Raw genomic sequence first — 71,714 nt, forward strand, 5'->3', positions numbered from 1 at the left:
GCCCCCATCCCCCATTGTTTCCAATGGGAGCTAACAGAAGATGGGGGCTACACCTTTGAGGGTCCATAACTTTGGACCCCCTGAACCAAACTTCACCAATCCTGGGTGGTATCATTAGGAGAGTCTCTGAAAGTTTAGCGCTGCTAGCTTAACAATTGAGCCCCTGACAGCAGGCACCCCCCAAATTTCCCCAGATTCTTCATTTAAATCCACCCCCTTTTGGCATGGATTTAAAGGGAGAATCTGAGGTCCCCAGTTTAAACATTGAAAGTGACGCTGTTTCAGGGTGGGGGGGAATCCACCCCAAAACAGCATCACTTTCAATGTTGTTTTAACTGGGGATCCCAGATTCTCCCTTTAAGGTAGATTTAAAAGGAGAATATGGGCTCTCTAGTTTAAACACCGTTGAAAGTGATGCTGTTTGGGGTGGATTCCAGCATCACAGCGGCCACCCATGGGGGGGCCCCTGCAAAACTCAGATTTTGCACCGGGCTCTGTTTCCCCTAGCTATGCCTCTGCCCACCCCGAACCGCGCTAAAAACCTATACCTACGTCCCTGGCCAGGCACCACAAGCAATTTTTCATTTGCTGATCGAAACTTCCTTCAGGGAACATAATGGGAGAGGCGGTCCCATAACTTTCCAGAAGTTAGGGTTAGAAGTCTGGGTTTTAAAATCAGGTTGCTATGCTCCAGGTAGTCGGTGGATATCTGCCAGCAGAGGTAAAGCTAACAGGGGATAGGGGTGCGCGCGTTGTACTGCGCACACTCCCCATGGCGCCTCCTCCCGCCCCCCGCCCCCCACTTACCTTAGTGAAACAGTGCAGGCTGGAGAAGCAGGCTGTTCCCTTCAGGCTGAAAGCGGCTTGTTGGGAACTACACTTCCCAGGAGGCCTTGCGAGCCCCAGAGTCTCCTGGGAAGTGTAGTTCCCACCAAGCTGTTTTCAGCCTGGAGGGAACAGGCCATTTTTCCAGGCTGAACTACCGTGTTTCCCCGAATATAAGACAGTGTCTTATATTAATTTTTGCTCCCAAAGATGTGCTATGTCTTATTTTCAGGGGATGTCTTATTTTTCCTGTGTTCTGTTCGTCGGGCATGCTTCCAAACAAAAACTTTGCTATGTCTTACTTTCGGGGGATGCCTTATATTTCGCACTTCAGCAAAACCTCTACCATGTCTTATTTTTCGGGGATGTCTTATATTAGGGGAAACAGGGTAAGGTAAAGTAAGGGGCGGGAGTGGGAGCAGGGGAACAGGGGGCCGTGGATCGGTGGGCGGAAAATACAGAGTGCGCATTCATTGGGCGCACTCTGGCCCAGCTATGCCTTCGTCTGCCAGTACTGCAACTGGTCTCCAGGTTCTTCTGGAGAACCTGGCCACTTTGGAAGGTAGACTGTATGGCAGTATACTTCACTGAAGTCTCTCTTCAAATTCCCCAGATAAGATTCCACAGCTCAAGTGGCAGAGCGGGGAATCAAACCCGGTTCCTCCAGATTAGAATGCACCTGCTCTTAGCCACTATGCCACTGCTGTTCCTGGAATCCATGCCCTACAAGGAGGAGAGACTTAGGGATCTGGGGATGTTTAGTTCGGTGAAGAGAAGGTTAAGAGGCGACATGATAACCATATTTAGACATTTGAAGGTATGCCATGTCAAAGAGGGAGCAAGCTTGTTTTCGGCTGCCTCAGAGACTAGGGCTAGGAGTAGAGGTGAAGGAAAAGAGATTCTACTTGAACATCAGGAAACATTTCCTGACAGTAAGGGCTGTTGGACAGTGGCATTCACTGCCTGGGAGTGTGGCGGAGTCTCCTTCTTTGGAGGTTTTTAAAGAGAGGCTGGATGGCCATCTGTCAGGAGTGCTTTGATTTCCTGCATTGCGTTCCTGCATTGCAGGGGGTTGGACTTGATGGCCACTCTGGCCTCTTCCAACTCTATGATTCTATTATTCAAATGGAATTGCCAGCGCTGGGTTGGGAAATACCTGGTCCAGCAATCCAATAGCAGCCAAATGCCTTTGAGAAGCCCCGCCTCCCAATCCTGTAGTTTCTCTCCAGCAACTGATTTTTTGGGGTAGACGGCTCCTGCAGAAGGAGGTTCCATATAGTAATCATGACGCATATCCATCAACAGGCCTGTCATCCTCCCAATGTTGTCCTCCGAACTTTGACAGACAGTAGATGCAAACACATCTTGTTGCAGGGAGTTCCGTAAGTGAATTGCACCGCTGTGTGCCGAAAACACCCTTGTTTGGTCCTCAAATCACTGCCAATCGAAACTAGATGCAAACGCATCTTGTTGCAGGGAGTTCTGTAAGTTCATCACACTGTCGTACGTAGAAACCACCCTCCCTTGGTTTTCAAATTGCTGCCACTCAACACTAGATGCAAAAGCATCATGTTTCAGGGAGTTCCATAAGTTAATCGCACCGCTGTATGCATAAACTACCCTTCTTTGGTACTCAAATTACTGCCAGTCAACACTAGGTGCAAATGCATCATGTTGCAGGAAGTTCTGTAATTTAATCGCACTGTTGTGTGCCGAAACCACCCTTGTTTGGTCCTCAAATTACTGCCAATCAAAATTTATAGCCTTCCAAAGCCCATAAGTCTACCATTATGAGCCAGGGGAAAAATGCCTTTCTATTTTTTTCCTTCCCACGTCATTCATGATATTGTAAATTTCTACCCGGTTCACACCCTTTTTGTCTTTCCCCCCCATAAGCCAGATCTTTTTCTATCATGCTCAGACTTCTTCACAAAGCGCACAAATAATTTATGGAACTCTCTGCCACAAGATGTGGTGGCAACCCAGCTCATAATTCAGCAAAATATCTTTCTATTATTTCTTTAAATATGTAACTCCCCCATCCCCCCCACGCACACTTTTCTTACAACATTGGGCCTCAGTAGCTTATGTACACAATGCCCATGGACAGACACACGTATTACAATTTAACTGAGATACATAGGATCAGCACTTAAAACGTGTCTGCAGAAAAGAATGGGATCTAAAGTCATCTTTGGCTGGTGCTGATTCCAGCATAGGAATTCACCCCAGGTTGAAACAAGAAGAAGAAGAAGAAGAAGAAGAGTAGTTGTAGTAGTAGTAGTAGTTTGGATTGCCCCCCTTTCTCTCCTGCAGGAGACTCAAAGGGGCTGACAATCTCCTTGCCCTTCCCCCCTCACAACAAACACCCTGTGAGGTGGGTGGGGCTGAGAGAGCTCAGAAGAACTGTGACTAGCCCAAGGTCACCCAGCTGGCGTGTGTGGGAGTGCACAGGCTAATCTGAATTCCCCAGATAAGCCTCCCCAACTCAAGCGGCAGAGCTGGGAATCAAACCCGGTTCCTCCAGATTAGAATGCACCTGCTCTTTACCACTATGCCACTGCTGCTCCCTGAGAACCACAGGCTTGTTCATGGCAAGTGTGTTTGGAAAAGCCAGAGCTTAAATTACTTGCAAAAGGAAAAGAGCCGATCTTCACCCCATCATAGTTGCTCAGCAGGCTCAAATATGCCCAGTTCCCTCCTCTTTAAAAAGAGATCAGGAAAGAAAAAAACCATGGAGAAACTCTTCCATAGCTGTCATAGCCAGATGGAACTTCCATGTTCAGGGGCAGTATACCTGGTTACCAAATGATGGGGTGCAGGTATTCGAGCAGGGCAAATGACCCTGCTCGTGGTCTTCCCAGAAACATCTGACCGGATATTTTAGAATGCTGGACTGGGTGGATCCTTGGTCTAATCGGGGAGAGGTCTCCGTATGTTCTGACCAATGGCCGAACCTCCATGTTCTAGGCAGTATACCTGTCTACACGTTGCACGTTCCCTTCCTGCTCTGCTTGTCTGAGAACAGCAAGCTAAAATGAAGGGCTTTTGGTCTAAAACGAACGAGGCTATTCTTACAGACCCTCAGCCGATGACAGAGTTCAACCACATTCGTTTACATTTTTAATATCAACCCACATAGAACCTTTCCCCTGATGGAGCTTGGATTTATACCCTGGTTTTCTCTCCTGTAAGGAGTCTCAACGCTGCTTACAAACCCCTTTCCCTTCTTCTCCCCACAACAACCTTGTGAGGCTGAGAGAGTTCAGAGAGAACTGGGACTGGCCCATGATCACTCAGAAGGCTTCATGTGGAGGAGCAGGGAAACAAACCTAGTCCTCCAGATTAGAATCCGCCGCTCTTAAACACAACCCCACTGTGTTGCCAAAGGGACTAGAAGCCTTCCAAAGCCCATTTTCTCTGGGGAAAGGGTTTTCTCTGTCACTTGGGGATAAGTTATAATCCCAGAAGATCTCCAGGTATACCGTGGAGGCTGGCAACCATAGAGCAGTGGAGGACAATGACAGCAGCAGCAGCAATTGGTGCCAGATCTGGCCACGTGAACACTATCCCTGTCCACTTTCACACCCTCCACTGCAGCAGGTGGGGGGTGTCTTTATGAGCCCCCGTACAGAAGCAGCCCCGTAGGTGGAAAGATCGGATCCATATTTTTTAACGTACTTAAAGAAACACAGAGAGCCTCAATATTGCTTAGGTGAACCGCTTAGTGTGGAAGTCAGCGGAGGATCTGTTCGAACTCGAATTGGACAGATTGGATTTCCTCCTCCTCCTCCTCCTCCTCCTCCTCCTCCTCCTCCACCACCACCACCTTCGATGTTTAGCCCTTGTCGCATTCCAAGTCCCCGAACAAGAGTTTCCCTCCCCGTTTCGTTCCTCAACCTTCTGCTTTTACACTTATTTATTTTGCAATAACCTGTTCTGACCCTTTTTAAGAAAACAAGAGACAAGAAGATAAAAGCTATACCGGGACACGCACGCCCAGTTTCCTGACAGTTGGTTAGCGACCGTTTCAAACATCCCCTAAAATATTCTGCAATTTACAAAGGATAGATCAGTGATGGCGAACCTTTTCGAGACCAAGCGCCCAAACTGTAACCCAAAACCCACTTATTTATTGCAAAGTGCCAACATGGCAATTTAACCTGAGGTTTTAGTTTAGAAAAAACAGTTGACTCATAGGCGTGCGTTACTCGGGATTAAGCTTGGTGGTAGTCGGTGGCTTTGCTTTGAAGCAACCGTGCAACTCTTCCAACGGGTGAATCACGACCCTAGGAGGGTTTACTCAGGAGCAAGACCCATTGCCAGCAACCGAGCTTACTCCCAAGTAAAGGATCGCGCTTTAGTTTTTTTGCATGAAAATCAGCAGGGTTTAACCGCTTAACAGGATTACCTACGCTGCTTCCCCAATACTAGGTCTTTGGTTTAATGCTAATAATCGAGCCCAGCGGCCCAGGCCAGCCTAGATGTGTGTGTGGGGGGAGGCACTCTACGCATGCCCACAGAGAGGGCTCTGAGTGCCACCTCTGGCACCCGTGCCATAGGTTCACCACCACTGGCATAGATAGATAGATAGATAGATAGATAGATAGATAGATAGATAGATAGATAGATAGATAGATAGATAGATAGATAGATAGATAGATAGATAGATAGATAGATAGATAATCAGCTGTCTGCCTTCTCTCACACAAAGGGGAAGGACTTTTCTAATGGCATCTGCTACCTGTCTGACTGTCTTTTGAAAATAAATTCAATCCCAGTCAAATAAAAGGAACATTCTTTTCAATGATGAAACGGGCAAACAAAACATTATTCAGAGATCCAGGAAGAACCTTCAAATGTTTTGGGCTGGGCATTTGTTTTTTTAACCCAAAATGTAGCTATGGGAGTGACTTTGCATTTTTTTCTGCAAGTAGAGGAAGGGCATGCTTGGCTATTTCCTCCTCCCCCCCTCCCCCTCTTTCTCCTTGCAGGTTGAAAAGCATCCCATGGGGAGGGTGATTTTGGCAAAATAACTTGGCGGAAAGGAATCGAAACACCCCTTTCTGTTTCAGATCTATTTACGTCCCTTCTGCAGATGCATTCCTGTTTCAAAACCATCAAGGAACTCCTGACATTCTTCTAGTATGGCCTCATCAGGCATAATCTGAAGAAGAAGAGTTTAGTTTGGATTTATGCCCCACTTTTGTCCACTGTAAGTAGTCTCAAAGTGGCTTACAAACTTCTTCCCTTTTCCTTCCCACAAGAGGCACCTTGGGAGGCAGGTGGGGCTGAGAGAGTTCGGAGAGAACTGTGACTGGTCCAAGGTCACCCAGCAGGCCTCATGTGGAGGAGCGGGGTATCAAACCCCGTTCTCCAGCTTAGAGCCTGCTACACTTAACCACTACCTCATTCTGTCACCAAAATGTAGAAGCCGTCTACTTTTTAGAAGTCTACTACTTTTTAAATACAAAAATTGAGATTTGCAGGAAGCCGAATGGTGCAGCAGTGGCGTAGGAGGTTAAGAGCTCGTGTATCTAATCTGGTGGAACCGGGTTTGATTCCCAGCTCTGCCGCCTGAGCTGTGGAGGCTTATCTGGGGAATTCAGATTAGCCTGTACATTCCTACACAGGCCAGCTGGGTGACCTTGGGCTAGTCACAGCTTCTCGGAGCTCTCTCAGCCCCACCTACCTCACAGGGTGTTTGTTGTGACAGGGGAAGGGCAAGGAGATTGTCAGCCCCTTTGAGTCTCCTGCAGGAGAGAAAGGGGGGATATAAATCCAAACTCCTCCTCCTCCTTCTTCATATGGTGTCTCAAATCTACACACTGTCTACACACTACACACTTCCTCAGTTGGTGTTAACAGGACAGGCCTGGTGAGCTAAGCTGTTCTTCCACAGATGCGTAAGACAAGGATTTGTTGTCCCTCAGTGTAAACAGCACACCTAAGGTATCCTCTCCAAGCAAGTTTTGCCATGCCACGTACTACATGGAGGAAGTTGGAAACTTCATATGGGCACCCGGAAACAAGGAAACCAAATTCATTTCTTGGAGTAGCCTCACCAGATCAGGCCAAAGGGTCTGGTGTCATAGTTCGCCTCCCCTTCATTTTATCCTCAGAGCAACCCTGCAAAGTAGGCTGGGCTGAGGGAGTGTGACAGGCAGTGACATTCCACGGCAGAATGTGGATTTGAGTCCGGGTCTTCCAGCCCCCTTCCGCACATGCAGAACAATGCACTTTCAATCCACTTTCACAAGTGTTTGAAAGTGGATTTTGCTCTTCCGCACAGTAAAATTCAGTTTTGAAGCGCATTGAAAGTGGATTGAAAGTGCATTATTCTGCATGTGTGGAAGGGGCGCCAGATCCTAGTGGTGGCGAACCTTTGGCACTCCAGATGTCATGGACTACAATTCCCATCAGCCCCATCCAGCATGGCCAGGGGCTGATGGGAATTGCTCAGTCCACTGTTATCTGGAGTGCCAAAGGTTCGCCACCACTAGGATCTGGCGCCCCTTCCACACATGCAGAATAATGCACTTTCAATCCACTTTCAATGCACTTTGCAGCTGGTTTTTGCTGTGTGAAATAGCAAAATCCACTTTCAAACAATTGTGAAAGTGGATTGAAACTGCATTGTTCTGCATGTGCGGAAGGGGGCTGGAAGACCCGGACTCAAATCCACATTCTGCCGTGGAATGTCACTGCCTATCCACTCACCCTTCAGCCCGCAGCCTACTTTTGCAGGAGATTGCTCTGGAGGATAAAATCGAAGGGAGAAGCTGCCGAACTATGACACCAGACCCTTTGGCCTGATCTGGTGAGGCTACTCCAAGAAATGAATTTGGTTTCCTTGTTTCCGGGTGCCCATATGAAGTTTCCAACTTCCTCCATGTAGTACGTGGCATGGCAAAACTTGCTTGGAGAGGATACCTTAGGTGTGCTGTTTAAACTGAGGGACAACAAATCCTTGTCTTACGCATCTGGCCATGCTGGATGGCCCTGGCCATGCTGGATGGGGCTGATGGGAATTGTAGTCCATAACATCTGGAGTGCCAAAGGTTCGCCACCACGGTCTGGCTGTTGAAATGAAACAGCGGCTGGCCAACTGTTGTCTTCCAGTCCCAAATCAGTGACGACTCCAAAACCTGGGAAAGTTCACAAACATCCCAAGACAAAGTCATCTATCCCCCCTTCTTAGCCTCCCATTAGGACTTTCAAGCCCAAATTCTCAGAAACTAGAAATTTCCTTTCTGTAACGACAGCTGGTTTTCCATACCCTATCTCTCTGTAGTGCATTTTATCCAGCCTACCTCTACAATCTTTGGAACTAAAAATATAGTTTAAAAAAAAAACCTAGTTGGCTGTCTATATTATTTTATTGAGTTTAATAAATTGAAAGAACAAATTACTCGTTAATTAGAAATCGGTACAGCTACAAATCATGCAATAAAAATTAAAATAGCTCCATTGGTTGGGAGTGCCATATTGTTCATCCTAACTATACATAGAACTTCTCTTTCCGAGTTTTAAATATAGACTGAAGAAGAAGAGGAGTTTGGATTTATATCCCCCCTTTCTCTCCTAATCAAAGGGGCTGACAATCTCCTTGCCCTTCCCCCCTCACAACAAACACCCTGCGAGGTAGGTGGGGCTGAGAGAGCTCCGAGAAGCTGTGACTAGCCCAAGGTCACCCAGCTGGCATGCGTGGGAGTGTACAGGCTAATCTGAATTCCCCAGATAAGCCTCCACAGCTCAGGTGGCAGAGCTGGGAATCAAACCCAGTTCCTCCAGATTAGATACACGAGCTCTTAACCTCCTACGCCACTGAAACAAAACATAAAGAGAACGACTAGTACAGTAAATGCATTTTGGGTGGTTAATACCACCTAATTGTTAATAACGTTTAAACAAATAGATATTTCACTCTATCAAACTATGTTCTAATTCAAACACCCACCCCCTTTTCTAGCGATTTCCAGGTTTATTTATTTATTTATTTATTATTTATTTATTGTTTCGTCTTATATACCGCCCGATCCCCGAAGGGTTCCTTCTTTCTTCTCTGTAACTCTCTGTCTGCAATGATAACAATAATACATCTAAATCCATAAACATATTTTCTTTCCCGACCATTCATTCATAAGAGGGGTTTCCTTAGATTTCTGTCTATATTCTTTTTCGGCCTTGTACATTTTTTCTCTCCTGGGATTACGACAGATCTCCAGAGGTTACATCTAGCATCTTTTGTGAGACTGAAATGGCCATTTTAGCCTCTCCCCAATTCTGAGCAGATACCTGTTTGACACCTTGCGTTTGACATCTCTGTGGCACCCTAAATCGAAAGCAAAGCCCCTGGCATGGGAAAAAAGGCCAAGAAAAGGGTATGCCACTCCCCGGCAAACATCCCCTTCAGGGTGTATGTTTCCTGATGTGTCGCTCCTGGCTAGCCCTGCGGGGTGTGGCCTCCCTCCCGCCCTTACCTGTAACTCAGGTGCGTCTGTTAAAAAGCAGACCTCCCAGGGATCGCTGCCAGTCCTCGATCCCTGGAGCCGTGCCTGTCCCCGGAAAGTTTACAAAACCGTCACACAGAGTATCAGCGACCTGCCGACCATAAATCCTTGACATGGGGCAGAAGATCCTACGAAAAGTGTGGGTCCTTCTGGCATTGATCCAAGGTGAGCGCTGAGGGAAGCAGGGGGGGGAGGGGGCTTCTTGGAGCTGAGGGGAGGGGGAGATCAGCTGTATTGAAATGGGGGGGGGCAATATGGGGAGGGGGTGGATCCAGGTGCGGATGTTTCTTGTTTGAGGGAGGCAAAGGGGAGCCGCAGGTGAGTCCCGCACACAGCTGTGCCAAAGGAGAGATTTCAGCAAAGGAGGGATTTCTGCAGTGGAAGCTGCAGCTGTCCAAATCCCCCCCCCCTTCTTCAGAACTTCTCTGTTCACCTGTTTTTCAGATGGGGAGGGTCTGTCTCCAAACATGGGGTGGGGGGGGGGGCTCCAGCCCTTTACCTTTGCTGGGCTTCTCATGAACCAGTTCGCTGTGTGTTCCCTGTTAAGAGCGCATTTTGCAAGTTTGGGTTTTGAAAAAAGGACAGGGATCAATTTCTGTTGCGTGTGGTTGCTCTACCTGTGTTTTTTGCTTGGGGGGGGGGAGGTCAGTCCTCTGCCCCCCACCTGTCTTGGAGTTCACTGCCTGGCTAAGTTTCATTCACAGTGACTCTGCCCGCTTGGCACGCTCAGGTTCGGTTTCTCGGTATCTCCCTTTCATCTGGATTCCAGAGACTAGGGCAGAGCGATAACAAATAAACCAGAGAGGAAAGCAATTCCATACCAGGTGTTAGATGTTTCTCCGGTGGGGGGGGGGGGTGGCTGGGAAAGCTAGACCCCCATCCCCCTTTCTGCCCCCCCCCCGTTATGAGGCAACAGGGCTGTTTTGTTTGCCCCTTCTTTTAAGACTTTCGGGGGCTCAGCCAAGTGGAAGCTTCGTCATCTGCTTTTAATAGATGCATATTGAATTTGAACAGATGGGAGATAGAATCATAGAGTTGGGAGGGGCCCCAAAGGTCATCAAGTCCGACCCCCTGCCATGCAGGAACACACAATCAAAGATGTTTATAGTTGCTGTGTATATCATATAAATATTATGTGGGAAACCACTCTGAGCCTGAGGCAGGAGGGGTGGTATCGAAATCCAATTTTTTTTTAAAAAATAGACAACCCTCTACGTAATCCGGAGCAATTTCTGCCCTGATGATTAATCCAATATGCCACTAATTGAGTGGTTTCGGCGACACTCCCTCCTTTAGCGATAAGAGGGGCACCACCCAAGGCTACGCAAGACGTCTTTGCCCTAGGGAGTCACGGCTGTGCCGAGGGGCTGGAGAGGAAACAGTACAAGGCCTTTGTTTTTGGCTCTTATCAAAGTCTAAGAAATTTATTAAAGTAGGAAATTGAATTATATAGATTGTTTTCTAAGCTATTGGCACCTAATTGTCATGAGATAAGAGAATTACTTTTTATATGTAATCTAAAGGCATTTATCTGTATGTATGTTTTTACTTATAAAATTCATTTTTTTTAAAAAAAGTCTATCAACAGCTTTCAGCTGTGCTGACTAAATGAAGCCTCCAATTGCAGAGGCAGTTTACCTTTGAATGCCAATCGTTTGGTAGGGCTGCTGCTACCACATGCTGGCAGCAGCCCTACCAAAGATTGGCATTCAAAGGTAAACTGCCTCTGAAATTGGAGGCTTCATTTAGAGGTGTTTGGCTAAAGACAGGATGCAGGAATAGACAGTTCAACCTAGACGCGCCCAGCCTCTCTTATGCTTTTAGGACAAGCGGGAAATGTTCCCTGGGTATGTCTGCACCCAATTTGTCTCTCTCCAACTTTTCTCTGCGCGCCAGCTGTGGTCTTCTGAAACGTGCCCGGCGTCTGTTAAAGTCCGTTCCTTCTCTGTAGTGGTTCCCACTTTGTGGAGTAAGCTCTTTGAGAAAGAATGGGGTGCACTAACTTAAGCTCTGTTAAGGGGTTATGGGGTTGCCGATTCAGAAAATGCCGAACTTGACTCTGCTGCCGTGTCACACGCGCACCGAACAAAACAGAAACAATTCTTTACGTATTCATCTGTTTTAAACAACACGGTCCTATCATGCGCGATGCTATGTATTATATAAGCATCAAATAATTTTAAAAATGAAATGCAAGAAAAAGTCATTTGTTGTCGGGGGTTGGTAAATGCTGGTGTGCCCCCCAAACATCATGGCATGCGAGTCATAATTTTTCCATCACCGCTCTATGGCAGCTGTGCCACCTGGAATCTATGGAATCTATACTATACCCCCAGAATCTTGTTGATCCCTAATGAGAGCAGGGAGCGATATATCAAAAAGTAAACAACTTTTTAAAAAGACTCTCTGGGAGCTGTGTTTGGGCTCCTCTGGACAACCACTAAGTAGGGATGCCAACTTTGGGTTCAGAAAAATCTGGAGATTTGAGGGCAAAGTCTGGGAGAGCGGGGTTTTGTGAGGGGAAGGCGCTGGCAAGTGTGTAACGCCATACAGTCCTCCTTCCAAATCAATCAATAATAAATAAGTGATGTTTGTAGTGTAGGCTCTGACCTGGATAGCCCCATCTCACCAGATTTCAGAAGCTAAACGGGGTTAGTCCTGGTTAGAATTTGGATGGGAGGCCTCCGAGGAATATCAGGGTCACGACACGGAGACAGGTGACGGCTACCCACCTCTGATTCCCTTGTATGGAAAACCCCTCGGGGTCCCCATAAGTCAGCTGTGAATTGATGCCCCCCCCACTGAAAAAACGTAGTGTGAAGATCAGGTGTCATTCCAGGAAATCTCTGTCTCCTGTCTGGAGGCTGGCTAACCCTAATCCTAAAAGGGACCCAGTAGCAAGACTGGGAGAAGGACATGCTCTGACTGGTTGTGGTATTTAGATGTTGTTTAGATGTTTAGATATTTGTTTAGATGTTTAGATATCTGAAGGGATGTCACATGGGTGAGGGAGCAAGCTTGTTTTCTGCTGCTCTAGAGAGTCATGTGTTCAAGGTGAAGGAAAAGAGATTCCACCTAAACATCAGGAAGAACTTCCTGACAGTAAGGGTTGTTCGACAGTGGAATCCGTTCCCTCAGAGTGTGGTGGAGTCTTTGGAAGTTTTTCAACAGAGGCTGGATGGCCATGGGTCAGGAGTGTTTTGGTTGTGTGTTCCTGCGTTGCAGGGGGTTGGACTTGATGGCCCTTGGGGTCTCTTCCAACTCTATGATTCTGTGATTCTAAGGAACTCCCGCCCGTTTGAATCTCCCATGGCTGTGGGCAAATGCTTCCCAGATGGCACCTAGCGCATGCATCCGACAAAGGGTTTTTACAAAATTGCTACAGGGCGGCGCCCCCTGCAGGCCACTGTTCGGGCGCCATCTTGCGCTTCCTTTTGAGGGAGATCTGCTTGGATCTTCCCAGGATCGTAATGGCAAAAGGAGACCCAGGCTTCTTGAAGCAAGGGCTAGAGTCACCAGATCTAGGTTGGGAATTTCTTGGGAGATTTGGGGAGGGAGCCTGAAAGGAGACCTCAGTGGGATATTATGTTACAGAGTCCACCGTCCAAAGCAGCCATTTTCTGCAGGTGATCCGATTTCTGTAGTCTGGGGAGGAGCCACAATTCCAGAGGAAATCCAGGTCCCACCTGGAGGTTGGCATCCCTACTTTCAAAGCAAAAACCAAGGTGGGCAGGGAGGTTTGTGGAGACCTCTTGGATCAGGAGATCTTGAACCCGTGTGGTATACTGGGTAAGAGCGGTGGACTTTAACCTGGAGAACCGGGTTTGAGTCCCCACTCTTCCACACGAGCAGCGGACTCTTTTCTGGTGAAGAGGATTTGTTTCCCCACTCCTCCACATGAAGCCTGCTAGGTGTCCTTGGGCCAGTCCCAGTTCTCTCAGGGCCTGTAAGACGGAGCTATTCTGCCAGGTTTTTCCTGGAGGCCGGACAGGCTAATACTTACTTTATTGGCCTCCCAGGGACTCGTTTTACGAGAACTTTATCTGGGGGTTGTCAGTCGCCATCTTGGTTGTTTTTAAACTGTATTATATTGTATTGTTGTTTTATAATGTTTTAGGACATTTATTGTTGTTTTTATCAAATGTTATTTTGTGCTGTTGTACTGCCACCCTGAGCCCCTTCTGGGGATGGGCGGGGTAAAAATCTAATAAACAAACAAACAAACAAAACTCTGTCAGCTAACAAATCAATCAATCAATCAATCAATCAATCAATCAATCAATCAATCAATCAATCTCTCTTTCTCACAATACTATCTTTCTCTCAATACTAGAATCAGGGGACATTCATTGAAAATGCTGGGGGGAAGAATTAGGACTAATAAAAGGAAACACTTCTTCAAGCAATGGGTGATGGGTGTTTGGAATATGCTGCCACAGGAGGTGGTGATGGCCACTCACCTGGATAGCTTTAAAAGGGGCTTGGACAGATTGATGGAGGAGAAGTCGATCTATGGCTACCAATCTTGATCCTCCTTGATCTGAGATGGCAAATGCCTTAGCAGACCAGGTGCTCGGGAGCAGCAGCAGCAGCAGAAGGCCGTTGCTTTCACCTCCTGCAGGTGAGCTCCCAAAGGCACCTGGTGGGCCACTGCGAGTAGCAGAGTGCTGGACTAGATGGACTCTGGTCTGATCCAGCTGGCTTGTTCTTATGTTCTTATGTTCTTAATCAATCAATCAACCAATCAACCAATCAATCAATCTCTCACAAGGTGCTGGTTGCAGGGAGAGGAAGGGAAGGAGTTTGTAAACTGCTTTGAAACTCCTTACGGTTGAGAAAAGCAGGGCATAAATCCAATTTTTTCTTCCACGCTGCACAGCCGTGCCCTTGAAGTAACTGTTTCTGCAATAGAGAGTTGGCTTTGCCTCCGGGCACGAAGTCATCTGTTAGCCTTTGACATTTTCCCTTGGTCACTGTGCCCCAGTCTCGTTGAGAAAGGAACAGCTGCGGACCTCTCAGGGCAGCGCCGAAAGCCGGCTGAGAACCAGCATTTCGTCCATCATGTTTCAAATCAGGGGAAATGGTGACCTGACCGATTGAGACTCCCCAAGAGAGCTGGGAAGAAGAAGGCTCGGGTTTATCAGCACACTTACCCCAAGGTTTATCCTGTCTGCTAGAGGCAAAGACTCTCTTTTGCTAGGCAAGAGACGGAACCCGCCTTGTCAGTGGGCACAGAAGGAGAGTAAAGGGCCCAGCCGTGCTTGGGATTCAAAGTGACAGCGCTAGGTTTTTTGAAATTGTGCCCTTTTGTTTTGCACTCCAAGAAGCTTTCCCTCAAGCAAAATCGTTTCAAATTGTTTTCTGCGAAACAATGGGAAAGGATTGTCCCAATTGCTGATCACACCTTCCGATCGAAGGAACCTCGACCCTGTTTTTAAAAAGGGAAAGTCTTCCGTCTTCTAAGGAAACGGACAAGCAGTGGTGCTTTTCATCCCTCTTCCAGAAGACAGTTCTCAAGAAAGGGCCAAGATCTTGCTATACAGACCGACTCTCTGCTTCTCAACCCCAGGCTGGAAAACCTATGGGTAGAGTCAGCAATTCTGCGTTGATTACAACCAGAGGTGTAGCACCCAGGGGGCTGGGTGGGGCGCGATGCCCCGGGCGGAGCAGTGGCAGAGGCATGGCCTGGCCATGGAGGGGGCATGGTGGGGTGTTCCGGGGGCGTTCCGGGGGTGTGGGCAGGCGGTGCCGCGGCACGGGCGTAGTTTTTCCTCGCTCCACCCCTGATTATAACTGATTTTGGGAACATATTGTCGAAGGCTTTCACGGCCGGATTCAACTGGTTGTGGTGGGTTTTCTGGGCTGTGTGGCCGTGGTCTGGTGGATCTTGTTCCTAACATTTCACCTGCATCTGTGGTTGGCATCTTCAGAGGTGTATCACAGAGGGAACCACCAGACCACAGCCACGCAGCCCGGAAAACCCACCACAACCAGTTGAAACCAGAACCCGATTTTGAGAACAGCTATCAGTTTCCCATGGGGAAATGGGATTTCCGGAAAATAGTCCCCATGGCATCAGATCTCCGCTGAATTTCCTCTCTTTCCCAGGCTGCGCCCTCAAAACACAAGGAATTTTCCGAACCCAGAGTTGGCAAGCACATTTTGCCCTTCTGTTTTCTTGATCCAGAACAGCTAGTGTGAGATGTGGACTGTTCCCTGCAATACTGCAGGATAATTTTCAGTCAAGTTGACATATTGGTGTTCTAAGAACAGTCCAGCAAATAGGACTTTTCCCCAATGCTCTTTTAAATCAGGGGCTAGAGAAAGCCGGCGAGGTTGTCAGACAAAGTGTTTATGACATAGGTCGATTCCGCACTCGCGTTATCGACCTAAGTTCGAGCTGCGTACGACCTAAGTGCTCCGCACAACCACTGGGAACGACGTGGTTTTGTACCAGCTTCGCCCCGTGTAATGGTCAAATTTCCGACTCCAGTTGGGAAATACTACTTTTCCAGGGAACCACGTTCAAACTCAGCTCGATTCCAGTAAAGTGCGGAATCTCTGGTGCCAGGAGTCCCCCGTTCAGCCAATCACAGCTGAGTGTTTCGGGCATGCGTACAGCTGGCCAATCAAAAAACGCCCCCTTCGTCCCTCCATTCCTGGGGCAGTTTTTTTTAATAACGTGTGTGGGGATAGACGGAATATGGCCGTAGAACAGTAGCCAATCGGAACGGAGCGGCGAAGAGGCACAGGATGATTCCGCCCTCCGAGCTGGGATCAAGCTGGTTGCAGTGGGGAACAACAATGGCTTCGACCTAGGTCAGTACCCTTCTCAGGGAACTGATCAAACCTATTTTACTCATGTGCGGAATCGCCCATTGAGAGACAATCTGATTTAAGGCTCACTCCAGAATATCTGGTTCCTGAAACCAGCCCCTTATCTACTTTTTCTAGAGAATAAAAATCAGAGGATGTTTTAATCGGCTTGAAGTAACACCCTGCCATCTGCTGTCTTAGAGGGTAGATTTAAGAAAATCCCCTATGAACAGAGGCTCTGTGGTTGCTCCTTGGAAGAAGTGGATTCTCTCGAACACAAGTTCAAGCCTAGAGAAGAAATCTGGGGGCCCAGTTTTACTGAATGGGCTGGAAAATATAATAAATAGAAACTGAACTATTTGCTGTTGGGGAAGGACCAACGAATTTCCACTGGCGTAGCCCGGTTTTGTGTTTTACTAAGTAAATACAGGAGAGCAGGTGGATAAGAGATCATTAGTTCTTCTGGCCTCGCCTACCTCACGGGGCTGTTGTGAGGATGAAATGGGGAAAGGAACTGCGCCCTGAGCTCTTTAGAGCATGAGTGGGACAAAAATGTAGCGGTCACACAGAAAGCATTTGAGAACAACAGGAAACTACGTACCTGTTTGGGGGAAAAAATCCCCTGCAATTCTCAGCTTAAAAGCCTTTTCCAAAACTTTAAAACAATTTGATAACTGGAGGGGTGGGGGAGTAAGACGTCAGAAAGCGGGCCCCGCTTTGAAAACAAGTCTAAAATGAAACCAGTCCAGGAAACCTAATAAAACAAACCCAGGATTTGTTTCAAGAAAAACCAGCATATAGAAACAAAGCTAGAGACTCAAAAGTAGTACTAAAAATATTTTTAATTTTTTCTCAAGAAATGTTTTCATTAAAAAAAAAGAGCTATGGATTACTCTTAGTTTTACCGAAAGCCTGGTTTTTGCTCATATGAATCTGCCTTTTTCCCTTATGTTTTTATGTTGGAACTCCAGCCTAGAATTTCAAATGTTTTTTGGGAGTGGAGGAGGTTTAAAACAAAAATAAAGCAAAGCATTTGTTTTTAAAAGTAAAAGCTTTTCAAGGCAGGTTCACTAAGGAGCGAGAAGACCCTTCCTGCTAGGTGGTGACTGCAGTTCTAGCAAATGGTCAATAGGGGGAGGTGTGCGCACTGCTGAAGAAGAAGAAGAAGAAGAAGAAGAAGAAGAAGAAGAAGAAGAAGAATGGGTTTTTATATCTCGCTTTTCTCTACCTTAATGAGTAGAAAAGCAACTTACAATCGCCACCCCCACCGCCCCCAATGGGCAACTTGTGAGGCAGCTAGGGCTGAGAGAGTTCTGCAAGAACTGTGACTGGCCCCAAGGTCACCCAGCAGGCTTCATGTGGAGGAGCAGAGAGTCAAACCCAATTCTCCCGATGAGAGTCCACTGCTAACATGGAGAAGCGAGAATCAAACTCGGTTCTCCAGAACAGAGTTTGCTGCTTACATGGAGGAGCGGGGAATCAAACTCGGTTCTCCAGGTTAGAGTCAGTCACTCTTAACCACTACATCACTGCTGGATGTGCCCCTAGAAGTTTGCCCCAGCTTGGGCAGAGCTCAGAGATAAGCTGCTGTCTCTTTCCGTCAATCAAAAAGGAGAAGTTGCCGGCATTCTCGAACATGATACATATTTGACTTTCACCGCAGTCAAATAATAGGTGGTCAGTTGACTGAACAACTGATGGGTGTGCCAGATAAGGCTTCCAACTTTCAGTTGCGTCCTTGGAATTCTCCCATTGGTACTACTGATCTTACAGAGATCATTCCCTTGGAAGAGGAAGAAGAGGAGAGTTTGGATTTATATCCCCCCTTTCTCTTCCGTAAGAAGACTCAAAGGGGCTTACAAACTCCTCCCCCCCACACACACACAACAAACACCCTGTCAGGTGGGTAGGGCTGAGAGAGCTCCGAAAAGCTGTGACTAGGACAAGGTCACCCAGCTGGCATGTGTTGGAATGCACAAGCTAATCTGGTCCATCAGATAAGCCTCCACAGAGCGGGGAATCAAACCCGGTTCTCCAGATTAGAGGGCACCTGCTCTTAACCACTACATCACGCTGGCTCACACTGGCTTGGAGAAAATGGCTGACTGGGAGGGTGGACTCTAGGGCATTGTAGCCTGATGAAGTTCTTCCTTGTTCTCCCCAAATCTGGACCCCCAAAGCCCCAGGAATTTCTCAACCTCTTAGGAGGAGCCCTTCGGGGCTTAGACCTGGGGTGTTACAACACGCAGTGGAAATCAGGTGACACCTTTAGCACTAACCGAGTTTATTCCAGCATAGGCTGGAATTCAGTTTGCCAGAATTCAGTTTGCCAGAGAAAGAAAAATTCTTATTACAGTGGAACCTCGGTTTTCGTTGACTTTGGTTTTCGCCAGTTTCGGTTTTCGTCGATTTTTTCCGTGAAAAATTTGTCTCGGTTTTCGTCGGATTGCCTCGGATTTCATCGGCATGCTCTCGGCGGCCATGTGACCTTGTGTGCTCTCGGCGGCCGTGTGACCTCGTAATTTCCTGCTCAGTGGCTCAGTGTCTCGTTGTGTGAGCATCTGGAGCCTGCTTGTGTACAGTTGCAAGGTTGTTTTGCAGATTTTAAAGGCAAGTGATATATTTTGTGCAATGCAGGCTTTGTGGCAAAAGACCAAGAAGGGAAGAAACCTGAGGTCCTTATGGAGAGGGATTCCCCTTCCAAACAATAATTATGTTCATGTTAAATGCTCAAATGTTAATTTATTAGTCACTGACATTCATTTTATATTAGTTTGATATTGTTTTCAGTATTAAACATCATGTTTATTCACTATAAATGTGTTGTTGGTATTTATTTTGGAGTGTCTAGAACGAACTAATTGGATTTACATTGATTGCTATGGAAATGTTTGCCTCGGTTTTCGTCGGTTTCGGTTTTCGTCGATTCTTTTCGGACGGATTACCAACAAAAACCGAGGTTCCACTGTATTATTATCATTTTGTTTGATTTCATAACTGCCAGCTCTTTAGCTGGTGGCTGGCCTTTCATTACAACTCACAACTCACCCAGAGGCCTAGGAAGTTGTAATGTAGTGGCCAGTGGTGGCATTCAAATAATTTAACAACCGGTTCCGGTGTTGGGATTCAAATAATTCAACAACTGGTTGTTTACAAGCACAGTTTTAACAACCGGTTCTGCCGAAGTGGTGCGAACCTGCTGAATCACACCACTGGTATCGGCGTACTATTCATGCGGATCCCAGCAGGGCTGCCTCCTGAATTTGACAGATGTTAATTTTGTCAATTTGAAGATGTTTCAAGTGCTACCCTAGTGTTTTCAGGATGGTGCCCAGAGTGCCGAAAGACCACTGGGACGACCTCAGCTGGTTTGTGCCATAGACACTGAAGCTCGATTTTCAAATTGTGGTATCTGAGTAACCTTCTCATGATGTCACCAGGTACTGCTATGTTGATGGGGGTCACTCTCTTGTCCTCGATTACTGTGATGTCCATGTGCCAACACTTTGTCTGTTTGAATTCGAAAGTCCCACAGGATCTTGACCTTTTCATTTTCCATTACTTTCTCTGGACAATGTTCCCACCAGTTTTTAGCTGACCTGATGTTGTAATTCTTGCATAAATTCCAGTGGATCATCTGGGCCACTGAGTTGTGCCTCTGTTCGTACTCAATCTGGGCGATCTTTTTGCAGCAGCTGAGGACATGATCCACAGTTTCGTCAGCTTCCTTGCACAATCTCCTCTTTGCATCAGCTGAGGATTTTTCGATTCTGGCCTTGATCGTATTTGTTCTAATGGCCTGCTCTTGAGCAACTAAAATCAGAGTTCCATTGATTAACCACAGCCAGGTCTTTTCATTGTCCACCTTGTCCTTGATTTCCAAAAACTGTCTGGGCAATGCTTTGTTGTGCCAGCTTTCAGTTCTCATTTTAATCAATTTTTTTCTGTATTCCTGTTTGGTTCTCTGGGCTTTCAGTAAATGTTTGTTCTTCACTTCAATCAATGTTCTTGACTTTCATTCACATAATCGGTCAGCAGATGTTTCTCTTCTTCCTCTGTTTGTTTTACTTGCAACAAGCCTCTGCCACCAGATCTCCAGGGAAGGTATAATCTATCAGTATCGCTACGTGGGTGTAAGACATAATGCATTGCCATAAGCTTCTGAGTTTTTCTACCCAATGCATCCAAATCAACTTGTGTCCAATTTATGATTCTGGCAGTGTACCTGGGGACGAGTAATGCCCAGGTGTTCATGGCCTTGATGGTATTCCCACCATTTAATTTGGATTTCAAATTTTTCCTGGTCTTCTGGGTGTATTCTCGGCTGACCACAGTCTTCACTTGCCCGTGCTTGATGTTATCCAGCTGTAAAATGCCCAGGTATTTATAAGCTGCCTCTTGGTTGCACTTGATGAGTTGGCCATCAGGCATTTCTATGCAGTTACTCTCAGTGATCTTGCCCCTCTTTGTCGCCACAGTGGTGCACTTTTCCAGGCCAAATTCCATCAAAATGTCTGAATATTGGGACTGTGTTCACTTGTGACTGGATTTCTGTGGCTGATTTCCTGTAGAGCTTCAAATTATCCATGTACAACAAATGTGAGATTTTTTCTGAGTCTTTGGCCATTCGATATCCCAACTTCGTTTTTCTTAAAATCACTGTTAGTGCGATCATGGCGATGATAAACAATAAGGGCAATAGTGAATCACCTTGGAAAATTCCTCGCTTGATGTCGACTATTCCATAAGAACATAAGAACATAAGAACTAGCCTGCTGGATCAGACCAGAGTCCATCTAGTCCAGCACTCTGCTACTCGCAGTGGCCCACCAGCTGCCTTTGGGAGCTCATGTGCAGGATGTGAAAGCAATGGCCTTCTGCTGCTGCTGCTCCCGAGCACCTGGTCTGTCAAGGCATTTGCAATCTGAGATCAAGGAGGATCAAGATTGGTAGCCATAGATCGACTTCTCCATAGTTTTCATATCCAACTGTCAGTTCAGTTTTCCACTGTCTCATCACTTTTTCAGTGAATACTTGAATGCTTTTGCTGACACCAATTGTAGCCAAGCATTTCATGATCCAACTAGGGCACAGTGAGTCAAATGCCTTCTTGTAATCTTGTAAGTGCAAATTTGCTTTTCGATTTTTGCAGTTCTCCATTATCGCTTTGTCTATCAGGATTTGACCTTTTGTACCCCTGCTCCTCCTTTTGTTCCCTTTTTGTTGCACTGGCAGGCTGTTATTTGCTTCCGAGTAGTCCATGATATTATCCACTGTTATGCTGGTGAGCAATTTGTGCATCATGGGCAAGCATGCTATTGGTCCGTAGTTTTCAAGTGTTGTCCCTTTGGCCGGATCTTTCTGAATCAAGTACGTCTTCCCAGTTGTTCACTATTCATCGATTTCATCATTTTGGATGGTTTCATGGAGCTACTTTGCCTTTGTCGGGTGTAAACTGGTTTGATATTTGAGCCAGAAGCCATGCGGTGACGTCCAGTTTTCCATTTTCTTGACTCCATTTTTTATCATATCAGTTGTTATTTCCAGTTCTTGCCTTTGTTTTTTTGCCCACACCTTTCTCAAAATCTTTTATCCCCTGTGTCTTCTTGTTGTAATCCTTCTCATTTTCCCACAGATCTTTCTGAAACTGAAGTGTTGCAATTTTCCTGGGTTTTTTACTTTCGACATTGATCTTTGTGTTGAGGCTTTGGTAGACTTATTATTATTGTTGTTGTTTATTATCAAAGCTGCCAGTTTAGTGTTATTGTTATTAGTTTGACATTACCCTGCTCTCCCCCACAACAGCTGTGTTCTGTCTATTCAGTTGGCTGTTGTGTTCCAATACACACAGTTCTTAGGTAGTTTTCCCTGGAGGTCTCGCATCAAAAGGTTTACCAGGGTCAAGGCTGAGAGTGTGTGAATGGCCCAAAGTCACCCAGCAATTTTCCATGGCAGAGCGGGGATTTGAACCTGGGACTTCCAGATCCTAGTTTGATGCCTTAATCATTATAGGTGTTATTTCACCCTATCCAATGGCGTATCTGCAATGGGGACGGGGGGGTCAACAGTCCCTGGGCCCAATGGTGGGGGGTGCAAAATCACCCACACACCCTTCATCCCCCACACCAACCCAGCTCAGAAGAGGCGTGGGGCAGCCAGCCTGCTGCCACAGCACCCGTTCAAGGGCCTGTGGAGGGCAGGGAGGCTGGGGGGCTCGGGGCAGCTCCAATGGGTGCCATGGCAGCAGGCCAGCCCAGGAGCTGACCTCAGATGCTGTGGTGTCCAAGTTGCCCTCGCCCCTGAGCCCCATACACAATTGTGCGGGGGGGGGGCGGCGGCACCTGAGGCAGGTGTTGTCCCCAGGTGCCATTTCCCTCAATATGCCTCTGACCCTATCCCAGAGGTGGACCACTTTTTCAGCAACGGCATTCCAAAAGGGAATGTGGTAAAAGAGTTCAAAATCTGCGCTCCTTGCTAAGGGGTCTTTCCCGCCAAAAACTGATGTGGCCGATAAACGATTTTCCCGAGATGGTGAGATTTTGCAGCCAGGAACTCTAGTGCAGAGAGAAATTAGTGTGGGTTTTAGCAGCTGTCAATTCCCCCAGTTGACAATTTGGCAGGGCGCTGTTGCCAGTGGCCAGGGGTGACATCTGTATGCTGACCTCTCCTCACCCAAATCAGGGATGATTATGTTGCTTGCTTGCCTCTGTATTATTCAGTTTCCCCAAAACTTAAGGCATCAAAAGTTGTCATGCCCTCAGAGACACCCTCACTATTTTCCTTATTTAAGCCTCAGTTACTCCGTTAGTTAGAATGGGTTTAGTTGCCTTTTGTATAGTTTTCTATGGCAGGGAACCTTACTTAGACCCTGTCCCTTTAAGAAGCCCTCTATAGGCAAAGCACTATAGCATAGTTAGTAGTGCCTGCTTTACAGTCAGTCAGTTTAGTTCAGGTGTCTGGGTAAAGCTGGAGACAGCAACATCCAAGACGAACAAGGTGTTAGAGATCCACAGAACTCAGAGTAACCCAGTTCCAGCAGTCTCACAACTAACAAATGAACCTCAGCAAGTATCCTTTCAGCATTCTTGGACTATGTTCCTAATTAGATTATTTGTCATCTTTCCAGGCACCCAGATAATCATTTCCACCGGCCAGATACCCCAAATTCAGTAGCGCTAAATAACCGAGCTACTCCACCAGTAGCGCTTGGGCCAACCGGTTACCCAGCACTCAGTAGCTGGCCAACCGAGCTACCCACCAGTAGCGCTTGGGCCAACCGGTTACCTTACCAGTAACGCTTGGGCCAACCGGAAAGCACTCCACCAGTAGCTTGGCCAACCGACACTCACCAGTAGCGCTAACAATCGAGTTACCCACCAGTAGCGCTTGGCCAACCGAGCACCACCAGTAAGCCTTTAAGGCCAGCTGAAGCTTCACCCACCAGTAGCCGCTAATAACCGGTTACCCACCAGTAGCTTAACCAGGGCCAACGAATTACACCACCAGTGGCAGCTGGGTAGCAGGAAAGCCACCCACCAGTAAGCAGCTGGGCCAGCGGTTCCCACCAGTAGCGCTGGGCCAACCGAGCCACCCACCAGTAGCGCTGGGCCAACCGAGCCACCCACCAGTAGCGCTGGGCCAACCGAGCCACCCACCAGTAGCGCTGGGCCAACCGAGCCACCCACCAGTAGCGCTGGGCCAACCGAGCCACCCACCAGTAGCGCTGGGACAACCGAGCCACCCACCAGTAGCGCTGGGACAACCGAGCCACCCACCAGTAGCGCTGGGACAACCGAGCCACCCACCAGTAGCGTTGGGACAACCGAGCCACCCACCAGTAGCGCTGGGACAACCGAGCCACCCACCAGTAGCGCTGGGACAACCGAGCCACCCACCAGTAGCGCTGGGACAACCGAACCACCCACCAGTAGCGCTGGGACAACTGAGACACCCAACAACAGCGCTGGGCCAATCATCACTGGCTCTGAGACAACAACCAAGAAAGGTCCCATCAGCAGCACCAATCAAACTGCCCAGACAACGGCAACGCCCAAGACTCCCAGGACGACTGCACCGCCGACATCCCATGTGACTTCCCAGGTGACCTCCGGCACCACACAGAAAGCTCCGCAGGATGTCTATCTCACATATCACATCGGAAACCGTGAATATGACAGCACCTTGTTGGATCAAGACTCTACATATTTCAAGCAGATAAACAGTTCTATTGAGCAGATGGTAAGTGCTGCCTGTGAGAAACGACTGAGGTGGGTGAATGGGTCCTTTATGAGTGAGGTGGAAGAAGGGATACTTCCCTTCCAAAAATCTGCATAGGGTGGGATTGGTTGGCTACTATTAAAGCACTGCTCAATCAACTTTTACCCAAGGCCTCATCCCCAGGACTTATTTTCTAGGCCTGGACACATCCCAGAACCATTTAAAATAACGTCTCTGAGTGTGTGAAGAGTGCAGCATCTGTTGCTCAAGCTCTTCAGGGCAGAATTGGGGCACAATGACATCTACCAAGTGTCAGGGATGGAGCAGTGACATATCTGCTGAAGGAACACGGGGGGGGGGTCAGTGGATCCCGGGCACCCCCCATTGGATCATGCGGGGGGCTCTCGATGGGCCTGCAGCAGGCTCCTGGCCTGGCTGCTCTTTCAGGACTGCCATCAATGGCTAAGGCAGACCTGGGCATTATACGGCCCGAGGGCCACATCCGGCCCGCCGGATGACCCTTGATCGCCTGCCGTGCAGAAGAGCGAGGCTTGAAGTTCCGCTGCAGCTCGCTGCCTTGGCTGCCGGCTTCGCGGGTTAAAAGCTTCCCGCCTTTGGCGCCCCACAATATTTCTGTTTCTATGCGGCCCCATGGAGGGCCAATTGCCCACCCCTGGGCTAAGGTAAGCAGGGCATGGGGGGCACGAGGGTGGAGGTGGGTGTTGGGCAGCTGGGGCAGGTGTTGCCCCGGTCGTCATTTCCCCCAGTACAGCTCTGGGATGGAGCAAGGGCTTCCTGTCACAGACTCATGCCATTGACATTTGCCAGCCCCCCCCCCCGGCCCCCCGTCATCCAGGGCCATAGGACACTAAGGAATTTGGTGGAATATGGATCAGCCCAGCCCTGCGTGCGAGTGCAGTAAAGAGGAGCTCTTCCAAACAAATATATGCAAAAAGGAAAACTTACATTAATTTCAAGTAACTTGGGATCACAGGCATTGTTTCAGGTGAAAAGTAGGTAGATAGAAACCTTATACGAAAGAGATAACTTTCCGCACCACAAGTGGGCATTCTAACACGCCATCACGTATGTGCGAGCGTGACATGTTTCTGCGGGGAAGCCCCGGCAGGAGCAGGTTGCTATTACATGTGCTCGGTACAAAGGAGAAGAAGAAAGAAAATGGCTGCAGGGTGAGGAAGGAAGTTAGTGGGCGGAGCCCAGACATGGAGAGCAAAAAATAGAACAGCTTAAAGATACATAGTGCCAGCGGCGGAGCAAGGGGCAAGTGTGCCCGGTGCGCGCGCGCATTGCGCGCCCCTCCAAGCCCCCCAAATGCTCCGCCCTGCCCCACCCCACCCCGGAACACCCTGCCACGCCCCCGGAACACCCTGTCCTGGAATGCCCTGCCACACCCCCGGAACGGCATGTCCCACCCCCGGAAAGTCCTTGGAACGCCTCTGCGGGGGTGCCTGCCCGGTGCGTCGGCCCTCTGTCCCCTTGGCGCTACGCCTCTGAATAGTGCCCCCCATTGTCCAGGCATGCAGAAGTCACTTATTCCAACATGGGGAGGGATCACCAGATGAAAAAAAAAAAGCCTTCAAGGATCTTTAATTGTTATACAAAATCAGGAGATTTCTGGGAGAGGGGGGGAACCTGGCCTGACATCAAAACCCCTCCTTTCGTAGTTATTAAAAGTATAAGACCGCCCCCCCCCCGCCACCACATACACACATACACAGAAGCACAACTTTGCACACGGCCTCTCAGAACGAGTATATGCTATAAACTTAATCACTGTTACGACTTTCTATGTCCACTCGGGGCTTTATGTGGGGCATCACTCTGCCAAAGCAAAGAAGAAGCACACAATGTGTGGTTGGTTAAGAACCCTAGCTTCTGGAAGACATTTGCTTTTGTTTTAAATGAAGAGCAAGTTTTCTAGTCCACATGGTTACGAAAATGTGTTTGAAGGCATGTGGACAACGCCTACTGAAAACCGAGACGCATGGGGCAAGCAAAGATTGAAGGTGAGGAGGGGAAGAGTGGTTTTGAGTATAACCCGTGGTATCAGACTTTGGCACTCCAGATGTTATGGACTACAATTCCCATCAGCCCCTGCAAGCATAGCCAATTGGCCATGCCAGCAGGGGCTGATGGGAATTGTAGTCCATAACATCTGGAGTGCCAAAGGTTCGCCACCACTGGACTATAGCCTGATCAGATCAGATTTCAGAAGCTAAGAAGGGTTCATGCTTGGATGGGAGACCATCAAGGGAGACCCTGCAGAGGAAGGCAGTGGCAAACCACCTCCACTTCTCACCTTGAAAATACCTCACTGGGGTTGCCATAAGTACTTGGAAGGGAGACCACCAAGGCAGGAAGGAGCTCCTGCCAGAAGGAAGGCCATTAGCGCAATAGCTTGACCTCTGTTTATTCCACTTGCCCTTGAAAACCCCTTTGGCCGTGGGTCGCATGCGTAAGAAGTCACCAGCGGTTATAGCACTTTTAAAAGTGTTTAGCGCTTAGTTTTAGCACTTTGTAAAAGTGTGCAAAAGCTTACCAGGTGTCCTGACAAAATTTCCAGGGGTCAGAGTGAGCGGAAAGTTCAAAGCCCTGCCTAGCCGCCTCCCTCTGACCTGTGGAAGTGGAATCCTGCACACCAAGTCAGAATAAATTATGCAAAATAAAGTGGTGCCCCAAATTGCCCTCAATTTGCATGCTGCATTTACAGGTTGCAGGATACAGCATTTCTTCTTGCACAACTTTTGATTTATTGGGGTACAGAATATGGGTTTTGCTTCCATTGTTGTGGGGACGGGGGGGGGGCAGGAGGTCCCCTAATAATAGCTGGGGGTAAGGAGGCGGTCTCAAAGCAGGGCTTCATTCCCACCGTATGTTTTGAGTTCCAGTTTATTACAATCTAATTCACAACACTCTCCCTTTCTCTTTGCAGTATTCGAGCATCTATAACTGTTCCACGTGTGCGCTCAGAAACCAATACCGAGGATACAACATAATTGGATTCAGGTACAGTGTGTGGCCTGTCAATAAACACATCTGATGGCTCTAGCTCTGGGTTAGGAAATTTCTGGAGAGTTGGGGGGGGGGTGGACCCTGGGGAGGGCAGGAGGGGTGTCTTATGTCATAGAGTCCATGTTCCAAATCACCCATCTCTCACAGGAAAATGGTCTCTGTAACCTGCAACAGGGGCGTACCACCCAGGGGGACATATAGGACAAATGTCCCCGGGCTGCAGCCATTTAGTCACCCCCCCCCCCCCCCCCCCCCGGGTCCATACACTGATTTCAAAACCTGGTGCAAAAAAAAGTTTGGTCGTGGTAGGGGAGAGCGGTTGCCCATGAGGGTGGGGGGCAGAAATCTCAGATTTTACACCAGGCTACATTTTCCCCAGATGCGTCTCTACCTGCAGACCAGTTGTCGTTTCAAAAGTTTTTCAGCCACTACCCACAGACTGGCAGTTACAGATGTCTGGGGAATGGGTGACTGAGCTGCAATGAATAAAAGGTCAGGTGGGCAAGGGGAAGTCAGAGGTTCACATACTCTGGTCTTTTCCATTTTGCCCGTCTTGCAACTGCAACCAGTTTTATAAGAAGGATCCCAACCGAGAGTCTCCCTTAGCACTTTGGCCGTAGCAATAAGCAACCTCTCAAAGTGCGCTCCCTTGCTGTAATAGCATGCACTTTAAGAGAAACCCAGCAAGAACAAATGCACTTGAATTCTCTTTAGTGTTGCACAGTTCATTCTAAGGCACTTTCAACAAACACACGCACGCACAGGCACATACACACAGAACCCAGGGAAACCAACAAGCCACATTAATGACTACACTGTTGGAGTAAAGGGATGGTAAAAGGTGTGTTGCACACGCAGTGTGATTTACAAAAGAGCACGGATCCCACCCAAGCCTGCTTAAACTGGTTAGGAGCATTTGACTGGAGCTCCAGAGTGCAAAAAGAACATGCCCAGAGGGCATTGGAATAAACACCAAAATCTGAGTCACAGAGTATGGAAACACTACCACATATTACTGATAAAAACTCTGTGAAAAAGGCTACAGATTGTGTTGCGTACTCATTAACAAAAGTGCTTTTCTGTGCCTCATAAACCCTGTGTCACTTTATAAACAATTTTTAAACAAACCTAAGGTGACCAGATGGTCACCTTTGTAAACCGGGACGGGGATAGGCGGCCGTGCGCACGCGCACGCGCATGCGTACACGGCCGCAGGAGCATGGTCTTCTGGGGCTTGCCGTTTCCTGCTTTGTGACAGGCGGGAAATGGCAAGCCCCAGAAGGCTGTGCTCCTGTGGCTGAGCGTGCGGGAGGCTGCCGCACTGCCTTGCGCCCCAGAAGGCAGTGTGGCAGCCTCCCCAAAATCGGGACAATTTAAATAACCCACGGGACACGGGACAAATTGTTTGAAGGCGGGACTGTCCCGCCAAAAGTGGGACATCTGGTCAGCCTGAACAAACCCCTACATTCATGCATGTAAAGGTGTTCGTGTAACATAACCACATACAAGCAGCAGCGTTTATGAACAGTATTCATAACATGGAAAGCAAGTCCATAATAAGCAAGTTCATAATAACTATATTAACAATGTCATTATTATTATTATTGTTAATATAGTTATTATTATTATTATTAATGATGATGATGATGATTACATTATATGTGTGGATTTTTTAAATTAGTGGTATGCAGAGGGCATCGCATGTAGCTCTGTCTCAGAAAAAGATGTTAGTACGGTCAGTTGAGGTACAGCCGTGGAGATGGAGTCTGGGGAGGGAAGAGTTTGGGGAGGGGCCGGAGTTCAATGGGGTATAATGCATAGAGTCTGCCCTCCAGAGCAGCCTTTTTCTCTTGGGGAACAGACCTCTGTGGTCTGGTATACAGTTCTAATTCTGGGAGGTCTCCCAGATCCAACAGGGTGCTGGCAATGCCCTAATTCTTTCCTTCTCTCCCTCATTTGCAGGCCGGGCTCTATTAAAGTATGGTCAGTCTTGTTTTTCCAGACACAAAAATCCCCCGATGAGCTGAAAGATCAAGTACAGCAGAATTTGGAAAAAGCCACTCCAGAGCAAAAGCAGGATTTGGCAATAAATGATGTCCAAGGTGAGGGGCGGGGCAGTTGTCTCAGGACTGAGCTTGAGGACCTAAGCTATGCTAGATCAGTCCAAGGGCTATCAAGTCCAGCAGTCTGTTCACTCGGTGGCCAAATAGGGACGTCTAGGAAGCCCACAAGCTAGACAACTGCAGCAGCATTTATCCTGCCTGTATTGTGCAGCACCTGAGCCAGCGGGGGTGTAGTGGTTAAGAACAGGTGCACTCTGATCTGGAGAACCAGGTTTGATTCCCTGCTCTGCCACTTGAGCTGTGGAGGCTTACCTGGGGAACCAGATTAGTCTGTGCACTCCAACACTTGCCAGCTGGGTGACCTTGGGCTAGTCACAGTTCTTTGGAGTTCTCTCAGCCCCACCCGCCACACAGGGTGCTTGTTGTGAGGGGGAAAGGGAAAGGAGTTTGTAAACCCCTTTGAGTCTCCTTACAGGAGAGAAAGGAGGGATATAAACCCAACTCTTCTTCTACCTAATATAATATGTGGGCTCCTCTGATACTGAAGAGCACAGGCATGCATCTTGACTGATAATGGTCATGGATAGCCCTGATCTGTGAATATATCCATCCCCCTCTTAAAGCTGCAGAACAGCCCAGGAGGTGGCATTAGGCATCACATCCACTTTTGGGGAACAGCTAGATTCCACTCCAGTAGCACCTTAGAGACCAACAAGATTTTTGGGGTACCACCATTTGAGAGTCAACACTCTTTTTATTAAATACCAATGAGAGGAAGAGGAGGAGTTTGGATTTATATCCCACTTTTCTCAACCTTCAGGAGTCTCCACGTGGCTTACAAACTCTTTCCCTTCCTCTTCCCACAACAGATACCTCGTGAAGTGGGTGGGGGCTGAAAGAGTTCTGAGAGAACTGTGACTGGCAGGCTTCATGTGTAGGAGCAGGGAAACCCATCCAGTTCACCAAATGAGAGTCTGCCACTCAGGTGGAGGAGTACAGAATCAAACCTGGTTCTCCAGACTGGAGTCCGCTGCTGAATAAATTATGCAAATCAGCAAACACAGCGGAACACATTATGCAAAATAAATCCTATCAACTGTGCACCTAAGTGATTTCTATTGGTCGCGGATTTCATCGTTCTTATCTCAGAATTCTGACTGTTTGAATGCAGAATGTCCAACAGTGCAATTCTAAAGTTATTCCAGTAAATCCATTAATTTCAATGGGTTTAGACTGGAGTAACTCTGTGTAGGATTGTGTTGTAAGTATGACGTTCATACAGCCTACACAAGGTAGCTGCAGACTCCTGTCACTGAAACAATAGTCTGTATCCATGATGTTGATAGACAGAGGGAATATACTTAAGATTACTAGCTCCATGTTTGGAAAAAAATAGTCGGAGATTTGGGGGGCGGAGCCTGAGGAGGGTGAGGTTGAGGGAAGGGAGGGGCTTCAGTGGGGGCCATAGACTCCACCTTCCAAGGCAGCCATTTCCTCCAGGTGATCTGGTCTCTGTCACTTGGAGATCAGTTGTAATCTCAGGAAATTTCCAGCCTGGAAATGGTCACCCTGGCTGTTTATACTTTGAATGCCATCCTATCTGATGATAGACTGCTGTCGTGAAGCCCATCAACAGGACCGCTGGGACTCCTCTTGCTGGTCGCCTCTGAATATCCATCCCCTTGACCCCAGCTGCTGCTTATTGGGGCCACTGACGTCTTTCCTTCCATTGCAGTAAAGTCCGACCCCATTCCAATTCCTGCCTCTGAAGCACCTGTTCCAGGCTGGGGCATTGCCCTCCTCGTGTTGGTCTGCATCCTTCTACTGCTAGCCATCATTGCCTACATAATCCTGGTGAGTGTCTCTTCCTTGTTCTCTCTTTCCAGTCTCTTCTCTCTCTGCCCCATTTGTTTCCTCACACCAATCCTGGGAGGCAGGTTAGACCCGGAGCTCATGACTGGCCACAAAGACATTTGTGACAGAAAGGGGATTTGAACCTTTTCCGCATGCCAGTGTTTTCCTCCGGGAGCTCCAGCATTGCTGGGGCTACTGATGGCGGACTTCCCTGTATTTCCATGATACTTTCCATCTTCAGTTCCATGCTAGCAGGATTGGAGGCCTTTTCAAGGGTTTATTTTTTAAGCCAGTAATTGGAAGCTATGAAGGGTCAGCCCTGGTAATTATTTGGATGGGAGACCACCAAGGGAGTCCAGGGTTGCCAGGCAAAATTAGGCAATGGCCAACCACCTTTGAAAGTCTCCTGCCTCAAAATGGCCAAGGGGTTGCCATAGGATGGCTTCCATTTGATTGCATTTTCCACCACCAAATGACACGCTGATAGACTGATACGTCAGCGAGGTGTAGAGCCGGTGGATTTTAATCTGGAGAACTGGGATTGATTCCCCACTCCTCCACCTGAGTGGCAGAGGCTTATCTGGTAAACCAGATGTGTTCCCGCATTCCTGCATTCCTGATGGGTAACCTTGGGCTAGTCCCAGTTCTCTCATAACTCTTTCAGCCCTACCTGCCTCACAAGGTGTCTGTTGTGGGGAGAGGAAGGGAAAGGAGTTTATAAGCTCCTTTGAGTCTCTTATAGGAGAGAAAGGTGGGATATAAATCCAAACTCTCCTCCTCCTCCTCCTCCTCCTCCTCCTCCTCCTCCTCCTCCTCCTCCTCCTCCTCTTCTTCTTCTTCTTCTTCTTCTTCTTCTTCTTCTTCTTCTTCTTCTTCTTCTTCTTCTTCTTCTTCTTCTTCTAATTTAGCAGGCTATTGTGTGCAGGAAAGCCTCATCTATATGTACCGAGAACAAAAATAACTGAGAACCTTTTGTCTGTTTAAACTAAAATACCATATTTATTGTAGGATCTCCCCTTCTGGAAAGGATAGAGTAAATATAGGCTGATTATACATTGCTGCTCTGCAGCAAGGGACTCCTTACATTAGAGAAAAGCAGGATATGCAAACCAACTGTTGTTATTGTTGTGGTGGTTCTTCTACTTCAGAATTTAAATGTTCCCTTCTTGCCTCTCTCACTTGCACCAAACAACTCTGACTTTTCTCTTGCTCTCCTTCAATCCCTTGCAGTTAACCTACCGCCTTCGAAAAAGCTATCGTGGCCAGCTTGACCTGCTCAACCACCGAGACTCCTACTATGCTATGACTGACCATCCAACGTATCGCACACACGGCCGATACGTTGCTCCGAGCAGCAAACAAAATCCTTACACTGATGTGAGTAAAATCCCTACCTGTCCTGGCCCTGCTCCCTGCTGAACAGGGTAAAATGGAAACTGTTCATGTCAGGCTTTGCCGAGTGAAAGGGGAGGGTGGTAGACCCGTACTCTCGAAATCGAGAAAGTTGCCAGGTCGTCCCTGGCTACCCACAGGGGATCAAGAGGGGTAGGCTTGCCAGATTCTGCACCACAATTCAAGAAGGGTATTGACAAGCTGGAACGGGTCCAGAGGAGGGCAACCAAAATGGTCAAAGGTTTGGAATCCATGCCCTACAAGGAGGAGAGACCTAGGGAGCAGGGGATGTTTAGACTGAAGATGCGAAGGTTAAGTTTGGTGAAGAGAAGGTGAAGAGGTAGTATGATTTTTGAAAGGATGTCATGTTGGCGAGGGAGCAAGCTTGTTTTCTGCAGCTCCAGAGACTCAGATCAGGAGTAACGGGTTCAAGGTGAAGGAAAAGAGATTCCACCTAAACATCAGGAAAAACTTCCTGACAGTCAGGGCTGTTCGACAGTGGAATTCGCTGCCTCGCAGAATGGTGGAGTCTTCTACTTTGGAGGTTTTTAAAGAGAGGCTGGGTGGCCATCTGTCAGGAGTGCTTTGATTGTGTGTTCCTGCATGGCAGGTGGATTGGGCTTGATGGCCCTTGGGGTCTCTTCCAACTCCATGATTCTATGATCCAGCTTGGGGGACTCTTGGATATTTGGGGCCTTGGGAGGTCAGGGATCTCAGAGGGGTGCAGCAGAGAGTCCCACCTCCAAAGCATCCATTTTCTCCAGGGGAATTGATGTCTATTGTCTGGAAATCAGCTGTAATTCTGGAAGAACCCCAGGTCCCACCTGGAGAAGGGCATCCATAGATACAGACCACTAGTTGGTCTAGCTTTAATTTGTCAGATGCAGTGGTCCCCAACCTGGGGTATGTGTACGCCCACAAGTACATACCAGAGAATTTTGGGGGTAGATGAAACAAATGATGTCATATTTTTGCAACTATGGGGGTACAGTTTTAGGGAAATGTGTTGCCCAGGAGTACGAGAGTCGGAAAAGGTTGGGAACCTTCCTTATGAGGAGAGGCTGCAGCGTTTGGGACTCTTTAGTTTGGAGAGGAGACGTCTGAGGGGGGATATGATTGAAGTCTATAAAATTATGCCTGGGGTAGAAAATGTTGACAGAGAGAAATTTTTCTCTCTTTCTCACAATACTAGAACCAGGGGGCATCCATTGAAAATGCTGGGGGGAAGAATCAGGACTAATAAAAGGAAACACTTCTTCACGCAACGTGTGATTGGTGTTTGGAATATGCTGCCACAGGAGGTGGTGATGGCCACTCACCTGGATAGCTTTAAAAGGGGCTTGGACAGATTTATGAAGGAGAAGTCGATCTATGGCTACCAATCTTGATCCTCTTTGATCTGAGATTGCAAATTCCTTAGCAGACCAGGTGCTCGGGAGCAGCAGCAGCTGAAGGCCATTGCGTTCACATCCTGCAGGTGAGCTCCCAAAGGCACCTGGTGGGCCACTGCAAGTAGCAGAGAGCTGGACTAGATGGACTCTGGTCTGATCCAGCTGGCTTGTTCTTATGTTCTTATGTTCTAACCACGGGTATAATGGGAGTGGGAAGAGCTACTCTAGAGTCTCAAGCAGAGAAGATTCCTTCCCAGTATCTAGAACCCAAGACCCTTGGCATAGAACCAGCAATCTATTGCATGAAAAACTAGGGTGCTGTAGTTGTCTGGTCTGGGTTGAGTAATTCCTGGACATGTTGGGGGTCGAGTATGGGGACAGAGAAGGACCTCACTCGGTGTAATATCATAGAAGGCAGCCTCCTATGCAGTCTGCCCTTTCCCTTCTCAACCCCCCCCCCCACTATCTTTTTAGTCTTCCCTGTTAGAGGAAAGTGCAAAGCTGCCGTCTCCAGCACCCGCTCCGAAGTCACAAATAGCCTCATGATGGCCTTGACCCCTGGCTGGCCTCCAGCTCCTTCCCCTGCTACAGAGTTAATCTCTAACTAGCAGGGAAAGCTGCCATTAGAGCCAGCTGCCCATTTGGGGCAGCGTTGGTATTGTTTGTCTGCCCCCCCGCCCCCCAAATTACACTCCATGGCAAACAAATGGGCCAAGAAACACGGGGTCGGGGTTATTGTTAATATGCCTGGCCAGGCCGGTTGCCTAGGCAACCAGAGGCCCAGCTGAGCTGGAGGCCTGTCTATATTTGTGTGTGTGTGTGAGTGTGTGTGTGTGTGTTGGGGGGGGGGGATGTCTCTCGCCACGCTGGGCCCACAACAGGGCGACGCTCGATAAACGTCATATAAGAGCTCTGGCCCCATCTGTTCCATTAAGGGACTTGTTACAGCTCAGCAAACACCGCTGCCTCTTGAGCAAATAGCCATCTGAGCACGTGCAGGATTCAGAAATCTCGGGGAAAGGGCAGAGCAAGGAGAAAGGGGGTGCATGGGTTTTTTCTTTCCTCTTGTTGCCAAAGAAATCCAGGCATCCCCAAGGTCTTTCACAGGGGTCCCCCCTTTGGGGTCCACCCAATTCGCCCTTGGTGTGGGGGGGCAGCATTCTGGCCGCTCCCTTTCTCATGACCGGGCCTTGTTTACACAGGACATTGAATTGCTTGTCATGTGGCTGGCAACTGCCCAGGTCTTTGCAGAGAGCAGCTGGCGGTTCCTGGCATTTCACCCACGAGAACTGGGCACCCCTCCGGTGAACGATACAACCAACGTAGTGGATTGATGGGTATAGGGTTGCCAGCTCCAGGTTGGGAAATACCTGGAGGTTTTGGGAGGTGGGGTCAGAGGAGGGGAGGGTTTGGGGAGGGGAGGGACTTCAGGAGCAGCAGTGACGTAGTAGTGAAGAGCAGGGGCACTCTAATCTGGTTAGAACCAGGTTTGATTCCCTTGAGCTGTGGAGGCTCATCTGGGGAACTAGATTGGCTTGTGCACTCCAGCACATGCCAGCTGGGTGACCTTGGGCTAGCTCAGGGGTCTGCAACCTGTGGCTCTCCAGATGTTCATGGACTACAATTCCCATCAGTCCCTGCCAGCAGAGTATGATTGGAATTGTAGTCCATGAACATCTGGAGAGCCACAGGTTGCAGACCCCTGGGCTAGTCACAGCTCTATGGAGCTCTCTCAGCCCCACCCACCTGACAGGGCATTTGTTGCGGGGTGGGGGAGGAAAAGGAGATTGTAAAAAGGGGGATATAAATCCAGCTCTTCTTCTTCTTCTTCTTCTTCTTCTTCTTCTTCTTCTTCTTCTTCTTCTTCTTCTTCTTCTTCTTCTTCTTCTTCTTCTTCTTCTTCTTCTTCTTCTTCTTCTTCTTCTTCTTCTTCTTCTTCTTCTTCTTCTTCTTCTTCTTCTTCTTCTTCTTCTTCTTCTTCTTCTTCTTCTCCTTCTTCTTCTTCTTCTTCTTCTCCTTCTCCTTCTCCTTCTCCTTCTCCTTCTCCTTCTCCTTCTCCTTCTCCTCCTTCTCCTTCTCCTTCTCCTTCTCCTTCTTCTCCTCCTTCTCCTTCTCCTTCTTCTCTTCTTCTCTTCTTCTCCTCCTCGTCCTCGTCCTCGTCCTCGTCCTTCTCCTTCTCCTTCTCCTTCTCCTTCTCCTTCTCCTTCTCCTTCTCCTTCTCCTTCTCCTCCTCCTCCTCCTCCTCCTCTTCCTCCTCCTCCTCCTTCTTCTTCTTCAGTGGGGTATATTGCCCCCTTCCAAAGCAACCATTTTATCCAGGGGAAGTGATCTTTGTTGCCTGGAGATCAGTTGTAATCCCAAGAGATCTCCAGCCACCCCCTGGAGGCTGGCAAACCTAGCTCCCACCCAACTGCCCTCTCCCCCCAGGAGAAAAGCAAACAAAAGTTTAATACAGCAGCTGCCTGAGAAGAGGCAGGCTTGCTTTTAACGTGTCAAGACCGAGCAACTCCTTGGGAACGAAAGTGATAAAACTCCTTTGATAGGGCTGGCGCACCCCATGAAAGAATGCTGAAAACATAAACGTCTTATCACAGCCTTCCCTTTTGCCTAGCAAGTCTATCTGCTTTCGATAGGGCCAGTCCTATAACAAGGCAGTATGTTTCTCTTGATTTTCACAGGCACTGGGGTTGCCAGCTTAGGGCAGGGAATATCCTGGTGATTTGGTGGTGGGAGGGCATTGCCTCTGGATGGCGGAATGTATTTTTCATTCATTCTATTTCGCTCTGTCCGTCAGATCCATCCGTCCGTTGGTTCGTTGGTTCGTTGGTTCATTCGTTGGTTCGTTGGTTCGTTCATTCATTCATTCGATTTCTATCCCACCCTATCCCCGTAGGACTCAGGGTGGGTTACAGCATAAACATTTCACAATAATATAATAATTAAAACTTTGAAACCAATATATAAAAATAAAACTAATACTAAAACAGATGGTGAGGAGGGGCCTTAGCAGGGTATAATGCCAAACACTCACCCTCCAAAGGAACAAAGACAGTTTAGAAGAGATTAGGAAAAATATGAAGGAATTCTGGGAAATAAATAAAAACTCGATAACAGATATAGGAATTATTTGGGACTCACATAAAGCTGTCCTAAGAGACAATATGATAAGAGCCGAAATTAAATTGAAAAGGAAGAAAAATAAACAAAGGAAAGACCTAGAGAAAGAGTTAATTAAGTTAGAACAAGAATTAATAACAAATAAGAAGAAAAAGGCAATTGAAAGGAAAATAAAACTGTATAAAGATCAAATACAGAATTTAAATACAGATGAAATGCTAAAAAACCTAATATATTTAAAACAAAAAAATTATGTCTTTGGTGGAAAACCAGGTAAATGGTTATCCAGAAAAATTAAAAGAGAACAAGAAACTAAAATTAATCCCAAAGCGAAATCACTTGGGAAAATAAAAGAATAACAGATAAAAATGAAATTAAAGAAAAGATACAAACCTATTACGAAAGGTTGTATAGCAAAGATAACATACTCCAAGAAGATATTGATAAATTCTTGGATATTCATAATCTGAAACATTTCACTCAGGAAGAAGTCCAAATTCTGGACCATGAAGTAACTAATACTGAGGTCAAACAAGCGATAGACAAACTTAAAAATAAAACTCCAGGGCCGGACATGATTCCAGCGACATACTACAAACTGTTCGCAACAGAATTAAATACAGAATTGACAGAACTAATGAATGAAATCTTAAAAGGTAATGTGATGCCCAAATCGTGGACCCAGGCAACGATATCCCTGATACCTAAAACTGTTTCAACTACACCAGAACCTAAGGATTTCAGGCCGATATCGTTGCTAAACCTAGATTATAAAATTTTCGCACATATAATGGCAGAAAGACTTAAAAAAGTACTCATAAACTATATAAGTGATGATCAACGAGGCTTCCTACCAGGAAGATCAACTGCTCAAAATATAAGAACATTTTTAAATGCAATTGAAATACTTGACCAACAACCAGGGACAAAAATGGCCATTATATTATTAGATGCTGAAAAAGCATTTGACAGAGTGAACTGGTATTTTATGAACCAGCTACTACAAAAAATTGGAACTCCAAATAATTTTCTGTCAGGTATAAAAAATATATATAAAAAGCATAAAGCGCTTTTTACATTGTATAAATGGAGAGAAAAGAACAACAGAATTAGAGATCAGCGAGGCACAAGACAAAGGATGCCATTGTCTCACTTACTATTTATAATCACAATGGAACCATTACTTAAAAGAATTAATGAAGATCTAGGGATTCAGGGTTTGAAATATAAAGGAGGAAGACAGAAAGATTAAAAGCATATGCTGATTGACATATTGGTCTTTCTGGGCGACCCAATAAAGAAGAATAAATAATCTCTTAAGATATATATTGGAAAGAATCACGGAGAGAGTCACCGGCTTTAGAAGTTTTGCGTGGGTTCACTTTGAAGCCGGTGACTCTTCCAAATCTCACACTGCAGACTCCTTGGGAGCAGCAGTGGCGTAGAAGGTTAAGAGCTCGTGTATCTAATCTGAAGGGATTGGGTTTGATTTCCAGCTCTGCCGCCTGAGCTGGCACATGGAAGGAGAGCTTCTCACAGGAATTTCAGATTAGGCACTGTGCACTCTCACACCGCGCTCCCAGCTTCCCAGGGTGACCCCAGCAGGCTAGTCACAGTTCTTCCTGAGCTCTCTCAGCCCCACCTACCTCACAGGGTGTTTGTTGTGAGGGGGGGAAGGGCAAGGAGATTGTCAGCCCCTTTGAGTCTCCTGCAGGAGAGAAAGGGGGGATATAAATCCAAAACTCTTCTTCTTCTTCTCTTGTGATCTGATCAAAGTCTTGCTCTAACTGTATCTTCTCCTCTTTTTTTGGCAGGTACATCCCAACAATGGCTCCAGCCCCTTCTCGTACACCAACCCTGCAATGGCCAATGAAAGTTTTTAAGGCGTGCACTTCTTACAGCTGGACTCTGGGGATGGGGGGGTGGGGGCAGGACGAAGCTGGCTGGGCCAGGCTGATCCAAAGAGAAGCTGTTGATGGGGGAATTGCTGCACTCCAGTGGGAAAAGGCCTGCCTTGGAAATAGCTCCGCCCGGGCTTCAAAACAGCCTTTTTTTCGACAATGAGTAAAGAATTGCATCCAGGTGAACCCGTATTTAAGTTACTCTCAGTTGGAAAAGCTGGTTTCTTTTTTGCACGCTACAGATGCATGATTCATATTAATATTTCAAGGGCAGCCCAGCTAATCAAAAGTGATGAGGACTAGTAACTTATTGGCCCGGTTGGCTTCATCGCTCAGGTACTGGACTGCTAGACAGACGAATCCACTGTGATGATTATTTCTAAAGATCAAAAAGGAATCTCTGCAGCGCAGGATGATCTAAACAAGAAGAGGCAGAAGGGTGAAAAATAACCTTGGAGTGACTTTTCTGGTTGCTGAAGTTCTAACATTTGCGGGTTTGGGACAATCTACCCCGTCTCTGCCACCAAAACAAACATGGACTTCCATGTAAACACTGAGTACAACCACCTTTCCCCCCATTAACAATGTTTATTAATGTTAAACCTAAAAATATAAAATGTACATATACTGTGGTGGGAGGAGATGTGGCAGACTTAGGATCCTGAGACCGTGAGAAAACATCAGATTCTTGGATCTGAACACAGCTCTCAAAACTACAATGCGTGGATCTTTTCTCCCCACAACTGCCCCACTGAGCATGCACGAGCTGGATCCTCTAGGAGCACATCATATGGCAGAAAGCAACAGGATCATAGAGTTACGGAGATCAAATGGGTCTCCGGGAATGCAGTGGCGTATCTAAGGTAGGGCACTATGGCACATGGCTTGAGGGCATCTCTTGAAGGTGGGCACCATCACTGCCTGCAAACTCACCTGCCACAGCCATGCCAACCATGCGCCTCACCTCAGGGGTGCTCAGTCACTGGCAGCGCCACCCCCGCCCCACATCAAGCCGAGCTTCGAGGAGAAGATCCTGCCACCCTGAGCCAGCAGCAAGGCACAAAGCCAGCCAGCAGGAGGTCCAAACCCAGGCCGGGAACCCGAGGGGCCCACCAATGCGCAGGCGCCATTTTCCGTAGATACGCCTCAGCAGGAACATCGAATGCAAGCTCCATGCCTCTGCATCCCCAGCAAATGGCTGTCCTACCTCTGCTTCACCCGGCAGCAAAGAGCAGCTTGCTTGCCCACAGAAAAGCCAGACACGTTGCCCTTCCGCCAATGAAGCAGAAGTTCCAGAAAAGTCCACGTCGGATGCATGAAGGAACTGAATGGTGACAAAGTTAATTTAATGTATGGGGAAGGAGGATAGAAGCAAGCACTTCCTTCTTTGCAAACCATCCTAAGCCCTGTTTACCCATAAGGCTAAAACCTCCAGGGGACATGGTGACAATTAAGCAACATTACCTAGCAGGGACATAGGTATGGAGGGGTTCATGGGTTCAACCCCCCCCCCATTACATGTCTGTTGTCTCCAAGTGCCCACCCACCCACCCAGCAGTCCCTTTTGCCCTCCCCTCCGGGAAAGCCAGAAGAGACTATCGCCCCCAGCCTTGACTGCTTTTATAAGCACAGGGGCTGGGGGGGTGGGGCTTGGGGAGGTGTAGCCATGCCTCCCCAAGCCCCGCCCTCCAGCCTCCATGCTTATAAAAGCAGCTCTCCAAGGCTTTCGGGGCGTCAGAGCCACTCTTCTGGCTTTCCCTGGAGGGGCAAAAGGGACTGGGTGGGTGGAGTGGGTGGTGGGAGGGAGGAGGGAGGGTGAGGCTGAGGAGCTTAAGGGAGGCATGGCCACATGCCATTTTAGCGGTGAGGGTTGGGCTCGACCCACCTCACCCCCCTGAGCCCGCCCTGGAGCCCACCCCATAAAAATATATATACCTATGTCACTGTTACCTAGTCAACAGTTGGGATCTGAAATTGTGCTTTGCTCCCTCCCACAACTCAGGCTCCCAACCCGAGTTGACAACTGTGAAACTGGACTCTCTAACTGTCCCTTTAACATCAGTGTGATCTGCAGCTCATACCAGGCCGTGTTTTTTATCGCCATCACATCTCACCTATGGTGACCCCTGGTGGGGTTTTCAGGGCAAGAGATGTTTGGAGGTGGTTTGCCATTGGCTGCCTCCATGAAGAGAGGGAGTAACTGTTGCCTTGACAAAGAATGTATTTATTACCTTTCACAATAAAAGGGAACTGTGATGGTAGCAAGGTGTGTCAGCTTTTTGAATGTGTTTGTGTGTGTGGAATGGGGGAAGAGATCTCGAACTCAGGACTAGGGCCGTGGCCTTTCCAATCTTTATTTTCCCTAGGGGGAGGAAGACTGCGGCTGGGGTTGGGCCCGAGTTCAGAGTAGTAGCTATCTTCTTCTCACTTCAAACTCATATCCTGTGAGCACCAGCACATTTTGAGGCAATTCAGAACAGTGCCCATAATCATGACCCCAAAGAAAACCACAGTTATGCCACCTAGGATTTTATATACCTCGATTTCTTAGCCCGCTGTTGAAAAACTCATCCTTAAAAACACACACATTCAGAACCAAATATTATCAAGATTGTGATCCATTAATGTGATTGGAATCAGTTAAATCTGATAGCAGACTTGAGAGGTACTAGTCAAAGTAGACAAGTGGGCATATACAGCAAACTCCCACCTTCAAGAAGAAGAAATACTCCACACAGCAGATTCTTTCAAAAGAAGGCTTTTACCATAGAGTTGCTATATGTACATGATACCATATACAGAGTATTTTAAACAGTCCAACAAAGTGCTCCGCCAGGCACTTGTTTCCCTAAGGAACAAACATACAGTACATTGTATTGTCGAAGGCTCAGATCCTCTGAAGATGCCAGCCACAGATGCGAAACGTCAGGAGAGAATGCTGCTAGAACGTGGCCGTACAGCCCGGAAACCACACAGCACAAACTGTACATTGCTGTTGCTTATATACATAGTTCCACCAATCACTGTGTCTGCTCTTTCGGTTCAACTTGCGAAACACACTTGGCACCAGCAAATGATCTTCAGATAGCTGAAGGACAACTTTAACTTTTAATTAACAACACAAACTGTTTTTTTATTTACATTTTGAAAAATTGCAGTGCAATCAAATATTCTCCTAATCCCCTATTACGCTTCCCCCTGCTCCCACAAGAATCCTTTGCTGCTATACCCCAACTATCTGAGCCCTTTGAGGGAGAGCGGTTTATTAAGTCAAATAAATCATCATCATCATCATCTTCTTCTTCTTCTTCTTCTTCTTCTTCTTCTTCTTCTTCATCATCATAAGTCGAAATGCTTTTCCCCAGTTTCTCCTATACCGTGAGTGGCAAACCTTATGGCATCTCAACAGATGTTATGGACTACAATTCCCATCACCCCCTGCCAGCCTGGCCAATTGGCTGGGCTGGTAGGGCGGGGATGGGAATAGTAGTCCATGCTTTATCTGGAATATAAAAGGTTCGCCACCACTGCTCTATGCAGACTGCCTTATCTAAGTAACACTCACTTGTTAAAACGTTACAATTCAAAAAACCCTGTACTTAAATGACACTGAATGTGTTTGTTCTGACTATGTTTCTTTGGTATTGAACTCATTAATTAGCCTTTTAACATTAGGATCAATTTCCTAATGGCAAGAGTACTCTGTTAAGAAAAGCAAAATTTAATATATAAGCACAGTAGAAGAGACTGATTCTCAGTCACTTTTTAGATAAATGAGTTTACTGACTATAATGAGTTTACTAACTATAACTTTTGATATGAATGAGTTTACTAACTTTGATATAAATGAGTTTACTAACTACAAACAAGGCTTTTGTTCCCTTGATTGTATTACTGTCTACAATCAAGGGAACAAAAGCCAGGCTACTTCTATTCATATGGCCTCACCTATTGACCTTGCTATCTTCATTGTTACTCACATGCTAATGGGTGGATACCACACACACATGCAAATCTAGCTTGCTAATTGCACCCTTTACTTGTTAACAAACAATGGTTCTTTCCCCCGCCCTGGACACTCCAACAGGTATATATACTCCACTTGCTTTCCTACTATCAGATCCTCTGAAGATGTCAGCCACAGATGCAAGAAGCTAAAACGATCAGGAGAAGAATGCTGGCACTAGAATACTGACCGGCCATATGTTTCAGGCGGAAACCACATACAGCACCCCATTGATTCGGGCGTGAAACATACTCTCGGCGATACATTAAAACAAAGAAATCGCTGGCATCATATATTACTACACTTGATTACATAGTGTTACCTTGTGTGGTCACATCCTGGCTTCTAGCACCTGGCTTCTGCTCAAAGAACAAACTTAACTTTATAACCTCTGAGTACGTGACCATTAGCACATAAGCCAGTGGTGGGATCCAAAAATTTTAGAAACAGGTTCCCATGGTGGTGGGATTCAAACTGTGGTATTAGGGGCCAAAGCGTGGGGAACTGGGCGTAGGAACGCGATGGGGTGTGGCGGGTCGGCATTTCGATGGGTGGGAACGTTCCTGGGGCGGGGCTGTGGCAAGGGAGGCCTTGGTCGCTGTGCCGGATCCTTGCAGTCAAGGCGGGGAAAGCACGCATGCGCAAGCGCAGGAGCTGCTTACTGCATCGCCGGGTGCACCCTCCTCTGCTAGACTGCTTCAAGTTCTATAGCGGCGGCGCTATTATTATGAAGGAGAGCGTGGCATTAACTAGGAAGCCCAAAAATCCCGTGGGCAAAATCACCCACGTTAGAATATATCTGCATAGCCAGATATCTGCCCTCTCGGCACACACAAATAATTAGTAACCTACTCTCGGGAACCTGTGAGAACCTGCTGGATCCCACCTCTGAAGTAAGCTATGTCTAACTTGCTGACCAATAGCTCAATCAATAGACTGGTCATAAAACAGTGACCTCAGTAACTAGTTTGTTTGTTTGTTTGTTTGTTTGTTGGATTTATAGGCCGCCTCACCCCCGAAGGGCTCGAGGTGGCTCACAGTACAACTGTTCACAATAACAGCACATAAAATACATAAATAACACTTAACCCCATTAAAACAATTTTTCAACAGCAGCAGTTACTTAACATTGAAATAAGATAGTTACATACATACATACATACATACATACATACATACATACATACATACCGTGTTTCCCCGAATATAAGACAGTGTCTTATATTAATTTTTGCTCCCAAAGATGCGCTAGGTCTTATTTTCAGGAGATGTCTTATTTTTCTGTGTTCTGTTCATCGGGCATGCTTCCAAACAAAAACTTTGCTATGTCTTACTTTCGGGGGATGTCTTATATTTCGCACTTCAGCAAAACCTCTACTATGTCTTATTTTTCGGGAATGTCTTATATTAGGGAAACAGAATTTTTATACATATATACATACATACATACATACATACATACATACATACATACATACATACATACATACATACATACATAGTTAACTCTTCCATGGCTGATCACTGCAGATCCCCTTGCTTCACCCTGTCCGGAAGGTTCTCCTCTCCACAGACGAACCAGCTATGTACGCAGTCCGAAATAGATGCCTTTTCCTGAGTTCCTCTGGGGTGAAACTATGGCAAACCTGGAGGGTGTTATATCCTGCAGAGCGGGAGTTTTATTGGTTTTGCCTAAGGATACAGCAGGAAGGTAGAGCAGTTCTGTGCCTCAGCTGCCATTGTGACTTTGTCAATATGGCTTGGCACCCATTGGGGAGGTTCGAGCTGTTCAGCCCCCAAAGTTTATGCCTTTGCTGAGGACCTCAGCTCTCTTTGTCTCTGGGGCAGCATCATGCTTTTCCCAGAAGGCTTCCGGGTATCCCGTGCCTCTCCAAGCTGTGTGACAGGTCCAGATTCAACATAAAATGCTTCCCTCCCTCTTCAGTGAATCTCCAAACTGGAAGACCATAGAATCATAGAGTTGGAAAAGACAACAAGGGCCATTAGGTCCAACCCCCTGCAGTGCAGGAACACACGATCAAAGCACTCCAGACAGATGGCCATCCGGCCTTTCTTGAAAAACCTCCAGACTCCACACTCCAAGGCAGTTCATTCCACTGTTGTACAGCCCTGACAATCAGGAAGTTTTCCTGATGTTTAGATGGAATCTCTTTTCCTTCACCTTGAACCCCGTTGCTCCTGGTCTTTGGAGCAGCAGAAAACAAGCTTGCTCCCTCACCAACATGACATCCCTTCAAGTATCTAAACATGGCCATCATGTCACCTCTTAACCTTCTCTTCACCAAACTAAACATCCCCAGCTCCCTCTCCTCATAGGGCATGGATTCCAGACCTTTCACCATTTTGGTTGCCTTCATCTGGACCTGTTCCAACTTGTCAATATCCTTCTTGAATTGCGGTGCCCAGAACTGTACACAATATTCCAGGTGAGGTCTAACCAGCGCAGAATAGAGAGGTACAATTACATCCCTCTATCTAGACCAGGGGTAGGGAACCTGCGGCTCTCCAGATGTTCAGGAACTACAATTCCCATCAGCCTCTGTCAGCATGGCCAATTGGCCATGCTGGTAGAAAACTGATGGGAAATAGGTTCCTGATTATCTGGAAAAACCAAGGTTCTACCCTGATCAGACACTATACTCCTATTGATACAGCCCAGATCGCATTGGCTTTCTTGGCTGCTGTGTCACACTGCTGACCCATGTTCAGTTTGTGGTCTACTAAGACTCCCAGATCCCTTTCACATGTAGTGTTGTCAAGCCAGGTGTCCCCCATCCTATATCTGTGCATTTCATTTTTTCTGCCGAAGTGTAGTATCTTACATTTATCTCTGTTGAAATTCATTTTGTTTGTTTTGGCCCTGCTTTCTCATCTATCCAGGTCATTTTGAATTCTGACTCTGTCCTCTGGGGTATCAGCTACCCCTCCTAATTTGGTGTCATGTGCAAATTTGATTAGCGTGCCCTCTATTCCATCATCCAAATCGTTGATAAAAATATTGAATAGCACCGGCCCAGGCTGGACAGAGAATCTCTGCAGCAGCATAAAATGGCTGGAGCAATGAAATGAAACCAGCAAGCTTCAGCCGGTTAGTGGGGGCGGGGGGGGGGCAGGAAAAAGAACCACTTTCCCCGGTAACGCTTTTTTGGTCCATGCTACGAAGACCAAAAAAAGCCAAAACGGTTCTTTTAAAAACAGCTGCAAGATGTTTTATTTGGGCTGTGCAGAAAGGGCCAATGTGTGCGTAAATACTGAAAGTGTAAACGTTGTAATAAGTATAGAATTAGTAGAGTTGGAAGAGACCCCAAGGGCCATCAAGTCCAACCCCCTGCCATGCAGGAACACACAATCAAAGCACTCCTGACATTTGTACAAAGATGAACGTATACCTGAAACCTAGGGACCCGGCCTTGGGTTAATACAGCCTTGCTCAGATCCAAATCCAAACTTCACATACACGCTACAGGGGTCAGTGCTATCAGTCACAGACCAGGAAAGGGATTTGGGCGTCTTAGTTGATAGTTCCATGGGAATGTCAACTCAATGCATGGCAGCTGTGAAAAAGGCAAACTCTATGCTGGGGATAATTAGGAAAGGAATTGAGAATAAAACTGCAAGGATTGTCATGCCCTTATATAAAGCAGTGGTGCGACCGCACTTGGAGTACTGTGTTCAGTTCTGGTCGCCACATCTCAAAAAGGATATCGAAGAGATAGAAAAAGTGCAGAGAAGGGCAACAAGGATGATTGAAGGATTGGAGCACCTTCCTTATGAGGAGAGGGGCTGCAGCGTTTGGGACCTCTTTAGTTTGGAGAGAGGAGGCGTCCTGAGGGGGGATATGATTGAAGTCTACTACAAAATTATGCATTGGGGTGGTAGAAAATGTAGCAGCTAAATGTAAAGTGATGCACATAGGGGCAAAAAAATCCAAACTTCACATACACGCTACAGGGGTCAGTGCTATCAGTCACAGACCAGGAAAGGGATTTGGGCGTCTTAGTTGATAGTTCCATGGGAATGTCAACTCAATGCATGGCAGCTGTGAAAAAGGCAAACTCTATGCTGGGGATAATTAGGAAGGAGTTGATAATAAAACTTCTGCAAGGATTGTCATGCCCTTATAATAAAGCAGTGAGATGCTGACCGCGCCGGAGTAACTTTGTGTTATTCAGTCTCTGGTAAATACATCTCAAAAAAAAGGATATCGAAGAGATAGAAAAAAAAAAGTGCAGAGAAGGGCAACAAAAGGATGATTGAAGAGATTGGAGCACCTTCCTTATGAGGAGAGGCTGCAGCGTTTGAGGAGTCTCTTAGTTTGGAGAGGAGAGGCGTCTGAGGGGGGGATAATGATTGAAGTCTACAAAATTATGCATGGGGTAGAAAATGTTGACGAGAGAGAATTTTTCTCTCTTTCTCTAATACTAGAACCAGGGGGGGCATAATAACTGAAAATGTAACTGGGGAAGAATTAGGACTAATAAAAGGAAACACTTCTTCACGCAACGTGTGATTGGTGTTTGGAATATGCTGCCACAGGAGGTGGTGATGGCCACTGACCTGGATAGCTTTAAAAGAGGCTTGGACAGATTTATGGAGGAGAAGTCGATCTCTGGCTCCCAATCTTGATCCTCCTTGATCTGAGGTTGCAAATGCCTTAGCAGACCAGGTGCTCGGGAGCAGCAGCAGCAGCAGAAGGCCATTGCTTTCCCATCCTGCACGTGAGCTCCCAAAGGCACCTGGGGGCCCACTGCAAGTAGCAGAGAGCTGGACTAGATGGACTCTGGTCTGATCCAGCTGGCTTGTTCTTATGTTCTAGTAAGCATAAGCATAAGCATTTTTATTGTCATTGTGCACGCACAACGAAATTTACAGCAGCATTCCTCGATGCACACAAATTTCAGACTCATACATCATCCTCACTTTCCCCTTCCTCCACCCATCCCTACACAGCCCCAAATACATCAATATGAAGCATCAATACATCAATAGAACAACCATTACATGATGCTGGCTACGTGACTCTCTGCGGTGTCATTTCACTCGGGATCCTGCAGTTTCCTAAGAAATGGGTGCAAATTCTCAACGATGAGGCCATAAACTGATAACAGGCTTCCAAGCCCATAAATGCCAACGTACAGTAGTCAAGGCTCAGCATGTGGCCGGCGTTTCCTTCCTCGTGCTGGTTGAGGCAGCCTGCCAACTGGCCAAATCTCCCGAAGGACTGGCATCTTTACGGGCTCGTGGAACATATGTCAATGAAACAAACATGTGTAGTCATGTAGATATCTGCCCTCTGCCAAATCTGTACGTAGTTAGCCCAAAATTTGGGCCAAGTGAAACTGGATCCAAAAATCTGGGCTATTAGGCAAAGACAGCTTATTTTTTCTGCCTAAGTGTAGTATCTTACATTTCTGTTTCTGCTAGGGCTGAGGAGGGGCAAGAACTCCCCCTAAGTTCCCCCCCCCCACATCTCTGATCATCCTCACTCCAAGGTTTTCAAAATTCACCCACCCATGTGCATACATACCTTGCAAGCTCGTCTCCCTTGGGGACTAAAAACTTGCTTCAAAAATGAGAAAGAGGGTGAAAGAAACAGGAGGAAGAAGAAGAGTTTGGATTTATACCCCCCCTTTCTCTCAAAGGGGCTGACAATCTCCTTTCCCTCCCCCGCCCAGGACAAACACCCTATGAGATGGGTGGGGTTGACAGACCTCAGAAGAACTGTGACTAGCCCAAGGTCACCCAGCTGGCATGCGTTGGTGTGCACAAACTAATCTGGTTCACCAGATAAGCCTCCACAGCTCAAGTGGCAGAGCAGGGAATCAAACCTGGTTCTCCAGATTAGAGTGCACCTGCTCTTTTACAGCGCACCATGCTGGCTCTAACAATGATATCCCCAATGTCAAATTCTACTTTTGACGCTGAGAAAAGCTGAACCTGTTGAAATTCTGACTGTCAGACGACTGTTGTGGACCCCCATCCATAAACTGGGGCGGGGGGGGGGGGGGGGGGGGAGAAGCAGCCCCAGAGAATCTCAGCCCCAGAGAATCAGAAGTTCCTCCAATTCCTTAGTGCTTTCAAGGGGGAAATAGACGGGATTACAGCATGGTAAAGGGCGGGAATCAATGCAAACAAAGAAATGCCCAAAGCAAACAATTAGTTTCCTTTAAAACTTAATGCCTCGGCTTAAGTGTATACAATGCAGTGATACATTAAACGGGATTTGTTCAAAAGCTCAGCTCAACAGGTCATATGACTCCCGAATGTCAGTAAGACTCCACAGGCAATTGGGGGGGTGGGGGGTGGTGGTGGTAGTGGAATTCCTTTAGAACAAAGTTACCCAAAAAAATTCACTTGATTGCGTGAATGTCACAACTCTGTAGCAGGCAAAAATTCTACAATAGCAGGGGAAAGCTTTATTGGTTGAGTTCATGCCTGCTGTGCAAATATTTTAAAAGGACAGGGGCGGGAAAACACAGTGAAAATTACGGCTTTCCCAACAATCCTTCCCCCTAAAATACCAGATTTTGTTGCGTCTCTTCCGCAGCTCCAGCCCCGTGCTGCAGGCATCATGGGGTGAGCGAGGAGAGAGATGGGATCCTGCAATTTCAAATATGAAAGTGGGATTTCAGTCCTCACAGTACATGTTAGAAAGAGGCCTCTTCCGCGCTTGCAGAATAATGTACCTTCAATCCACTTTCACAGTTGTTTGTAAGTGGGTTTTGCTATTCTGCACAGTCAAATCCAGCTGCAAAGTGCCTTGAAAGTGGATTGAAAGCGCATTATTCTGCATGTGCGGAAGGAGAGAAGCTTTACCTGCTGAATGTCTCAATTCCTCCCCCTCCCCCCCCCCCACTTTTGTGTTCTTTGAACAGCAGCACAATAGGCAGAAATTATGTGGGTGAAACTGACAAGAAATTCACCTGCTGGATTTCTGTGGCTTAAGAACCCTCCTGGTTTATCCAGTTCAACATCCTGTCTAACACAGTAGCCAACTAGTTCCTCCAGAGGGACAATAACAGGGCATAGATGTCAAGGCCTTTCCCTGCTATTGTCTCCTAGAACTGGTATTCAGAGACTGACTGCCCCTGAATGTGGAGGTTCCTTTAGTCCCCATGGCTAGTAGCCAATAATAGACCTCTCCTCCATGAATCCATCCAGTCCTTTTTTAAGGCCGTCTACACCTGCAGCCCCCACGACATCCCCTGGCAGCGAATTCCACATTTGTCCATCCTTTTTAAAAGATGTCTCGCAGACATCTTTTTCGCGCTGTGCGGAATGGACCAATGGTGACATCACTGCCGGCCTTCCTACTCCTCATTATCTTATCGTGTACTTTATTTACCTTAATTAGAGTTTGGATTTAGAAGAGTTTGGATTTATATCCCCCCTTTCTCTCCTGCAGGAGACTCAAAGGGGCTTACAATCTCCTTGCCCTTCCCCGCTCACAACAAACACCCTGTGAGGTAGGTGGGGCTGAGAGAGCTCCGAGAAGCTGTGACTAGCCCAAGGTCACCCAGCTGGCGTGTGTGGGAGTGCACAGGCTAATCTGAATTCCCCAGACAAACTTCCACAGCTCAGGCGGCAGAGCTGGGAATCAAACCCGGTTCCTCCAGATTAGAGTGCACCTGCTCTTAACCACTACACCACGCTGGCTCAGTTATGATTTTCCTCCTGCGCCACTTTATTTTAATAAATTGGTTGGTTTTGGTTGATCCTCTTCTTTGTTTCCCTTCCTTTGGTTGGTCATCTAGATGGCGAAATGAATTGGAATTGGAAACTGGGTGCGGTTGAGTATTTTATTGTTGTGATCAACATCACCGGACTCCCTCAAGTCGTAGTATCTGGGGAAAGAGAAGTAAAAAGTCTTCCTGGCTGCCTGGCTGCCTTTTAATATCTGCCTTTCCTCCTCTTTTAAAAATGCTTTTAGAAACCGGCTTCTCTTGCACAGTAATGCCGAGAAACACTGTGGCTGCCGTTTCTCGGATGTCCTTTTCATACTTTCCCGCCCTCTTTCCTTTCTCAAGACCAAATTGGGCTGCTGGTACCCATTCCCCCCATCCACAGCCACCCCCACCCCAGTACAAACAGAGAGCGGGCAAGCAGGTCCAATTGAGGCCCATGATGATATCACAGGTAGTGACAGTCAGTCCATTTTTATACCCAAAAGGCGAATTCACTTGTCCTAAGGTAATGAAGAAGAAGAAGAAGACGAAGACGAAGACGAAAAGGAGGAGTTTGGATTTAGATCCCACTTTTTCTCCTGTAAGGCTTACAAACTCTTTCCCCTTCCTCTTCCCACAACAGACACCTTGTGGGGTAAATGAGGCTGAGAGAGTTCTGAGAGAACTGTGACTAGCCCAAGGTCACCCAGCAGGAATGTAGGAGTGCGGAAACACATCTGGTTCACCAGATGATGATGATGATGATGATAATAATAATGATAATAATGATGATAATAATAATAATAATAATAATAATAATAATTAAATTATTATTATTATTGTTGTTGTTGTTGTTGTTGTTATTATTATTATTATTATAAACCGCCCTCCCCCGGAGGTGGAAGAGTGGGGAATCAAACCCAGTTATCCAGATTAGAATCCACCTGCTCTTAATCACTACACCTCGCTGATTTATATCCCTTTTCCTCTACTGTAAGGAGACTCAAAGGGGCTTACCTTCCCTCCCCCACCTTCGTTTCCCTTCCCTCCCCCACAACAAGCGCCCTGTGAGGTGGGTGGGGCAGAGAGAGCTCCCAAGAGCTGTGGCTAGCCCAAGGTCACCCAGCTGGCATGTGTTGGAGCACACAAGCTAATCTGGTTCACCAGATAAGCCTCCACAGCTCAAGTGGCAGAGAGGGGAATCAAACCCAGTTCTCCAGATTAGAGTGCACCTGCTCTTAACCACTACACCACGCTGGCTCAGTTATGATTTTCAAATCTTTATGATGTAATGTAAATCCAGATAGGCTTCTCTCATCATTCGCCAAAATGAATAAATCATTCAAACTTTCAAGTAACTACAATGTTTACAACAGTAAGAAATCTTAACAACTTGCACTTTTTTCAGTCATCAATCACCAACCATATTTTGGCTTAGGCAGTCTTTTTTTTTTATTACTTAAACAATAAAACTTCACAACATGCACATTTGTCAGTCATGAAATCATTAATCATATTTTGGCTTAGGTCTATTTTGGCTTAGGCTAACCAAGCTCCGGTAAGTTTGGTCTCGGAAATCCTTCAGTTAGACCCAACGCTTGTAGCTCAATTTATAATGCTCTCAAAGAAGTTTGTACTAACAGGCTGTTGTGGGATTTCCGGGCTGCGTGGCCGTGGTCTGGTAGATCCATCAACTTCATTCGACTCCCTCAAGTCATTGGACTCCTTCAAGTCTCAAGATCTACCAGACCACGGCCACACAGCCCGGAAAACCCCCAACAAACCAGTTGAATCCGGCCGTGAAAGCCTTCGACAACACACTTGCACTAACAGTTTATAACTTTGGCTCTTCCGGGACTACAGCTGACTGCTTTCTCTCAGGTCTTGTGTGTTGTCTTCAAGACAAGATCAGAAAATGGCTGTTTTAAAAAGGTGAACTGTAGGGCATTTTTACCAGACTGCAATCCTACCCCTTCACAAAGCCCACCCTTCTAGGGGACCCCCCACAAAATCTCCTGGTGTTTCTCTACCTAGAGGTGGCACCCCTAATGTAGAACAAGGCCTGAAGAAGAAGAAGAAGAAGAAGAAGAAGAAGAAGAAGAAGAAGAAGAAGAAGAAGAAGAAGAAGAAGAAGAAGAAGAAGAAGAAGAAGAAGAAGAAGAGTTTGGATTTATATCCCCCTTTCTCTCCTGCAGGAGGTTCAAAGGGGCTGACAATCTCCTTGCCCTTCCCCCCTCACAACAAACACCCTGTGAGGTGGGTGGGGCTGAGAGAGCTCCGAGAAGCTGTGACTAGCCGAAGGTCACCCAGCTGGCGTGTGTGGGAGTGTACAGGCCAATCTGAATTCCCCAGAGAAGCCTCCACAGCTCAGGCGGCAGAGCTGGGAATCAAACCCGGTTCCTCCAGATTAGATACACGAGCTCTTAACCCCCTACGCCTCCTTGAAGAGGAGGACCTGGGTTTGAATTTCCAAATATTGCTGGCCCTGGGTGATCCCCCCCCCCCCCAGTGATAAAAACAAAGCCAGACAGAAAACCTGGTTTCGGGTCAACCACGTCACGCACGGATTTGGCCCTTCGTGTCTCCGTCAGTTGGATCCCTACCAAGAGGGATTTTTGTTGTGGGTATTTGATCATTGCATGCTGTGATTTTGAGGCATTTATAAGAAAAGCTAGTGAACGCAGACAAGAGCGGTTTGGCAGCTTGCCGTGGGAAGGTTAGCCTGCTGATTTTAAAAAAGCAAACCTCTGTTTGAGTCAGGCGGGGTGGACGGGTACATATCGGGAACCCTACCCAAGCCTAAAGGGATCCGAATGAAAACACTTAACAGATTTCTTTTTTGGCAAGTGGTTTCAAGAGTTCTTTCTTTGAAGGCGGGGCGGGGCCGCTCTCTGCCACTCTTCCAGGCAGAGTCCTCCAGATTATGTTGGATAAACACTAAATCCAAGACAAGGAAACAGTTCTGAGTATTTGAACAGCCTAAGAAAAGCCGGGGATGACATTTAAAATGTGGAACAGAGGTGACGTGCCTTTCCGTGCTCAACGAGAGCTGGTGGAAGATCAAGTAGGCGGGGAGTCTTGGGGGGGGGGCAACCTGGATTATCTGAAAGTTTCAATTTCTCCAGCCTCCTTAGTGAGTCCTTAGTTGGGTTTTATTACACAGTAATGAGAAGAAGAAGAGTTTGGATTTATACCCCTTCTTTCTCTCCTATAAGGAGTCTCAAAGCAGGTTACAAACTCCTTTTCCTTCTACTCCCCACAACCAGAGGTGGGATCCAGCAGGTTCTCACAGGTTCCTGAGAGTAGGTTACTAATTATTTGTGTGTGCCGAGAGGGGGTTACTAATTGGGGATTTTGCCACGTGATTTTTGCCTTAGTTATGCCCTCCTCTCAGCAGTAGCGCGCAGAACTTGAAGCAGCCTAGCAGGAGGTGCACCGGCGTGCGTGGCAGCCTGCGCCTGCGTGCATATGCTTTCCCGCCCAAGGACCGGCGCAGTGGCTGCGTCCTTGCCACAGCCCCGCCACGGAATGCCCCACCCACGGAATGCCCGGCCACGCCCACGGAATGCCCAGCCCAGCCCCATTGGCGCTACACCACAGTTTGAATCCCACCACCATGGGAACCTGTTACTAAAATTTTTGGATCCCACCACTGCCCACAACAGATATTTTGTAAGGTTGGTGGGGCTGAGAGAGTTCTGAGAGAACTGCAGCTGGCTCAAGGTAACCCAGCAGACTTCATGTGGAGGAGCGGGGAAACAAACCTGGTCCTCCGGATTAGACTCCACTTCTCTTAACCACTACACCACTGTGTTGCCAAATAGGCTAGAAGCCTTCTTGAACCCAGCCTCCAAATCAGCCTCCAAATCCCTGGGGGGACTGATCTCTGTCACCTGAAGATAAGTTATAATCCCAGGAGATCTCCAGGTACCCCCTGGAGGTTGGGAACCATAGAGCAGTGAAGGACAATGGCAGCGGCAGCAGCAATTTGGTTGGTGGGATTTGTACCCCTTCTCTGAGAGAACTGCGACTGGCTCAAGGTAACCCAGCAGGCTTCATGTGGAGGAACGGGGGAAACAAACCTGGTCCTCGAGCCTTAAGTCTATAAACGGACTCTGTCTAGTTGATTAGTAGCGTTTATTGAGAAGTGTCAGAGCACCAAAGCCTGGCAAAGCCAGTTCTGGGGAAACCTGGCTTTTGCCACCCCCTTTATCCCCGGAAAGTTCCCCCTCCCGAATTCCCAAGAAATTGTGAAAAACAGTCCCTGGAGCTGAGGTGGCCCAAGGTCGGCAGCAGATAGTAAGAGAGAGCCACCTGGCTTCTTGCCCCACGCGATAATGGATATGACTCTGTGTCACATGGGATCAGGGTGTCAGGGGAACGCCTAGTTATATACAAAGCATGTGAAGCCATAAAGCAAAGATCAATGAAAGAATGTCCCAAATGGCAGTGGTAACATATAGCAGGCTGGTTACATATATATTTTAGCAGCATTTGATTTGTAGCATTACATAGTTACAGTGAAGTAGGAATACATCTCAATCACCTAGAAACAATTCTATCTCAGAAAAAAAATGTTAGTAGGGTTGTATATTCCTCCGCCACGGAACTCAACATGCCAGGCCTTCTTTGTTGTGGAAGGCTCTGCCTGGGTCCTGGGTCCTATCTAGCCCTGCTCCCCGTCATCCATTTGAAAGTAAAAGTATATTTTGGCATAAATGCTCTTGTATCAAAGTACCATGTTCAATAATGCACAAAATAATGGTTTTGATAAAGGCAGCATGTAGAAAAGGATGATAATTCTCATATTTGTTCGTGACTATATTCTAATGTGGAAGCATAGCATTTTCTCAACGCTGCACCTCAACTGACTGTACTACCCTCTTTTTCTGAGACAGAGTATAACATTTAGAAGCAGGCCACGTGTGAACCAGAGTTCAACCTGGTGGCAGTTCTTGGAAATCTGTGCCCTGCACTGCAACTGACTGTACTACCCTCTTTTTCTGAGACAGGGTATAACATTTAGAGGCAGGCCACGTGTGAACCAGAGTTCAACCTGGTGGCAGTTCTTGGAAATCTGTGCCCTGCACTGCAACTGACTGTACTACCCTCTTTTTCTGAGACAGAGTATAACATTTAGAAGCAGGCCACGTGTGAACCAGAGTTCAACCTGGTGGCAGTTCTTGGAAATCTGTGCCCTGCACTGCAACTGACTGTACTACCCTCTTTTTCTGAGACAGGGTATAACATTTAGAGGCAGGCCACGTGTGAACCAGAGTTCAACCTGGTGGCAGTTCTTGGAAATCTGTGCCCTGCACTGCAACTGACTGTACTACCCTCTTTTTCTGAGACAGAGTATAACATTTAGAAGCAGGCCACGTGTGAACCAGAGTTCAACCTGGTGGCAGTTCTTGGAAATCTGTGCCCTGCATTGCCTGAAACAGCTGCAAAGGATTCTTCTAGCATGTGCAGAAGAACTCTTGCAAACGGCGAGACTTTCAAAGCGGTCTAAGAGCTGCTATTTTTGTTTTGTTCACTGCTGGCTACGAATCCCATTTTTGTTGGGTAAACAATGGAGGTATTAGATGGTTGTTCTGCGCAATGTTATGGTTTTCGAATTATGACCTTGCAAAGCAAAGAGAGGTGGTTTCGATGTACCCAGATAGCTTGCCTTCGTGGCTGGTGGCCAGCCACGACTGCAGCACGAAGACACATAGTCTGCTCGGTCTGAAATTGAAAGAGGTTTTGAATGGCGCCACTGGAATTTGGCTCAGGGTGGGGTGTCCAAGGTTGGTTTCTGGGGAGAAGACTTCTTGAGATTACCACACACACACAAAAACCCCCTCTCCATCCAACTTCAGCCCGACAGTCCCATTCTCCAGAGAGCCAGGATGGTGTACTGGTTAAGAGCAGGTGCACTTTAATCTGGAGAACTGGGTTTGATTCCCTGCTCTGCCACTTGAGCTGTGGAGGCTTATCTGGGGAACCAGATTAGCTTGTGCACTCCAACACATGCCAGCTGGGTGACCTTGGGCTACTCACAGTTCTTCGGAGCTCTCTCAACCCCACCCACCTCACGGGGTGTTTGTTGAAGGGGGCAGGGAAGGAGATTGAAGCCCCTTTGATTCTCCTACAGGAGAGAAAGGGGGAGTATTTATTTATTTATTTATTTATTTATTTATTTATTTATTTATAAATAATTGATTTTGTATACCGCCCCTCCCCCGAAGGGCTCTGGGCGGTGAACAACACAATAAAACAACAATTACATTAAATCCAACTCTTCTTCTTCTTCTTCTTCTTCTTCTTCTTCTTCTTCTTCTTCTTCTTCTTCTTCTTCTTCTTCTTCTTCTTCTTCTTCTTCTTCTTCTTCTTCTTCTTCTTCTTCTTCTTCTTCTTCTTCTTCTTCTTCTTCTTCTTCTTCTTCTTCTTCTTCCACCACTTGCAAATCCAGATTCCTGAGTTAGTGGGCCCTGCCCCCTTCTCATCCACACTCCATTGGTGGCCAGTCCTCGTTCTTGGTGGACTCGATTGGAAGCAAGGTATAGGAAACAGGAAATGCCAAGTCTCAGCACTGCCAAACTGAACTCATGGGCATCCAGGCGAGATGGGTGACATCACAGGAATGGTGGAGATCAGGGCACAGCAGAGTAATAACTTTGAAAAAAAAAAAGGAACAGCAAACAAACGTAGCATACTGATCTGCTCTGTCAGTTTCTGTTTACTGGGGGTGGACCTCAGTTTTTGGGAAATCACATCTTGCATTTAAAAATGCCTACCTGCTTCCTTTGGGGTTGGGACAGATATGGCTTTCCAGCTGGGGCCATTACTACGGTGGGGCCTGCGGGCACACCATACCCACACTCATTCCTGATGTGCCCCACCTAAGAATTGTTTTCAGCAGACCATTTATGAAAGGTTTTGGATGTTTGAAGGTTTAGATTTTGGGTTGGGAAATTCCTGAGACTTTGGAGGCGGAGCCTGTGGAGAGCAGGTTCTCAGGAGGGAAGGGACCCCAGAAGGGTATACAACCATAGAGTCCACCCTTCCAAGAAGTCATTTTCTTCTGGAGAATTGGTCTCAGTAGTCGGGAGATCAGCTGAAATTTTGAGAGATCCCCTGGCCAGTGGCGTATCGACGGGAAATGGAGCCTGGGGCCAGGAGCCTGTGGGACCCACGTTCCCGACTTGCTCTGCCACCCGGTGGAGGTCACCACCCAGAAGGCGCACGTGCTATCCACAGAGGGGCGGGCCCTTCCTTCCCTGGAGAGCACCGGCCACATGGGACCTGGAGGGGAGGAGGAGGAGGGTGTGGGGGGCGTGACTAAATGGGCACTGCCATACAGAGGTGTATCTAGGAAAAATGGAGCCCGGGTGCCTGGAGCTTGCACGAGCATCCAGGTCTACCGCTTGGAGCTGCCGCTGGCATCCAGGTCTACCGCCCGGAGCTGGTGCTGGTGCTCAGGTTTATGTGCGCCCGGGGACATGGGTTACCCTATGTCCCCACAAGTGGTACGCCTCTGCCGCCATACCTGGGTGGTATGCCGTACCTGGGTGGTACGCCCCTGCCCAGGCCTCCCCTGGAGGTTGGCCACCCCATTTAGATATAGTTTTAGTCAGAGGTGGGAACCTGCTTCCCGAGAGTGGGTTACTAATTATTTGTGTGTGCCGAGAGGGGGTTACTAATTGGGTCTGCTTTTCCGTTGGAAATCCCATTAGGTCCAAAAACCATAAAGCCCTGTTGTTTCCTGTGTGGCTGGTTAGCGAAGGTAGAAAACGGGATAATTCTCCCTGTTGGGCTGTTTTAAAAACATGTTTTAGTTCCTTGTTTAAGGAAATTATCCTTCTTTTGATTTCTAGAAACAAAATTAAGTATTTGAAAGTATTAAGTATTTGACAGGCAGTCAGTTAGAGGAGAAGTAGTTGTTTCTGTTGGCCGTAGACGATAGGACTTGCTATAATGAGTTTAAATTGTGGACAGAGAGATACCAGCTGGAAATTAGGAACTTTTTTTTACAGTACGAGTTTTTTACAGTAACAGAGAAATTATTAACACCACGCCCGCGGAATGCCCGGCCACGCCCCCGTCGTGCCCCGCCCAGCCCCATTGGTGCTACGCCACTGTTTGAATCCCACCACCATGGGAACCAGTTACTAAAATGTTTGGAACCACCACTGGTTTTAGTTAAATGTCTTTTTTTTAAAAGTGCGATAGTCAGAGATTGACTCCCCTTTCAAAAGAAATATGTCCAGCTTCATTCCTGTGCCCCACCCAACTATACCCCACCCCCGTTCCTCTGGGTGGATTTTTTTCTAAATTCCTACCATCTTTATGGCTGGAATCACAGCCGAAAACATTCTGGGGACTCATGTGACACTAAATTCTTATTGTTTCGGGGGGGAAGGGGGGGTTCTTACAAAGCGGACAAAAATCTCTGGACTTCAAAATATTCTCCAGCAGCGCCTGCGTTTACAATGCTTGCAAGCCCTCCATCTAAAATACACAGAGATGTTGGGCTCAGTCACAGTTATGAAGTCCCCCCCCACGCCCTTAGTTATAAGGAAATAGCTGACTATTGAAGTCTCACCTGGAACTGGGGCAGCCCCTTCGAGGGAAGAGGGATGACTTACAAGCCCGAACTGTGACATTTCAGCTCATAACCCAAGCCACTAAAAAGGTAAATCCAGGTGGAAGGTGCGTTGTTACTGGGTGGTGCTGCCAACTCAGCGTGCTGATGCAAAAAATTCTCCCGCCGTGTCCAGAACAACCTAATCCGGAAAGTGCCAGTTGCCGTGTGATCTGCCCCCATTCGGCAGGGGCTTATGCCACGAGAAGGAAGCACCGTTTGTTGGTTTTGCAAGACAGACCTGGAGGAAGGGGGAGAAATGGGCTGGGTTAGAATTTTCCCGGCCAAATGGCAACCTGCTTATATCAGCAAATAGTACAGTTCAGACTCTGAAGGATCCACGTAACTGAGAAAGTTTCCTGGGCAAACTGCGTGGAAAAAGCCCTGCGTTATGGGCTGAAAGAGCTTTGACATTCCTTTTCCCCTTTTCAATTAAAGAAGTTTCTCAGGGCCAAGAAGGAGAAAAAGAGGAGGAGGAGGAGGAGGAGTTTGGATTTATATCCCACCTTTCTCTCCTGCAAGGAGACTCAAGGTGGCTTATAGACTCCTTTCCCTTCCTCTCCCCACAACAGACATCTTGTGAGGTAGGTGGGGATGAGAGAGTCCTGAGAGAACTGGGACTAGCCCAAGTTCACCCAGCAGGAATGTAGGAGTGCGGAAACACATCTGGTTCACCAGATAAGCCTCTGCCACTCAGGTGGAGGAGTGGGGAATCAAAATCATTTCTCCAGATTAGAATCCACCTTCTCTTAACCACTACACCACGCTGACTCACCTTTTCTTTGGCTTCCCTCTCTTTCATCTACCTTTACGCCCCATCTGTAGGGCAGTTTTATATTATATGGCTTAGTTGCCATCTGGTTTCAGAATACGTTTTATTATATTTATTGAATTTCTCGGACTGTTGGAAGCCACCCCAAGCCAATGAGGGGAAGGGTGGCATATAAAACTAATAAATTTAAAATTAAAAAACCAAAAACCAGTCTGGCAAAGAGTTGTGGGAAATTCTAGAGCTTGCACACTGTTTTGTTTGGTCCGAATCAAAGGTATCTCCCTGACCTGAAAGGCCCAAGCTAGCCTGATCTCATCAGAAAGCTAAGCAGGGTTGGTCATGGTTAGTACTTGGAAGGGAGACCACCAAGGAAGAAGAGTTGGATTTATATTCCCCCCTTTCTCTCCTGTAAGGAGACTCAAAGGGGCTGACAATCTCCTTTCCCTTCCCCCCCTCACAACAAACACCCTGTGAGGTAGGTAGGGCTGAGAGAGCTCAGAAGAACTGTGACTAGCCCAAGCTAGAGCGTTTTGGAGTGCACAGGCTAATCTGGTTCACCAGATAAGCCTCCACAGCTCAAGCAGCAGAGCGGGGAATCAAACCCAGTTCCTCCATATTAGAGTACACCTGCTCTTAATCACTACACCACTGGGCGCGATGAATATCCCCCCTTCCACCTTCAATATCACTAAGATAGGGGGACAACCCACTTTTATTTTTCCCACCTTTTTTCTTCAGGAACTGAGGGGCTTCAGAAATAAGGTATCGTTTATTTAAAAGCCTTTCCCCTCATCCCTCTTATCACACACCAGAAGGCCACTGATGTTTGTTGACTTTTATTTTCCTCTCAAGCACTTCCTTCTATCTCGGGCACAATAAAATAAATATACTGAGGCAGAAGTAAACGCAAACAGTAACTCAAATTTATTTAACTGACAGAGGAGATGGTAAAGGTAGGAATATTAACTTGGAGATGGATTCAGAGGGGGCAAATAAGGCAGGAGGCAAGAGGAACACTGTCAGACTTCCTGGATCAGAACCCAATAAACACTCTGACTGATCAAAGGATTTTATTGGCAGACTTCAGGGTAGAGTAAAGATGATGACTCTGAGTAAAAAGGTGCCAAACAATTGATAATATGTTCCACATTCCCCACCCCCACATGAAAGCATAGAAGCAAGGTTAGATTCAGACATGAGGCCCATCCCAGCAGCAGACACTCAAAGCCAAACCAAGAGATAATAGTGTACCTGCAGAAGCGAAAGTAACTCCAAGTATGTCCCCCTCCTGACTACCCAAATGTTAGACAACGGCTTGTCAAACACACACACGCACACACACACACTTCACAAAAGAGCTTGGCACAGAGACGTATAGCTTTTGTTTTCTGTAGCACAGCACTTAAGGTTACTCAATTATAGTTTAATTCAGATGTTAGTTTCAGAGAAGTTTCACAGGTTGTACAGTTTCTTTGCTTAGATGTTCTGGTTTATCGCTATTTACATACAAGGTCCTAACATAGGCTAGGTGCATTCACTCAGTACCCTCACATAGCCCTCCCAATTAGGTAAAACCCTCAAAAATAAAGCATAAACTCTCTACTGAGGTAAACCAAAACAAACCCTAATACTTCAGACCCACTGATACACTGGAACACTTCTCTCCCTAGAAGATATTCCTAATGTAAAGGCTCTTCGACTAGCCTATTATTAAACTCTTCCTACTGGACACTTTGTCTGTGTATTTGATTGCTTTCACTCAGTACAAAGGCTGATGATAATAATAGTTCCTATCAGAACTACCCTCTCAGATATGTTTTGTTTTTACTCAGGCCCCTTCGGCACAGGCAAAGTACAGTGGGTTGCAGTCAGGAAAAAGCAACTTGCGTTGCCGTTCGTATGTTCGTATGCCTTTGTTCAGACAGTGGCCGGAGTCTGCGGAAGCAACCCACGTTGCCATCACATTTTCACACAGAGACGCGGCTTATTAGTAAAAACTTACCTCCCGTGCTGCACAGTTATAAGGAAGGGCAGGCATGGCCCCACAGATGTAAGCATGGCCCCACAGATGTAAGCTCTACCTCCCTTCTCTGCAGCTCTCAGCCTTTGTGGGTTCAGTTTGATGCTAGACCATTTTAATCCAGTGTCCCACTTGTAGCAGTGGCCAGCCAGCAGGGACGTATCGCCCATGGGGCATGTGGGGTCAAATGTCCCCAGACTGCGGCCATTTAGTCACCCCAGGTCTGTACACTGACTTCAAGACCTGGTGCAAAAAAAGTTGTTAGGTCGAGTTGGTGGGGGGGGGTGGCTGCCCATACTGGGAGTTGAGTGGCAGAAAACTCAAATTTTACACCGGGCTACATTTTCCCTAGATACACCTCAGCCAGCAAGATACACCCACTACAAGCCCATGAGCAAGGCATGACAGCAAGAGAGCTCCCTTCAAATTGTCCCCGGCTCCAGGTGTTCTGGTTCTGGTTGCTCCTGTACACGGAGGCTCCATGGCGAAGCGATGCCAACAGGCCCAAATGAGGATTCATTTGGATCCTCGTTTAAAACCAGCTCATAGCGACGGGTTGCAGAAAGGATGGGAAACCAAGCCGAAATGGCTTGGGGTGGGGGGTGAAAGAGGGAATGTTTTTGTTTTGTTGCATGGTTACCCCTGACAACAGGGAAAGTCAACATTCCTTATTCCAAAAGACTGGGGAATAATTTGGCAGTGGGAAAGAGACTGTGTGTATATAGGTGTGCAATAAGCATGCAAGAGGTCCGTTATTGTTTTTTTTTCCCTGGCAAGGCACTGATGCTTTTAATTGATGGCCTGTTGATTCAGAAGAGAGAGACCAAAGGAAAAGCATGTTTGAAAATGTAACGCATAATTAACTTCTGGAATGTGCCGGCCCTGCGGCACCGGCTTAGCTGGCTTTCAGGGTATTTGGACAACTTCATGGTGGAAGGCAGGTTTTTTCAGGGCTCTGCAAACTTTGCAGAACCTCCATGTTCAAGGCTAGCGTACCTTTGAATACAATTTACCAGAGGGCACCCAATAACCAGCTAATTGCCTGGCTGTACAGTTGCCAACTCTGGGGGTAGAAATTCCTGGAGATTTCAAGGTGGGTCACTGGGAGGGACCTCAAGAGGGTACAATGTCATAGATTCCTCAAGAGAACTAAAGCAGCAGTGGCGTAGGAGGTTAAGAGCTCGTGTATCTAATCTGGAGGAACCGGGTTTGATTCCCCGCTCTGCCGCCTGAGCTGTGGAGGCTTATCTGGGGAATTCAGATTAGCCTGTGCACTCCCACACACGCCAGCTGGGTGACCTTGGGCTAGTCACAGCTCTACGGAGCTCTCTCAGCCCCACCTACCTCACAGGGTGTTTGTTGTGAGGGGGGAAGGGCAAGGAGATTGTCAGCCCCTTTGAGTCTCCTGCAGGAGAGAAAGGGGGGATATAAATCCAAACTCTTCAAACTCTTCTGAATCAGGTGCCTGGCACTTGGCCAGAACAGAGTGTAAGACCCACAGACAAATGAGTAACAGTTCAAAAACAGTTTAATAACACTGAAGTTTAGGAGTCTGACTCCTCCCATGAAGTCTATCTAATAATAGAATAATAATAATAGAATACTTGCGCTGTTGGAAACATTTGGAGATGGTTTGAAGAACTTGCAGACACCAACTCTTTCCTTAACTGCTTCTAAGGAAGTCTGTGCCGCTCGTCCTGCTTCTGAGATCCCCCGGTGTCCTCTACTTGGACTCTGTTTCCTTGCAATTCTGTTGAAACTGGATTACTTAAAATATCATGGATCTTTTACTGTGAAAAAGCCTCACAGTTTCTGTCTCTTCCGAGAGTAAACAGTTTTGGAGGGGAATACATGAGATCTCCTCTCAGAGCTAAATTTCCCTCAGAAACGGCAGTGTGATATTGCCTGGCAGGATCAGCCTTGAACGGCGAAAGGTCAGTCTAAAGGGTCCATTTTCTCCAGGGAAACTGAGCTCTGTCGTCTGGAACGGAGCTGTAATTCCAGAGGGTCTCCAGTTCTTGCCTGGAGGCTGGCATCCCAACTTCCAAAGCAAAAAAGCAGGGAGGGGGTCTAGAAACTTCTTTGGAGACCCGGATTCAAATCCTCACTCAGCCACTGAAGCTTGCTGGCTGAGCTTGGGACACTCACATCCTCTCTGCCTAACCTACCTCACAGGGTTGTTGTAATGAGGATCAAACGGAGGATAGGGAAGTTATGTAAACCACCTTGAGTCCCCATTGCGGCATAAATGAAGTAAATAAGAAGTAGAAAAATAAACCAGGCCTTGAAGGAAGCGATGACAACCAGGGGCGTGTGGTAATCCATCTGGTTTAGAAAGCCTAGGTAGCAGTCAAGCTTCCCCCCGTGTCTTAGGACCTGAGAATCATGGGTTCGAATCTCCACTCTGCCCCAGAAGCTTACTGAATGACCTTGGTCTAGTTACTGTCTCTCAGCCTCACAGGGATGTTGTAAGAACAAATCAGAGGGGAAAAGAACTACATGCTGCCCTTTGGAGGAAGAGTGTGATCAAAACATACTGATCTTTACAAGTATAGAATCAATGATCCAGCTTTGGTCCCCAAAATACCGCTAGAAAAGTGTGTTTGTCTGCCACCAGCAAAATAAACGTAGAATCTTGTGTGCCTGAAAGTTACACAGATTTATCGGAACAGAAGTAGTTGTGGCTTAGAACCTGCTTTTATTGCTGTACAGTCCTGTCGGTCTCTTGTGATAATGTATAATTTCACACCCATTATTGTCTTGGGCTTATTTAATATGCGATAATATTATGGTGTAATAACCCAACAGCTGAACTTTATTGACACTGATGTAAGATTACAGTGGCAATTTCAACAAGTAATTCTTGAGGAGCAACTCAGTGGTGGGGTCCAGCAGGTTCTCACAGGCTGCCGAGAGTAGGTTACTAATTATTTGTGTGTGCCGAGAGGGGGCTCCTAATTGGTGATGTTGCCACGTGATTTTTGCCTTACTTACGCCCCTCCTCTCAGCAGTAGCGCGCTGAACTTGAAGCAGTCTAGCAGGAGGTGCATCGGCATGCGTGGCAGCCTGCGCCTGCATGCATTCGTTTCCCACCCAAGGACCGGCGCAGCAGCTGCGTCCTTGCCACAGCCCCGCCCAGCAATGCCCCGCCCCCTTTGTGTCCCGCCCAGCCCCATTGGCGCTACGCCACAGTTTGAATCCCACCACCATGGGAACCTGTTACTAAAATTTTTGGATCCCACCACTGGAGTAACTCAACGGTGCTCACTTCGGAGTCTTCATGGATAGACAGCGTCTGTGTAAGTTTCTTTATGTGCTTTCACACACTCAGCATGGTTCTGCATAATTCAGCTCCAAAATGCAATCACGAGAGAGGGATCTTGACTGGAACAACAGAGTTGCCAACTTTGGGAAATGCCTCGTAATTTTGTGGGCGGAGCCTGAGAAGGGCAAGGTTTGGGGAGGGGCCGACAGAGAACCGTTCGCCTGGAGAAAATGGCCGCGTTGCAGGACGGTCTTTATGGCACTGTATCCCATTGAGTTCTCCCCCTTTCCAAAACCGCTCCATCCACAAAATCTCCAGGTTTCACAACCCAGCAAGTCTCAATATAATGCCGCAGAGTACACCTTCCGAAGCAGTCATTTTCTCTAGGGCAGTGATGGCGAACCTTTTCGAGACCGAGTGGCCAAATTGCAACCCCTAACCGTCTTGCCCCATATGTCCCGAATTGGCCCCTGCGCTCAGCAGAGGCCAATCTGCTGGTGATCCCTGACCCCTCAATGATGCGGCTGGCCTCCACCCGGGGCAGAGCCTTTACAGCTCTGGCCCCTGCCTGGTGGAACGCTCTACCTCCAGCTATGCAGGCCCTGCCGGATCTTAATGAATTTCGCAGGGCCTGCAAGACTGAGCTGTTCCACCGGGCCTTTGGGGAGACCGGCCGCTGATACCCCCCCCCCTTTCTATAACATCTGTGGACCCTGCCGTCCCCCCTCCCACTTTTTCTTAGGGGATTTATTAGTAGGACACCATCGGTATATCTGATATTAGGACGCTGCATTTTAATGGGGTTGGTTTTTAACATGTATAGAGCCACTATTTAATGATTTATTTAATTAATTTTGATATTATTGATTTTATTTTGTGCTCTATCTATATGTTCTGTTCACTGCCCTGAGCCCTCCGGGGGAGGGCGGTTTGTTTGTTTGTTTGTTTGTTTGTTGTTATTATTATTATTATTATTATTATTATAATTATAATAAAACAGTTATACACAGCAAACAAGATCAATATGCTGGATTTTGTATTACATCACACGTCGGACACTTCCCAAGCATCTAGGACTGTGTGATGTATCGACGAATAATGCGTGCAGAGCCGAGTAGGGTGGCCTTTTGCAGCTGACATATGGTGATTTTGTCAGCGCCAATTGTTTTTAAGTGCCGTTCAAGATCTTTAGGCACTGCACCCAGTGTGCCGATCACCACTGGGACCACCTTTACTGGTTTGTGCCAGAGTCTTTGTAGTTCAATCCGTAAATCCTCGTATCGTGTAAGTTTTTCCAGTTGCTTCTCATCAATCCTTCTGTCACCAGGAATTGCAACATCAACTATCCACACTTTCTTTTTTTCCACAATCGTGAGGTCAGGAGTATTGTGTTCCAAAACTTTGTCAGTCTGAATTCGGAAGTCCCAGAGTAGTTTTACGTGTTCATTTTCAGTGACCTTTTCAGGTTTGTGATTCCACCAGTTCTTTGTCACAGGCAGATGGTAGTTGTGGCACAAGTTCCAGTGAATCATCTGAGCAACAGTATTATGCCTCTGCTTGTAGTCCATCTGCGCGATCTTCTTGCAGCAGCTAAGTATGTGATCTATTGTTTCGTCTGCTTCCTTGCAGAGTCTGCACTTGGGATCTGTAGTTGACTTTTCAATTCTGGCTTTGATGGCGTTTGTTCGAATTGCTTGTTCTTGGGCTGCAAGAATCAAGCTCTCAGTCTCCTTTTTCAAAGTTCCATTTGTGAGCCACAACCAGGTTTTTTCCTTGTCAATTTTGTCCTCAATTTTTTCTAGGAACTGTCAATGGAGAGCCTTCTTTTGCCAGTTTTCTCTTCTGCTTTGCAGTGTATTTTTACGGTATTCACTCTTTGTCTTTTGCACTTTGAGCAGTTTTCTGCTGTTGACTTCCATCAATGTTGGTTCTTCACTGTTTTTCACATAATCTGCCAGTGCATGTTTCTCTTCTTCCACCGTTTGTTTCACTTGCAGAAGCCCTCTACCTCCTGATTTTCTGGGTAGGTAAAGTCTGTCAACATCACTACGCGGGTGTAATGAGTAGTGGATTGTCATCAGTTTTCTTGTTTTTCTGTCCAGATCATCCAGCTCTGCTTTATGGCCCAGTTCACAATTCCAGCAGTGTATCTGATGACGGGTATGGCCCAGGTGTTGATAGCCTTGATCGTATTCCCGCCGTTTAATTTGCTCTTCAAAATTTTTCTGACCCTTTGGACATATTCTCTGCTGACCACATTTTTCACATGTCCATGCTTGATGTTGTCCAGCTGTAGTATTCCCAGGTATTTATAGGATTCAGGTTGATTGCACTTTATGGTTTTTCCATTAGGCATCTCTATGCCCTTACTGTCAGTAATTTTCCCTTTCTTCAATGCCACTGTGGCGCATTTGTCCAAGCCGAACTCCATACTAATGTCATTGCTGAAGATTCTGACTGTGTTGGTCAGTGACTGAATTTCAGTTTCTGATTTTCCATAAAGCTTTAGATCATCCATGTACAGCAAGTGGGAAATTTTTGGTGAATTTCTTGCAGTTTGATAGCCCAGGTTTGTTTTTTTGTAGAATTGTTGACAGTGGGATCATTGCAATGATGAACAACAATGGTGACAGTGAGTCACCCTGGAAAATTCCTCTCTTGATGTTGACAGTTCACACACATAATAATAATAATAATAATAATAATAATAATAATAATAATAATAATAATAATAACAACAACAACAACAACAACAACAACAACAACATATTATTATTATTATTATTATTATTATTATTATTATTATTATTATTATTATTATTATTATTAAACACCACCACCACCAACAACAACAACAGCAACAACAACAACCCGCTTATTTATCGCAAAGTGCCAACATGGCAATTTAACTCCTCGGGGACAGGGCGGTATACGAATCTAAGTAATAAATAAATAAATAAATAAATAAATAAATAAATAAATAAATAAATAAATAAATAAATAAACCTGAATACTGAGGTTTTAGTTTAGAAAAAACAGTTGGCTCCGAGGCATGGGTTACTCAGGAGTAAGCTTGGTGGTAGTCGGTGGCTTTGCTTTGAAGCAACCGTGCAACTTCTCCAACAGGTGGATCACAACCCTAGGAGGGTTTACTAAGAAGCAAGCCCCATTGCCAGCAACTGAGCTTGCTCCCAGGTAAAGGATCGCGCTTTAGTTCTTCGCATGAAAATCAATGGAGTTTAACAGCGCTTAACAGGGTTACCTACACTGCTTCCCCAAAAGTAGGTCTTAGGTTTAATGCTAATAATCGAGCCCAGTGGCCCAGGCCAGCCTAGATTTGTGTGTGGGGTGGGTGGGTGGGTGGGTGGGTTTGACTCTGTTTGCGTGTGCCCAAAGAGAGGGCTCTGAGTGCCACCTCTGGCACCTGTGCCATAGGTTCGCCACCACTGCTCTAGGGAAACTGCTCTTCGTTGGCAACCCTATGGAGGAAGTCTGTGTCAAGGGGAAGATACTTTTCCTATACTTCTCCCCTACATCAAACATTATACTCCAAGGGCTGCTTTTGGGGGCAGGAGGGGCCTCAGTTGTCTTTTTTTCTCTCTGCTGGGACTTAAAAGCACAACGCTGAAATCGTGTTTGCTGTTCTATAGCCTTACAGAATGTTGTTCTTTTTCTTATATTTGCATTTTACTAACTGGTAAGCCACCTTGAGCATTTGTTTTTACAGTGGAAAGCCATTCTGGCCAAGCCCTTTTCAGACAAATAAGTATGTTGTCTGGTACCATACTAATAATTTTAAAAGGGAAGGTGGTGGATGCGTGAAGTGTTGCCGTCCCATTGGCATAAATTCATAGGCAGACAGGCAGGTAAATATATTGAAAGTCTTTCTCATTCTGCTCCATATATGTGTTGACAGACAGACGGATTTCTAGTCTTTCTCCTTCTGCTCCACGTATGCATCTTTAGATGGGTAGATGGTGTCAGGGATGGTATCTGGGTGATTGAGATGCATTCCTACCTCAATGTAATCGCCACAAGATATATGTAACCAGCCTGCTATACGTTACCACTGGTGTAATGGGACATTCTTTCCTTGATATTTACTTTATGGCTTCACATGCTGAGTAGATAACTAAGCTTACCCCTGACACTTCTGGTCTCATGGGAAATGGGATGTTTCCATTGTCCTGTGGGGGCAGGAGGCCAGGTGGCTTTATCTCTGTCGCCCACCTTGGGGTGCCCCAGCTCCAAAATAACTCAATGTGAGAGTTATTTTGGGAAAATGGGAAGGGGGACTAATTCTGAATAAAGGAGATAGCAAAAGCCAGGTTCGCCAAAACTGGCTTCTTGCAAGCTGGGTGCTTCGTTGCCTTCCTTTAAACACTGCTGATCAACAGTTCAGAGTCCATTTATTGATTCAAGGTCTGAGACCTAACAGATGGGTAGACAAACAGACAGACAGACAGACATTCTTTCCTTGATCCTTTACTTTATGGCTTCACACGCTTTGTAAATAACTAGGCTTACCCCTGACACTTTTGATCCCATGGGAAATGGGATGTTTCCATTGTCCTGAGGGGCAGGTGGCTCTATATCTATCTATCACCGACCTTGGGGGTCCTTAGCTCCTAACTAACTCTTTCTCACATTCTTTGGGAAAATGGGAGGGGGGGGGGTTGACATCGGAATAAAACTGGTTGCAAAAGTCAGGTTTGCCAGAACTGGTTTTGCCAAGCTGGGTGCTTCGAAGCCAATCAATAAACGCTGCTGATCAGCAATACAGAGTCCATTTATTGATTCAAGGTCTGAGACCTAACAGATGGGCAGGCAGGCAGGCAGGCAGGCAGGCAGGCAGGCAGGCAGGCAGGCAGGCAGGCAGGCAGGCAGACAGGCAATGTATTGTCGAAGGCTTTCACGGCCGGAATCACTGGGGTGCTGTGTGGTTTCCGGGCTGTACGGCCGTGTTCTAGCAGCATTCTCTCCTGACGTTTCGCCTGCATCTGTGGCTGGCATCTTCAGAGGATCCCGGAAACCACACAGCACCCAAGACAGACAGCCCGGAAACCACACAGCACCCAAGACAGACAGACAGACAGACAGACAGACAGACAGACAGACAGACAGACAGACAGACAGACAGACAGACAGACAGACAGACAGACAGACAGACAGACAGACAGACAATGTATTGTCGAAGGCTTTCACGGCTGGAATCACTGGGGTGCTGTGTGGTTTCCGGGCTGTACGGCCGTGTTCTAGCAGCATTCTCTCCTGACGTTTCGCCTGCATCTGTGGCTGGCATCTTCAGAGGATCCCGGAAACCACACAGCACCCAATGATTCACCCGTTGGAAGAGTTGCACGGTTGCTTCAACGCAAAGCCATCGACGACCACCGAGCTTACTCCTGAGCAACGCACGCCTCGGAGCCAACCTTTTTTCCTAAACAAAAACCTCAGTATTCAGGTTAAATTGCCGTGTTGGCACTTTGTGATAAATAAGTGGGTTTTGGGTTGCAATTTGGGCACTCGGTCTCGAAAAGGTTCGCCATCACTGATCTATTTCCTGAAAAGCTGGTTTTCTGGACCGTTCACTGCATTACGAACTAGGAGCCGCAGCTGATCGGATTTAATTCATCCTTACCACAGTGTCTCTTGAAGATTGCAACAATTACCCTAATAAAACTGGCAAAATTAGCCTGGCCCGCTTCCTTACGCAGGTTGAACAAAGTTTAGCAGAGAGAGAGAGAGGCCAAAGGGCGTTTCAAAAGCCAACATATCTTCCTGAGTTATTCGGAACGACCCTTTGTGTTTTGAGAGCTCTTTCAGCTGTTCAAAACGTTTTGTGCGTGTTGTCTTACTTTTATTTACTTTACTTTTGTTTAATTTCCACCCCGCCCCGCCCCAGCCAAAGCCTGGGTATTGCTGGGTAATAAAGAGTATTGCAGTCCTCATGATTACCTCACAGGGAAGTTCAGTGGTATTATGATTTCCAAGAGTCACTGCGGGCTGGGTGCCAGTAAAACGAGTTCCCAGAAGTGTTTGCTTAAAATATTCTTGCTCTGCTTTCCTCCTGAATTCGGAAGCGACATTTGAACCCACAGCCTCTGAAATTTCAGTTTAACCATAACCTGTGCAAGCTGCCAAAACTCTTTGCCTTTCTCTCTGCTTTTAAAATTCGCTCTCCAAATTCAGCAGGGCCGCTGCAGAACGAGGGCGTG

General features: G+C 47.1%; 1 protein-coding gene across 1 annotated transcript; it reads left to right on the top strand.

The window, feature by feature from the left end:
- Positions 1-9,338: 9,338 nt before the first annotated feature.
- MUC1 (mucin 1, cell surface associated) lies at positions 9,339-40,647 on the top strand. Its single transcript, XM_048482849.1, has 8 exons — positions 9,339-9,503; positions 23,281-23,312; positions 23,715-24,392; positions 27,325-27,398; positions 29,367-29,506; positions 31,203-31,321; positions 32,552-32,698; positions 39,036-40,647. The coding sequence occupies exons 1-8, from the start codon at positions 9,452-9,454 to the stop codon at positions 39,102-39,104; spliced, it is 1,311 nt and encodes a 436-aa protein (XP_048338806.1). The 5' UTR covers positions 9,339-9,451; the 3' UTR covers positions 39,105-40,647.
- Positions 40,648-71,714: the final 31,067 nt, after the last annotated feature.

Source organism: Sphaerodactylus townsendi, unplaced genomic scaffold (genome assembly GCF_021028975.2).
Source record: "Sphaerodactylus townsendi isolate TG3544 unplaced genomic scaffold, MPM_Stown_v2.3 scaffold_24, whole genome shotgun sequence".
Classification (NCBI taxonomy): domain Eukaryota; kingdom Metazoa; phylum Chordata; class Lepidosauria; order Squamata; family Sphaerodactylidae; genus Sphaerodactylus; species Sphaerodactylus townsendi.

Bases quoted from the DNA above. Each gene is read 5' to 3' on its own strand.
- MUC1 (XM_048482849.1), top strand. From the start codon at position 9,452: ATGGGGCAGAAGATCCTACGAAAAGTGTGGGTCCTTCTGGCATTGATC. The intron at 24,393-27,324 runs GTAAGTGCTGCC...TTCTCTTTGCAG, and splicing joins ACAGTTCTATTGAGCAGATG to TATTCGAGCATCTATAACTG. The intron at 29,507-31,202 runs GTGAGGGGCGGG...CTTCCATTGCAG, and splicing joins GGCAATAAATGATGTCCAAG to TAAAGTCCGACCCCATTCCA.